The 72,089-nt window shown below is 36.0% G+C and overlaps 2 protein-coding genes across 2 annotated transcripts; one reads left to right on the plus strand and one right to left on the minus strand.

Annotated features, from left to right (window-relative positions):
- Positions 1–13,340: 13,340 nt before the first annotated feature.
- On the plus strand, positions 13,341–14,234 carry LOC133779107 (uncharacterized). Its single transcript, XM_062219106.1, has 2 exons — positions 13,341–13,641; positions 13,834–14,234. The coding sequence occupies exons 1-2, from the start codon at positions 13,341–13,343 to the stop codon at positions 14,232–14,234; spliced, it is 702 nt and encodes a 233-aa protein (XP_062075090.1).
- A 15,792-nt stretch (positions 14,235–30,026) lies between these two features.
- Positions 30,027–30,383, minus strand: LOC133779113 (protein RALF-like 34). Its single transcript, XM_062219112.1, has one exon. It carries the CDS (start codon positions 30,381–30,383, stop codon positions 30,027–30,029), a length of 357 nt encoding a protein of 118 aa, XP_062075096.1.
- Between the last annotated feature and the right edge of the window lie 41,706 nt (positions 30,384–72,089).

Genomic DNA, 72,089 nt, shown 5'->3' on the forward strand with positions numbered 1-72,089 from the left:
AGCGACGACATGTCGTCGCTGTAGATGAAGAGGTCGACAGACCTACAGCGACCACATGTCATTGCTGTAGAAGTTTTTTTAAATTCAAATTTTCAAATCTTGCATCACAAACAGTGGCGACATGTCGTCGCAATATCCCAGTCCAACTGAAAAAAAGGATTTCCTACTGCGACGACTTTTGTCGTTGCTGTAGAGCCTTTTTCTGGTAGTGTATTCACCAACACCATAGAAAGGAGATAAGAGAAAAACTAATAGAACGAGGAATGAGATCGAGAACGGAGAGGATGATCAAGATTGGGAAAGGAAAATAGAGAGGGAGAAGGAGATCTAGAGGAAGATCAGGAAAAGGAGGTCAAGAAATGTAATGAGCCAACTATTTCTATGACCTTGGACGATTAGATCTACTATACATAGCTACTATTTTGGGAAAGATACATAAGAAATAATTTAACTTTATTAAATCTCAAAATATTGTATCAAATACATAATAATAGAAAATATGGCATGGGTACCCATTGTTTAAAAGAAAACATAAACTTTAATTCAATTGTTTAAAAAAACTAAATGCGGAAAAACATGATCTAAAAGACTAAATATAAATAACTTCATCCTCGATCGACACGTAGTCCACTCAGTCCGTTCATCCTTAACACACATGCCCAGCTTCCAAGAATCCTTCCGCCTCCGTATCTAGTTTCATGCATCACACTAAAAAATAAAGGAATGAGCCTAATGCCCAGCAAGGAAAACCTAACACATAACTCAATAACATAAAATTCATAACGTAGCATATAATAAAACATATCATAAACATATGTCACACATACTATAATGGCCATTATTACTTGGGGTCCCATAACTAAACAAGTCATATGCCCATTAGATTTGTGGGGCTTGCTAGCTAAGCAAGTCATATGCCCATAAATTTATTGGGGCTTGTTAGTGTACAGGTCATATGCCCAAGTCTACAAACATACACAATATAACATTTCATAACACAACATAACATAAGATAACATATCACATATCATATAGCATATAAAATCCTATCCTATTTTCCTTACCAATATACCGGGATGATGAGAACAAAGTCGGGATTTTGGAACACTCTTAAAAACCATAATATAGAGGTGAGTATACTAAAGAAAAGAGATGGAAAGAATAAACTACACCATCGAAACGATACTTACCAATGAAAACCTTAAGTTCGAAGAACTTAGATGCCTAACCAAGAATAGAAAAGACTGAGTTAGGATTTGAGTAGAGAAGAACTATAAGAATCAATACAGAAAGGAACTAGAATTAGGAATACCTTGAATGCTTCTATGACCGAACTATACCTCGAAATCGAAATACACTATAACCTTACTTCCCAAGTGTTTATTAAGCTTATAACCCCAATCCAAGTGTTTATCACTCTATAGTCTCACTAGCACATGGAAGACTCTGATCAATGCTTGAAGAATTAATGAAAATGTTTAGTGCTAGGTCCTATTTATAGAGTTCTAGGAATAAAAATCTTCTTTTTGGCTTTGAATAAAAATAATAAATTTAATTGAAAATATTTGAATATCCTTCAGCCAAAGGCTTAGGAATTGGTTAAATTTTTCAGAGAGATTTAAGGATTCAAAACTTGAATTTTAAAATAATAAAAACAAATAGAATCCTAACTTCTAACTCCATAGATCTCGTAACTCTAAACTCCCCTGCAGTAAAATCAACATATCTGGAGCTGTACAACTCCGATTTGGACTCTCTTTATATCGTTAGAAAGCTAATTAAATTATCTACAACTTTCTAGAAATACTATTTTTCGAAATTCATAACATAACTAGGTCAAAAACAGGTCGAAAGTTATAGTACCCTAAAGTTACGAAAAATCTATTTACATCCTAATCCACAAATAAATAAAATTGTGACAAATATCATACTCCTATCAGATTTTGGTGAAGACTAAGTCTTATATTTATCTTATTTTATTATTAAAATAATAATTCCTTAATAATCATAACCTTAGGAATAACCATGCTCATGACAAGTGTCATATTTTTATTAGCTCTATCTAAACCTTAGGTTATAATAATTATCATATTAATAACCAGCAATATTAATCAAACCTTATGTTATAATTAATATTCTTAAACTATAGGTTAAACTTATAAAATCCATAACTATTGCTAGGAGTTTCCAACTAAGTCCCAGCTTGAACCAAAATACATAGTAATGAACATACTATAACTAATACTAGCTATTACTACTACTACTACTACTACTACTACTATCTAACTAGCTAAGTAAATTATAGGACTCTATAAGAAAGGAAGAATGGAGAGAGAGAGCGGGAAAGGGAGAACGTGAGAGGGATTGGGAGTAGAGATTTTTGTTTTAGTTTATTAGTTTGTGTTTTAATTTATTTTTATTTTGTTTTAATTTTAAAAAGTATTAATATATATTTTTACGGGTATTTGGGTATAAATACACAATGTTTTACACTTGTATAAGTTAAATACTTAATATTTTAATTTTATAGCAAAAACACCCAATATTCAATATATGTTAAAGATAAATACTTAATATTTTTTTGTGGTAAAAATACATAAAGTTACTAAAACATTGCTTCTGTAAGTACCTCCTCTGCTAGAGCTATTAAGCATGTTGACTAAGCAAATATTTGTCATTCTGTAATCGATCTATTTCATATTTTTGTAAAAAATATATATTTAAAATTAGAAAAATGAATTAAAAAGACATTTTAAATTAATACATATTTTGAGAACAAGAATACCTAAATTACGGAGTGATACATATCTAGTGAGTCAACACTTAACAAATTTTGGGTATTTTTTTCGTGAAAAAAAAAGTTAGGTATTTATCTTTAACATATATTGAACATTGTATATTTTTGCTGTAACATTAAAAAAAAAAGTATATAACTATAGTAAATGTGAAACATTAAGTATGTATGCTGCAAATATCTCATAAAATATAACATCATTTAACAAAACAGATTATATAATCTGAAAATTTTGTACATATGACAATTCTTCTATAGGGGCTTCACTTTAAGCCCCTGCTGGTGGAGCTCTTAGTGTTCTCAACCCGTTAATAATTTTCAGTGCGATTTTTTTATGACCGTGTATATTGTAGCTATTTAGAGCATACTGCAAATTTTCATAAAATTCCGAATAGTTTACAGTACCAAAAACTAGGTTCAAACATGTTGCTTTCCACACGCATAAAAAAAATTAGTCACGCGTGCATTAACATGTTTGAACTTAGTTTTCGGTACTGTAAACTATTCGGAATTTTCTGAAAATTTGCAGAATGCTCTAAATAGCTACAATATACACAGTCATAAAAAAAATCGCACTGAAAATTATTAATGAGTTGAGAACACTAAGAGCTCCACCAGCAGGGGCTTAAAATAAATCCTCTATATAAAAATTCTAACATATATATATATATATATGGGAATTCTCCTATAGGAGCTTCACTTTAAGCCCTACCGGTAGGGTTCTCAGTGTTTACAACCCGTGAACAGTTTTTGGTGCGATTTTTTTATGACCGTGTATATTGTAACTATTTAGAGCTTCCTACAAATTTTCAGAAAATTCTGAATAGTTTACAGTACCGAAAACTAGGTTCAAACATGTTGTTGCACGCGTGATTAATTTTTTTTATGCGCGTGGAAAACAATATGTTTGAACCTAGTTTTCGGTACTATTCGGAATTTTCTGAAAATTTGCAGGATGCTCTAAATAGCTACAATATACACGGTCATAAAAAAAAGTCGCGCCGAAAACTATTCACGGGTTGAGAAACACTAAGAATCTACTGGTAAAGCTTAAAATAAAATTACTATAAAAACAAAAATTGTCATATATATATATATATATATATATACATAATATACCACAATTCTATTTTCTCACAGTACATATGCTAATCTTAGTACTTAAGATATACGCATACTATTTCGTAATACATTAATACACGTGGGGATAAGAGAGTAGCTTTATGTACTTGCTGAATCCTTTTTTTTTTTTACATTCATATATGTTTTGGTTTATAGATATTTTATAGCTATTTTTGTAGCTCGCAATTTTGTATGAATAAAAATCAATCCTATTTCTCCTAAATATTTTTTATCGCAACGCCAAATTATTCGGACAGAAGCTAAAAAAATATTTATATATATATTTATTTATATGAAGCCAAGTAAAATGGTTGAAGTACATGAGAAAATATCTATATGGTTTTGGGGAGAGTTGTACAAGTAGTAGTGTTAAGCTTTGTCGGTTCTATAAAGGTCGTGATGGTAGATACACCGAACCCTTGGTCTGCGTCCGCTGTGGGTCAATTCACGAAAGGTGTGAACCCAACCCACGGTTCAAATTTTACATAAACTTATTTATTTTATTATTTTTTCCAAATTAGTAAATCATTTTCGAACCAAAATAATATCAAATAAATAAAATAAAGATGGCCACCGTACAAGTCTATTCATTTAGTGCACCAAACCAAACCAAACATGGTCAGGGGTCGTGCAGAGGTCAGTGTCTCTAACTCACAACTCGTACTCGTTTCTGTGTACGCAAAATATGCAGTGGGCCCATTGATTTTCATATGGGCTTCATAGATCCTATGTGGTGGCCCATGCCAGCCCTAAGAGATTAGCTACCCCTTTCGGTAGGTTGATTTTTTATCTTTTTTTTTTTTAATTTTTATTTATTTGATCTTGTGATTGTGAGATTAGATTTTTGAGATAGGACAAATCTTGTGCGCTTGATTTTTTGGCGGCCATTGTTGATTGGTGGCGAATCACTAAATGGGGCCCATATATGATTAGGTATATATCTCGTGGGCTCACACAACCCGATCCACCAATTATGGGCTTTTCTTATATCATGATTCTTTTCATTCTTTATTTTTTAAGTCATTTATGGTTCGATGTATATTGATTGACTAAATAGTGATTATGATGAAAGTAATGATGTAATTATTAAATTGTTTAAATAAACCCTTGTTCCACTTTGGAGAGTTCAACTTGAGTTTAGGCACTAAAATGGTCAATTTTGTACGTGAATGAAAACTATTCACACTAGTCCAAGTTCAAAGACCCATAGTTCACATGAAATTTCCAGTTTTCAAAAAGTCAGCACCTTAGGATCAGTTTATTTGGTTCAATGTTCTATTAGGCATTTTTTTTCCTCCATAACTGACGGTTTCGTGATTGTATTGTGAAGCAAAATAGTTTAATGAATGATCAGATTTGATTGTCAAAAGGGTATAATGAATGATGATAGGATTGTACAATATAATAAGATTGGGATGGGACTGAGAAAAGAAAAGTTACAAAGCTCAAATCAAACTATGAGTTGTTGATAATTGATTAAATCAAAAATCATGTCAAATGCAAGTTGTATAGATATAATTTGATCTTGTGATCTAAGTGATGATCCAAACAACCAAATTAGGCAATCAGAGAAAAGACCAAATACCATATAAGTTTCCTACTCAATTAAATTTGATAAAAGACTTGACCCAAATATTAAAAATTAATCATATCTCTAGTCTTATATAAAATTAATAAAGACTCTTTGAGTTTCTAATAAATAAAGAAGTAACACAATTGTTAGGCTTTTTTTTTAACTACAGATTGCTGTCCCAATCACTAACTTTATATTAAACCAAGGATATTGACTAGGAAGGCGGCATTCTCGTGGTCATGGACTCATGGAGGCATATATATATATATATACTTATTTATATTTATATGTATTATACATTTGACTAAGCCACGTTTCAATATAATAAGATAAATAGAAACTTCGAAACAACTTAAGACTAGATGGGAAATATATACTGTTTTGAACGCGGTAATTAAGTGCACTTAGATTCATGCATGGGTAATGATCAGCATTAGGGGGTTAAATAATCTGTGTATTGGACTATGAACAAAATTTATATAGTAATAATCTGTGTAACTTGTAAGTGGGGTATCTCTGGTTTGTGGTGCCTTTTTTTGTCAATTTATTGGACCGCACTGCATATGCACAGTTTGAATAATTTTCCAAACCGTACCGCATAAATCGCACTACAAAAATACGATATGGTGCGGTTCGGTATAGACGGTTTATACCTATTGCTAAATAATTTAACAATTAAATATTATAATTAATAAATATTCATAATAAAGCTTATAACTAAATAGTTTATAACAAAATAATAAATATACAACAAACTAATAAACTTTTAGCAAAACAATAAAAATACAACAAACTAATAATAAAGAAAAAATTGTGATATAGAAGTAAAATTTTTATATTAAGGTAGAATATGTGTTAACATTTTATGAAACATAATAATTTTTCTAGATATTATGTATGTTATACTATATAAATATATATCTATTTAAGTTTAGATGTAGTAAAATTATATATATAAAATATTAATAAATATAACGATGTAATGTAGTGGGGTACAGTTTGAAACACATTTATAAAATTCAAAATCGCAAATTGCACCGCGAGGTTTGGCAAAAATACAAACCGCAATCGCACCACGAAAAGTTCCAAAACTGCAAATTGTGGTATGGTGTGGGCAGATTGTGTGTTGTTGGCGGTTTGATGAACACCCATGTTTGTAACCAGTTATAAATAGGAATAAAATCTATATTATAATAAGTTATAATATTTCGTATCTTTAAAAAATATGTCTTTATATATATAGTAATAATTGTCTTAATATTATATACATTTATATATATATATGTTTTTATTATATTTTTGTTATTTTTAAAGTTATAATTTTTTTTCTTGAAAAAAAGGATATTTGATTTAATTTTAAGATAAACATATGAATATGATTTTTTTTTTTATTAAACTATGTTCTTTGTTTTTTAATAAAGGTCATTCAAGAAAGGGATAAGTCTCACAAATTTTGTTTATTCTGGTTCAATTCAATTATGATGGAATCAGCTGTCCAGCCCATGAGATTGTAGCCCACAAATCCACAGTCCACTACCTAAGTTGGACTCGCAGCCCAGCCCAGCCCACCTGTTACATTCAGATTCAGGTCGTATCGTTTTCCCGTTTCCGAATGTTTGACTTTTCCAAATGGTCATTTGATTTTGATAATATTTTATAGTGTCGTTTTTGTTTTGTTGAGCTTGTTTAGTTTTTCATGTTTGGTTAGGGTTATTTATTTAATTAATATAATCACATGTTATTTAATATAATTCTGTATGCCGTTTGTGTTGTTGGTTGATGGTAATGTACTCTATGGTTTGGTCATATATTTCTTTCCCCCATTATTTTCCAACTTCAGATAGTTTTGATTTTCATTTGTTTTTATGCCATTCTTACGTTGTGATTGTTTTGTGTATAAATATTAGTTTGTTCCTACGGCACTTTCCACCCATTTTTCCCAATTAAAAAGCTGAAATTTTGTGAACAAAAGAGTTCGGTAAGAGCACTCACAATAGTGTAGAAAAAGTATTAAAACCACAACACATGAGATGCTGTATTTTACACAATGCTATAGTGCACCTCTAATATTCCTCCTTCAAAAATAGTTTAATAATATTTTATTCATATTTTGTTAATGTGTATTATGTATATTAACAAAATGTATATTATTTAAATGAAGTACATAAAAAAAAAATTGAGAAGTTGATGGTGTAATACAACATAATGATGTAAAATAAAGAAATTTAAATTTACTCAAGTATTTTGAAGAATAAATAAGATTTGATGAAGTAAGTGCTCTAATACATCTCAAATTTTAGGAGTAAAATAAAATACATGCCACTTAAGTCAATAGCACATCATGATATATGAAGATTCATCATACACACCCACAAACCTAATGCACAAAAGGATTGTGAAAATATAATTTGATTAACTAATTATATATACGAGTATTTTGGTCTTATTTAAAATAAGTTTGACCAAAACCAAACTTAGGAGACCATTTTTTTACCGTTTTACTAGTTTTCAAAATCTTGAGGTGCATTATGGTATTTTGTTAAAGCAGAAAGAAGTTTACATAAATATGAGAAAAAATACGTGAGTTTCTATATTTATGGATAAAAAAGAATGCCACAAAATATAGTAAGTTTTACAACAACAAAAAAAAAAAAAGTTTAAAACATGAGAATTCCATCAAATATAAAAAAAATGGATTACCATATTTTTATCCAAAATTATCTTAGACTCTCACATTCTCTCTTCTCTCCCTCACGACATCTATCTTCATTTTATCATTTCTCCCTCTCTCCTCCCTTACTCGGTTCCTTCTTCTCGCCCCCCACCCCCCCTATGATGATGCAACTCCACCCCCCTCTATTTCTTCTTCTTCTGATTTTAATGTTATTCTTTTTATTGCTATTATTCTTCTTATTTTTCACATCTGCTAAATATAATTGGTTATCATCACAATTTATTCAGATTTTTTTGTTTAAATTTGATTTTTTTCAGACCTGTTTAAGTAACTAGGTACCATGTGGACTGATTCTTTTTATTCGTATTTGATTTTTTTTCAACCTAGCTGTATCCAATTACGATAATGATCAATTTATATATATATTTTTGTATAGATCTGATTTTCAAGTTGTAACCAATTACTATTATGATCAATTTAAATTTTTTGTTTGAATCTAATTTTTTTTCCTAAGTAACATGTTACTATTGCAACTGGTTCTTTTTTTTCCAAATCTAATTTTTTTTTCTTCAAACATACCTGTAACAAGTTACCATCACAATCATTTAGTTTATTATCTTTATATCAATTTTTTTTTCAAATCTGACTAAGTAACCAATGATAATTGAGTTGGTAGTTTAATAGTGGTACATTACAAATTATTTTTTTATAGTTGTAACCAATTACCACTACATCGCTTAAAAAATAAAAATGATTTTTATAGGAGTAACTTGTTATCAGACATCAGTAAAAAAATTGACAGTGGCAGATGATTACTACCACATAAAAAAATCAATTTTTTTTATAATGGTAACCGATTACTATAGAGAAAATGTTGAAGAAGATAATAAAATAGAATAAAAGAAATAGAAGAAGAAAGGAGAATAAAAATCATGGTGAAGAAGGTCTTAGATTTTTTTTTTGTTTTGTTTAAATAATGTAAAAAAAAATGGTTTTATAAAACATGATGATAAAAAATATTACAAATAGATTAAAATTATAAAAATAGCCTCAAAACACATTAAAACTAGTGAGCTAAAATTGTATAACAATAAAATATGATATATAAATAAAATATTACAAATACATGGGAAAAAACTCCTATACAAATGTAAACAAAAAAATGTCATAAGAAACTTAAGAGAAAAAAACTGCCATATTTTTCAATCTTTTAAAAAAATTTCTATATTGGGTGTAATTTTGGGAACAATTTTTTAATAAACCCATAATAAAATATATTTATAATTTTTTTGTCAAAAAAATATTTACCAAAACTAGTGTACATTTTAAATTAGTATTAAGTAAACAACAAGATACTAAGTTGGTTCCAAGATAGGCGACAAAGTACTAAAATGGTATAATTTCTTATTAATTTCAACATTTAATTGTTAAACGTAATCAACAAAAAATAAAAGCAAATCCAAAAAGGAAAAAATATATTCATCTTCTAGTCCAAATTGTTGGGAAAAACCTATGACAATAATCAATAACAAATTGTTGGGAAAAGCCTATGACAATATTCAATAGCTTTTACCTTTTTTGTATGTCACAAATGTGATTCTCATCAAATACCACAACCTAGCACTATTATAATAGCAAATCTTATCACCACAAGAGTAAGAGTAGTAAACCCAATGAGAAAAACCATGGGAAGCATATTCCATGCCACTTAAATAATACACTATCACCAACAATAATAATGAGGTTATAATGTTCTTATCCAGTATAAGTAGAATCTTCCATCTGCATCAAGAATACAATCTTAGATAAACAATACAATATTCATATAAAATATTTATGTTTCACTAAATGAGTATAGTAAGAGAATACCTTAGAGATGAAAAATCACAAATTGAAATGGATAGATTTATTATATATCACATTAAAAGGACTCACTACACAAAAAAATTGACCTAAAATGGAGAAAGTTTAGCCCACCTCTCTCTAGCTTGAAAAACCATCACAAACATTTGTCTTCTTGTTTATTTGGGCTTTGGAGCCCTTATTGGTCGAAGCCCACATAAAGGGGGGCAACCCAAACACAGTTTAAAACTTCGCCTGCTCGCTCCCTCACTGAACAACCTCAAGATTTGTACAAAATGAACTACTCCATTCTCCTTCTCCTCATCACTTAAATCATTTGTCACTTGTTCATTCTCCATCTCACCCAATTCTGGGATATGAAGGTGACGAGTTTCTCAAGTGTGGGTTCTGTTGCAGCGAGAGATGGGCTTCAGAACACCATATGAGTAGGGTCAGTTCTAACTAAATGGCTGTCTAAGTTAAATATAAATTTAGGGTTTTATTTTTATTTTTTATAATTACCTACTTTTTATGATTTTTTTTTACATTTTTACCGTCCTTCATTTTTTTTTTATATTTTTACTAACTTAAGTTTTTAAAAATACAATTTTAGTGTTTCAAAATTACAAAAATATAATTTATACTAAGCATCAACCTACAAAGCATAAAGTTAAAAAAACAACAAGAAAGCAACACGACAACAATCTCACAACAACATAGTACAACCCATTGCAGTTACCAAAAAACAAAAAAACAACACAAAAACAACATCAAAAAATTCATTATTACATTTTAAAAAAGCAACACACTGCAATACAATATCAAAAAAACAACTTAAATGCAACACGACAACAACCTCACAATAATATAGTATTGAAATATCAATTAGATATCAATTCATTGCATTAACTCAAAATAAACTAAAAAACAACAAAACAACAACCCCAAAACAATTTTCCTTGCATTTTTAAATGTGTTAAAAATAAACTCAAAATATTTCTTAAAACAACTAAACATATATACAAAATAAACTAAAAAAAAAACAATTGGAAAGCAACAAAACATTAACGCACTGCATACTAACATATTAAAAAACAACTAAAAAAATAACAATTGGACAACAATTAGAAGTCAATCCATTGCATACTAATATATTTTTTTTTATAAAAAAAATCAAAATATATCTAAAAACAATTAAACAATAATTAGACATCAACACAGCAACAGAACAACTATATATAAATTTAAACAACATGAAAACAACTATAGATAAATCTGCTACTTAGAACTACAATTGTTTAGATCATAAATTTTTATAATTGTATTCTTTAACATGCAATAATATACTATTCCACCTTGAGTTTACTTTGTGTGCTTTCTTGTGTTGTGTGAACTAGTGTCTATTAATATTACATAGATAACAAAAATAAACTAAATATATATATATATATAAAAAGATATGAACATACATCTAAAATAATCTAAAAAAAATAACAAAAAAACAACATTGCTTATCATTGTATTGTAAAAGGTGTCAAGAAAAACTAAACATCAACTCAAAATATTAGTACATAATAAAACTTAAATAAGCATGCAATCTACAAAATTGCTATTTAAAGGCAACACTTGACACTACTCTCTTTCTCCAATCATACTTGTTCCCAGTCGGTGTAGTTAAAACGTAGGTTGCTTTCATTTATATATAAATATATATATATATATATATTCATTATACCCCTCTTGCTTTTATTGCTTTCGTTTATGGAAAATAATCACCATCTGGCCATGAAACTAAGTTAAAATCATATAAACAAAACATATACATATTAATATTTATATTTATATATAGAGAGAATAAGAAGAAGACTAAGAAAAAGGGTGACTGTAGAGAGCTGAAGCTCACCGATATGGCTCATCCTAGGAACCAACCATGTTTGCACCAGCTCTCTCTTTCCCTTTGTATGCCAACTTCATTCCTAGTCTTTGTCTTTCAAGCTCAAAGCATTTTTCTTTGATCATCCTCTTGCCAGCAAAATAATAGTCAAAAGCTCATTGCGCTCCTGTTCGTCATCAGCAGTGGAACGGCTACCTCGGCGACAAGTTTGTAACTTTTGGTCTTTCTGCAATATGTTCGTTGATCTTGGTGAAATGTTTGGAGACTTTCAGATTGACCTTGGAGCTCCGCTTTGAGACAATTGGTCGTTGTTCACGAAATATTAGTCATCACCATGTTCGCCGTTGCTGAGAATTCAAGTGGGTTATGACTCTTTGCTGGTGAAAATAGCATCGTGGATAGTAGACTGAAGACATTGTAAAAAAGTAAAAATACAATCAAAATCGTATAAAGAAAAATAAATTCCGTTAGTCCGTATAAATAAAGTTTTTTCAAGTAATATAGTGTATCTTGTAAATTTCTCAATAAATTATAGGGCCTCTCTATTATATAAATATCTAATTTTATATAAAACAGTGGTAGATATTTTTTCGGTGATAGCTTGATAATTTTCCATATTTATTATTTATTATTCATAAATAGTTAAAAAAATTATTTAGTTAATTTTTTACCCATTTCATAGTTAGATTTCACAACTTACCTTACTTTAACATCACTTTCTTCAAAGAGGCGTAGTTAGAGCATCTCCAATGGGGAGAGCTATAGTAGTAGCCATTGACCAAAATCTGACACAAAGTGTAGCTTATGCATTGAAGTTCTTAAAAATTTTGACCATTGCCTAACCACAGAGACAACGGTCCTTTTTTATTTTTTCTCTTTTTTTTTATATATAAATATATATATACATATAATTTTATATATATATACATATTTATTTTCTTACCGTTTTTATATAAATATATATATACATATTTTTTTTGTTACTGTTAGAATTTTTTTTTTCTATAAATACTCACTTACTTAATTTCATTTTCACACTATATTTTTCTTCCAAATTATCAATATCACAAAAAAAAAAAAAAAATCCTATCAATGGATTTCCAAAATTCTTCAAGTACCAATTCCCAAAATCCAAATTTTTAATATTCTCAAGTTTTTCAAAATTCATCATATTCTCCACATACCAACCCTCAAAATCCAAATTTTCAATATTCCCATTTCAATAAAATTTTTTCGAAATACTCAATCTACTAATCCCCTAAATCCAAATTTCCAATATTCTCAATTTAACCAAAGTTTTCTAAATTCTCAAAATTATCCAATGTCCTCTTACCCTTACCAAAATTTTGGCTCTTTTGAGACGCCCCAACAAGCTCCATTCTTCACACCAACAAATTCACTACCATATGCCTTTCATATGCCTTCCCTACACCAACCTGAAATGGTTTCAAGAAATTATAGGCCTAGTATAGAAAAGTATAGTATTGATTTGAATCGCGAAACATCGTCAACATCTATCTCTGAAACCCAACCTGAACATTGTGCTGAAGGGTTGGAAAATATTATTCTACACAATGAAGATGAATCAAGGCATAAAGGTAAAGTCAAATGGAGCAAGGAAGCAACTATACTTCTTATAAGTGGATGGCTTAATACATCTAAGGATGCCATTGTGGGGAATGACCAGACTTCTACACATTTCTGGGCTCGAATCGCAGATTACTTCAACACCAACCAAAAAGGTGAGCAAGCAAGGACTGGAAGGCAATGCAAAGACCATTGGAACAAGATGAATCAAAAGGTGGCGCGATTCAATGGATGTTATAAATGAGTTCAATTAGCACATCACAGTGGTTGGTCTAATGAGCAAATTCTTGAGAATGCACATCAATTATACAAATCTGAAAATAACAACTCAAATTTTTTATTTGTAGACTGTTGGAGATTGCTAAAGGTTGAGCCGAAATGGAATACAATGTACCAACCAACATGTGGTAAGAGAACAAAGGTGTCAGAATCAGGGGCATTTACTTCATCTTCTAATGCAGACATCAGCGACGATGAAGTACGTGAAGTACGCCCTACTGGCCAAAAGGCAACAAAGAGAAAAGGAAAGGAAAAAAAAAACACACATGCTAGATTTATAGAGATTAGTGAACGAAAAACAGTTGCATTAGAGAAATTGGTGGCGATAAAGGAGAAAGAGGCAGAAGATAATAAGATTAAAGGATATATGGATTATCTCATCATGGACACATCGCATATGACTCCTGAGCAAAAGAAAAATCATGAAGCCATGTGTACTTATATTAAGACTAATATCCTAAAGTTGTAATTGCTTTGTATTTTCATCAATGGCATTATTATGTATTTTGATTTATTTAAATAAACTATCCTTTATTATTTAGTAACGACTACATTTTAACAGCAATATTTTAACGGCTACATTTTAACGGCTATATATGTCACCATGTCAATAAATACAAAATTTCAATCATCTTTTTACTCAACTGATCATTCCGTCCTTCATTTTACTCTTCATTTATCTTTCATTCTCAAATATCATATACTCTAAGTTCGACAATGGATTCGCCAAATTCTGCGAATTCATACGATAATATGAGTCTAGAGGATATCATAATTACAGAGTGTACTGACGATCATGATGATCAATATTTCAAAGCTTTCATGGATGGTGGTAGCTCAACAAGGCAAGGAAGAAAGAGAGCCCATATTGATAGGGGTCATGTAGAAGGACATCAACGTTTGTTCGATGACTACTTTTCTGATGAACCGGTGTATACAGACTATCAATTTAGAAGAAGATTTAGAATGCATAGACACGTATTTCTACGTGTACGCCCTGATTTTCCCACGGGCTGATTAGCAAGCTGAGCTGTGGCCTAACCATGGTTATCTCGTGGACATCCCCCGGCGACCGGAGCTGCGTCGTAAGGTCACACCTCCTTAGCTCGAGGTAATCTAAGGGTTCGCCCCTGGTAACTTAAAGACAGAGTCCGGGCTCTGAAGACCGAAGGTCGGGTCAAGCATCCAGCCCGCAGTACGAGCTGGATTTGAAGGCTATGACCCTTTATAAAGCCAGCCACGCAAGGTAAACGTGCATATATCAGACATCACGTGTCTGATATATCCCTGACTTCTCGGACACGCAGCAGGAACGTGCGTATTCAGACACCCTCAACTAGGTTGGGTCGTGCAGCCCATTATCCCCTTACCTATTGATTTGACCACACTTATGTGTCAGGTTTAGGAATTAATCGTGTATGTCACATAGTTGACATGATAGGAAAGAAGGTCACAGGATGGCCTCCTTACCAACTCCCAGGTGCCTTCTCCTATAAATATGGAGACATTGGGAGTTAATAAGGGTTGGATTCCCTCTTGTAAGAAATACTCTATAATTATATACCCTGAATATAGCAATAATATCGACTAGTGGAGTAGGAGGATTTTAACCTTCGAACCACTTAAAAAACGTGTCTCGAGTAGCCATTTCATTTTCCTAAGATCATATATTTGTTTCGGTTCAACTCTAGCACTAGTCCCTTTCTCTTCTTTTCTTAATTTCCTGTTGGCGAAGAACCGCGTCAACAGTTTGGTGCTTTCATTGAGAGCAAGTCCGATTAGTGCTGTTGCAAACATCCAACTATGGTGACTACTTGGTCCAGGCATGGTAACGAGACAGAATAACATGATGGGCAGGAGGCTCATCATACTACCATCCCTGGTGAACAAGTTCCTGAAACCCAACAGCGGCCAGGAAAGCAGCCGGCGGGCCAAGATGATGCTGGTAGTTCGGCGCCCCGGCCGCCTAATCCGAACCCATGTTATTATACTGCGGTGGAAATGGAGAACGCTCAGCTAAGGAGCCAGTTAGCAACAGCTAGTAAGCAAATCCAGGATATGCTGGCCCGACTACCCTCTCTCACAACCGGCGTTAACGTCGGAGAGAGGCAAGGCGAGGCTCCTAAGTCTCGCCGGGGTAACCGGTCCAGGCATAGCCGTTCGGATAGACTTCCAGCAGCCAACTCCACCCCTTCATCACACCGTCGGGAGGCAGACTTCAGAGGAAGGCCTAGAGCCGAACAATAGCCGTTCGGTCAGAACGTCGACTCCTAGCTCCCAACCATCCTCGAGCGCACCTAGGAGAGCTCGAGGAAACTCCCGAAGGAGATCCGGGGAAGGCTCACAGCATCAGCCCGTCCCCAACAACCGTCCAGATCGCCAGGCGCAGGACCAGCGGGTTGGCAGGGTCGAAAGGCCCCCACCAAATTTAATCCGACCTGACGGAACCAGGATAGCCTCTCCAATCAGACATCCTCCATCTTCGATCAGATATCCGTCTCCTCCTCGACCCGTCCGAGATATCCCAGCCTATGGGAGTAATAGGAGAGACCCGCCATCAGCTGAACCTTCCCGGCGTAGCAGGGCGCCAAGGGAAAGACCGGATCATCACCACCGAGGGCGGACTCCAAGCCTGTCTAGCAGGAGACACGGGACCGACAGTCACCGAAGTGATCTTTCAGGAGGAGACCTGCGTCAGCGTTTGAGTTCGGCACAAAGTCACCAAACCACCCAGGGAGGCGACCTTCGAGATCGCCTTAACTCTCATAGGGGAGAACCGGCACGAGGAGAGAGCCACGCTCGCTCAAGGGGGGCCCTGTCCGAAGTAAGTAACGGTGGGAATGTCCCAAATAACCTATCTCAAGATAGGAGGGGCAATAACCCACCAAATATGTACAATGGAACCGGAGCTGTTGACCAGCCCCGGAATAACCACGGACATCAGGACCAAACCCTCGAGTGCCTGACTCAGATGGAGGAGTTGATGAGGAAACTCCTGTCAGAAAAAGAGAAAGATGAATATGATTCAGGGGACGAAATGGAACTCTTTGCCCCCAGCATAGTAGCAACGACGTACCCATCTGGTTTCCGTATGCCACACTTGCCAAAATTCAACGGGGACGGAGACCCCTCGGACCACCTGGGGATGTTCAACACCTTAATGATGGCCCACAACATTGGCCTCGAGCTGAGATGTCTAATCTTCCCTTCCACCCTGACTGGGCCTGCCAGGCAGTGGTTCAAGCAAAGTAAAAGACAGTCAATCAGCTCCTGGAAGACATTCTCAGCAGATTTCAAAAGGGCATTCCGAGCGTCTCAGGCCGCCCATGTTCAGGCCGACTCCCTGGCTAACGTAAGGCAGCAGCCCGGCGAGACTCTAAAGGCCTACTTGAGCAGATTTGTGAACGTCGCGGCTCGTGCCAGAGACGCGGATGATAGCTCTAAGCTCATGGCCATGAGAACTGGAATCCTCGTCGGAGGAGATCTCTGGAAGGATATACAAAGGAAGGGAGTCAGCTCGGTTAACGAATTCCTTAACAGGGCCCAAGAGTGGATAAACTTGGAGGAAGCCGAAGCCTCAACTGTGGGGACCAGCCAGGTCCCCGAACAGCCCGCTGGAGTGGGGACGGAGGTCGTGGCAGCGACCCAAAACGTCACACAGAACAACCAGCTCGGTGGAGGCAAAAGAAAGGGTAATGGTGAGGGCAGCCAGCACGACCAAAAGAAGAATAAGTCTGTGGACAAAGTCAAGCCCGTCTTCGCGACTTATACGGAGCTCACCCAGTCTAGGGAGAATATCTTCCTAGCGAACTCTACTCGCCTCCCCTGGAAGAGGCCCGAGCCGTTGAAGCACCAAAAGGGGAAGAGAGACACCTCCAAGTTTTGCCACTTTCACAACGATGTTGGCCATAACACCGACGATTGTAGGCATTTAAAGGATGAGATCGAGACTCTCATCCTAGCCGGTCCTTTGGCTCAGTATGCGCGAAACAGGGTTCCAGCCGCTCGACTTGCTCCAGAAGTACCGGTTAGTCAGCCCGGGTCTCAGATCGATCAGGACGTCCCCCCTCCCTTAGTTGGAGGAGAGATATCCACCATATCTGGAGGGCCGCATGTGGCTAGTATGAGCAGGGGTGCCCAGAAGAGGTACGTGAATGAACTTAAGGCACATAATGGAGAAGAGTTCGTTCCGGAGCAGCGCCTGCCAAAGCAGCAGCGATTGGAGAAGCAGCCGATCATTTTTACAGAAGATGATGCGGACCGTGTCCAGTTCTCGCACAATGACCCCCTGGTCGTGGCAGTTCAGCTTGCCAATCGGAGGGTTAGGAGGGTCTTGATCGACAATGGAAGTTCGGTGAACCTCCTATTCCGGTCCACTTTAGAAAAAATGGGTTTGACCGTCGCTGAGCTGAAGGCGACCTCCATGATGCTGTATGGTTTTTCGGGAAAAGGATCCGCGGCAATAGGGACGATTGAGCTGGTGATCACCCTGGGGGAAGGATCTCAGACAGTCTCCAAGCTCCTCGAGTTCGTGGTCATTGATTGCTCTGCTGCGTACAACGCAATTTTAGGGCGAACTACACTCATAGCTTTCGAGGCCGTCACGTCCATTCGCCACCTCGCGATGAAGTTCCCTACTTCGACGGGAATCTGCACTATCCATGGCGATCAGTTCGCTACAAGGGAATGCTACAGCATTTCCATGAAGGGAAAACCTAAACCCGGGCAGCTGGCAATGGCCATTCGAGGTGAAGAGGAATCTCAGGGACCCTCAGTGGATCCTGAGATTGAAAAACCTCAAAGCGCCAAGGGCGAAAATGACGTCTTAAGTGAGGATATTGACCCTCGAATAGGCGAGGACAGATCCGAGCTCCAAGAAATTGAGGAGCTCGAGGAGGTGAACATTGATCCGCAAAATCCGTCACGTACGGTCAGGCTCGGGAAAAACCTCTGTAGCAAGAGGAAGGCGGAGCTGACCAAGTTTCTGCGGGACAGCCTGGACGTGTTTGCTCGGTCCCATGAAGACATGGTGGGGATCAGCCCCAGTGTCATCATACATACGCTTCATCTAGATAAAAGCGTTCCCGCCAAGTCCCAGAAGCAAAGGCGTTTAGGAACAGCTCGAGCTGAAGCCCTGGAGGAAGAGGTGGCCCGGCTCAAAAAATGCGGCTTTATCCGTGAAGCCAAGTTTCCAATATGGGTTGCCAACCCCGTGCTGGTCCCGAAGCCTAACGGGAAATGGCGGACCTGCATCGACTTCTCCGACCTGAATAAAGCTTGCCCTAAGGATTGCTTTCCATTGCCCAGGATTGATCAGTTGGTAGATGCCACGGCAGGGCACGAGCTCATGTCCTTTATGGACGCGTACTCAGGCTATAATCAGATCGCGATGAATCCGGCGGACCAGGAACACACTAGCTTCATGACCCCGAAAAACGTCTACTGTTACAAGGTCATGCCTTTTGTTCTGAAGAACGCCGGAGCTACCTACCAAAGGTTAGTAAATAGAATGTTCGCAGATCAGATCGGAAAAAACATGGAAGTGTACGTTGATGACATGCTAGTCAAGTCAAAGACTGCAGATAACCATGTTTCCGACCTGAAAGAATGTTTTAAGATATTACGAGAATATGGTATGAGGCTCAATCCACAGAAATGCACTTTTGGGGTCGCGTCGGGGAAATTCCTGGGGTTCATAGTCAATACCCGAGGAATCGAGGTAAACCCCGACAAGATCAGATCACTGCTCGAACTTCCTTCGCCCAGGTCGCGAAAAGATGTCCAAGGTCTGACCGGAAGGGTAGCAGCCCTTAACCAGTTTATTTCCAAGTCCACCGATAAGTGTTTGCCCTTCTACAACCTGCTCCGAGGAAACAAGAAGTTTGAATGGACAGTAGAATACGAAAGCGTGTTCCTCGACCTGAAGGCACATCTTGCCGAGCGGCCCGTACTGTCCAAGCCCAAAGCAGGAGAGCCTCTTTTTCTCTACATGGCAGTCACCGAGGACGCAGCAAGTGCTGTTCTGGTACGAGAAGAGGACCAAGTTCAGAAGCCAGTCTACTACATTAGCAAAAGACTTCTCGGAGCTGAGTCCCGATACTCGTTGATGGAGAAATTGGCATTCTGTCTCATCACGGCCTCTCGAAAGCTCAGACCGTACTTCCAGTCCCACTCGATACACGTCATGACCGATCAGCCTTTAAGGCAGGTTTTGCAAAAACCTGAAGCATCGGGACGTTTGCTAAAGTGGGCCATCGAACTCAGCCAGTTCGAGATTATGTATACCCCGCAAACTGCCATAAAAAATCAGTCCCTGACCGATTTTGTGGCCGAATGCACGGGATTCCAGGAGGATCCCGCAGAAGACTCACCCCAGGTCACGTCGTCCCAGACGTCGTGGAGGATCTTTGTGGATGGTTCATCCAACGAGAACGGCTTCAGAGCTAGAATCATCTTGATATCCCCCGAGGGAAATAGATTCCACTCGGTACTGAGATTCGGGTTCAAGGCCTCTAACAATGAGGCCGAATACGAAGCTTTACTGGCTGGGCTGAGGATAGCCCGGGAATTGAAGGCGGGCTCCGTCCAGTGCTTCAGTGACTCCCAGCTCGTGGTAAACCAGGTTCTGGGCGAATATCAAGCACGGGGACCCAAGATGGCCGCTTACCTGGCAAAGGTAAAGGCTGAGCTGTCTGCGTTTGAGCAAGGCTCGATCGAACAGATACCTCGGGAGCAGAATGCTAACGCAGATGCTTTGGCCAAGCTCGCCACCTCTGGAGAGACGGAGACCTTGGGGTTGGTACCAATAGAATTCTTGGAGAAACCAAGTATAGAAGGAGACAGGATAGAGGTCGAGATGATCGATGCCAGGCCGACCTGGATGACGCCCATCCTTGAGTATCTCGTCGAGGGAAAACTGCCTGAAGGGCGTAAGGATGCACGTCGAATACTCTATCAAGCTCCGAGATATACGATAGTCGATGGTGTGTTGTACCGACGCGGGCACTCCCTACCTCTCCTCCGGTGTGTTCTTCCAGATGAGACAAAGGCCATCCTGCAGGAGGTGCACGAGGGTTTTTGCGGAGACCACGCTGGGGGCAAAGCTTGGCCTTAAAGGTCCTTAGGCAGGGATATTATTGGCCAACTCTGTCCAAGGACTCGATCTCATACGTGAAGAAATGCGATAAGTGCCAGCGGTTCTCTGCAGTTGCCCGAGCTCCTCCGGTCGAGCTGAAGATGATCTCGTCCCCATGGTCGTTCGCTGTTTGGGGAATCGATTTGGTGGGTGCCCTCCCTACTGGAAAAGGTGGGGTCCGTTACGCTGTGGTAGCCATCGACTATTTCAGGAAGTGGGCCGAGGCAGAACCTTTGGCAACGATAACGTCCAAAAAGGTGCTTGACTTCGTGGTTAAAAGCATTATCTGTCGATTTGGTCTGCCCAAGAAGATTGTCTTCGATAATGGTACTCAGTTCGACAGCGACCTGTTCACCGAGTTCTGTGAAAGATACGGAATCGTCAAAAGTTTCTCCTCCGTGGCGTATCCTCAGGCGAATGGCCAGGTCGAAGCTGTCAACAAGACTCTAAAGGCAAGCCTCAAGAAGAGATTAGATGAGGCAAAGGGAGTCTGGCCAGAACAGCTCCCCCAGGTCCTATGGGCATACCGGACCTCGCATCGGACTCCTACGGGTCATACTCCTTTTTCCCTAACCTTTGGGAGTGAGGCAGTCCTCCCCGTGGAGGTTAAAGTGCTTTCACATAGGGTCCAGTCTTACGACCAGGACCGCAACCACGAGCTCCTGTGCAATTCCCTTGACCTGGTTGATGAAAGGCGAGAAGATTCGCAACTCCAGCTCGCCCATTATCAGCAGAAAATCACTCGCTACTTCAACACCAAAGTCAAAAAGCGCGCCTTTAGCCTTGGCGACTTGGTCCTAAGGAGAGTTTTGCTGGCCGGGAAAGATCCCAAAGATGGAGTCTTGGGACCAAACTGGGAAGGACCGTACCAGGTCATCGAAATCATCAAGGAAGGAACTTATAAGTTAGCTCGGCTTGATGGAGGGGTAGTCCCGCGGACTTGGAACGCCGTCCATTTAAAGAAATATTATCAATGATTCACTTGTAAGGCCTGGAAGGCCATGTTTTGTGTATGAATGAGAATCAGCTTTTTGTACGTGTTTGCAGATGTAATCTAAAGTAACCACGAAAGACCCTTTCCCAGTTACTTGGGGAGGCATATGGTACCTGGATATAACCAGGTCTACTTAATGACTTAGAAGTCGGTTCATATCAATTGACCGCTGTTTTTCTTAAAAAACGCGAGATATTGACAAGGATTAACGATAACTAAGTCCTATCCTGGTCATAACCAGGTCATAAAACTTAGAAGTTAATTTAAATCTATTGATCGTTGTTCTTCCTAAAGAGCTCGAGATATGGATAAAAGTTAACACGAACTAAGTTTTCAAATTAAGTTCCTGGATATAACCAGGTCATAAAACTTAGAAGTTAATCTAAATCTATTGATCGTTGTTCTTCCTAAAGAGCTCGAGATATGGATAAAAGTTAACACGAACTAAGTTTTCAAATTAAGTTCCTGGATATAACCAGGTCATAAAACTTAGAAGTTAATTTAAATCTATTGATCGTTGTTCTTCCTAAAGAGCTCGAGATATGGATAAAAGTTAACACGAACTAAGTTTTCAAATCAAGTTCCTGGTCATAACTGGGTCATAAAACTTAGAAGTTGATTTAAATCTATTTGATCGTTGTTCTTCCTAAAGAGCTCGAGATATGGATGACAGTTAACGCGAACTAAGTTTCTCAAAAAAAAAATTGTAACCAAAGTGCGCAAAGACAAGAACATCAATTAAAAACATAAAACCAAATTGTCTCGAGGTGGAAGCACCTCATGCAAAGGTTACACAAAAAATCATAAAAAATAGTGAAGGGCACAAGAGAGGAAAAGCCCTAAGCTCCGCCAGGTGGCCCCTTGGAGGTCGCCGTCTTGCCTTGCTCAGCTGCACCAGAGCCTTCCCCGGCCTCGGAGGGCGCTTCTTTGTCGAGGTGAGCCTGGAACTTCACCAGCAGGCGCTCCCAAAGACTCGCTGACAAAAAGGAGTAGTCAGCATCCGGGTTGTAGGCCCAACAATGATAGAACAGGTCTTCCAAGGCCTTCTCCGAAGTTGCCTGCTCGGCCTCCAGGGCGGCCTTGGCCTCAACCTTCGCGGTATCTAGGTCTGTCCACGAGGTAGCGAGGGAGGTCTCGAGCTCTTGGACCTTCGAGCGGGTCTTCTCCAACTCGACCTTCGAGGTCGCCAAGGCATCCTTGGCCGCCTGAAGAGAGGTCTGGTGCTCAGTCCTCATATCCTCGAGCTGAGTTTTGGCCCTGACGATGCTCCGGTGAAGAGCAACGACGCCCTGCGAGAAATGAAAGATAAATTGCCTTAGAGGAAAAATAGGGAAAAGTGTAATAGTAAAAGCCTTAAAAGAATTGGGCAGCTTACCGTTAGGGTCATGCTCATTGAAGACTCCATTACACCAACCGGGCTCATTGTCTCAATGGCCCGGAGCTCCTTCTCGGTGAACTTGTATATGTGGCTGATGGCGTAGTTCGCCGACTCATACACCGTTCCCCGGAAGGCCTCTGGGATTTTCTCCAGGTCCTGGGGATTGACTGGGATGCGTACCTCGGGGGGGACAATCACCGAAGCCCCGACCTCCGTTTCTGAGTCCCGGATGGTGATAGGAGCTCGCGGAGGAGGTGGGGGCATGTTGCTCCCACCAGCAGCAGGAGGATTAGTTCCCACGACCTGAGCGGTGGGGAGCTGCTCCTTCTCCTTTGCAGGAGATTTAGTGGGAGTTCCAGCAGGTTTCTTCAAGGTCCGGAGCTTCTTCATCTTTGGCCCAGAGGCCCTGGCGAACGCACCTCGGGCTGAGACATCTCTTCTGCCAAAGCAAAAACATGGTTAGTATGAGATTTAGCAATCATATAGAAACCAAAAACAAAGGGGGAAAAAGAATAATTAAAGTACGCGCATGCTAGAGTAAGCCCTACCCCCCGAGCTAGAAGAAGAACCTATGGTTACGACCATCGGTTCCGGAGTTTCTGCGGGAGAGTCTATGTCAATTATTTCCCGAGCTGGGGTAAGTTCTGGGTCCGACTCTGGTTCCGGGCTGGATTCTTCTACATATTGCCTAAGTCCCGGAGCCATGGCATCCCTCTTGAGGGATGGCCAGGACCTAAGGTTGGTCCCGTACTCCTCGAATAGGATCGACCTAAAGGATAAGGTGTTATCTACGACTACGGTACCCCTAGGTCGACTATCTTGGTAGTCCAGCACGAGCTGATCGACGCAGTGGAGAAGGGTTGTGTCCAAGTCCAGATCACTTCGGTGACGATGGACGAGCTGTCTGGGGTTGAATCTAGCTAGCCGGGGGTCGGAAATGGCCCTATCTAAGTTCCTAAACATATAAAGGTTACCTTGGCCCGAGGGACCCACGGCTGCTCCGGACTGGATCCTCTCTTCATCTGTTATCTGGGCGACCTCCAGCGCCCGCTTCCTGTTCCTCACAAGTGGAGTCTCGTCCTCCTCGTCCTCGTCCATCGCGACCTCCTCCATGATGATGGGCATAGAGGTGCGAGCTGGGGGAGGCCCCCGAGGCCTCCTTAGATTCAAAGTCTGATTTGGGAAAATCAGCTTACAAGCCACCATCGTCTCATCCGTCATGAGCACCCGGTAGTCCTTCTCACTGGGGGGCAAGCCCGCCAGTGTCTCGTATTGACCCCCGAGGGTCGCAGATTTCTCTGTCCTCGCGATGGTAACTGCAGGATTAATCCAAGTCAGAAAGGGACACAGGAATTGTACGGAACTTAACTTACGAGCTAAAGATAAAAAGCACTTACGAGGACAATTGAAGTAATGGAGCTCGCAGTTCCTGAACCCCGTCGACATAAAGAATTGGTCTTTAAAGTCATTGGGGTGGCTGGGCAGCTCGATGACCGCAGCCGTATTGGGGAATCGGGTTAGATAGTAAAACCCATCGCCTCGCCCTCGCTGATCCGGGCTGGCCTTGAGGCAGAAGAAATACAAAATATCCGCAGGAGTGGGGACCTCCCACTCATGCTTCAAAAATAAGTATCTCAACCCCGCCAACAACTGATAAGAGTTGGGGGGAGCTGGAAGGGGGCCAACTTCACATAATTCAGGAAGTCAGTGAAGTACTGGTCCAGTGGCAGGAAGGCCCCCGCCTTAAAATGCTCGTCGCTCCAGGCCACAAACGATTCATCCAGCAGCGCGCAGCTCCGCTCGCCCTCTGCGGGAGGTCGTGCCACCACAGATGCCTTCCCCAACGCGATGTTGTGGGAGAGGAAGATTTTATTGATCTTCACCTGGTCGGTGATCTTTGAGACGATCCTCTCTGCCTCAAAGAACGCGTCAGGAGCCACCTCGGGCTCTTGCTCCACTGCCGGCCCAAAGCTGGGGATCGGAGAGTCCGGCATCACCGCCTTTCCTTTGTCCTGCTGAGATGCCGAGCTGCCAACTATCTTCTTTGGAGCGTTCCTCTTCGGTGCCATCAGGTCGTCTAATGAACAAAAGAAAATGTTTCAGAAAAGGCGACCTAAGCATATGGAAGAACAAATTATTATTTACACGAGCTGAGGTAAGCCCAGCCCGTGGAGAGTGAGACCACGCGGTTCAATGAACACGCGCCTGTTCCCCCAACAGATCCCCGATTACTCGGAATTCGTGTGTCAGGGGGGTCAGATTAAAATTTTGCCTCGGAGGGAAAGTTCCAATAGGCATGAAAGGCAAAACCACCTGTGAAGCGTATCCCCTAAGCTACTCTTGCCCCCAAAATATGTCAAAATTCCTACCCAGAAATTGTCCCCAGAAAAGGCATCCTGCAAACCATACTCTTAAGTGATTTCCTACGGCAAAAATACCCTAACCTAAAAGGCTTTCACCATTCATTCCCACAAAAACCAGTAAACCCATGCATGTGACTATAGTAAATATTTACCTAAGCTACAGTGAAAAATATTTTCAAAACACGCATGGTCAGGGAACTTACAGGATATTTGATTGGAAGGTGGATGAAGGTGTCGCCTAGGTGGGGGCTTCGCCAGAATATTTGTCCAAAGCTTTGGAGGAGTCCTCACGCCTGAGCTTCTTGGATGCTGAAAATGGCGGTCACAAAGAAAAGGGTTTTTTCTTCTGAGATGAAGAGAGAAGAAGGAAAGAGTTTCTGAAAAATTTCGAGTAAAAGGGTGGCCCATGCATAGGGTGGCCACCCCTTTTATATATACGCGAATGGTCACGTTAGAAGGACCGTTGGATGACCCTGATGTGGGATCCAAGGCCCTCCACTCGAAATATGAAACGACGGCTGGGCATAGGCTAGGCCATTAAATGCGGTTCTCGGAAGACGTACCGTCGCCAACCACGATGTTCCACGTATCAAATGCTTGCGTAAAGAGTGGAAGGTGAAGAGTTCGTGGGGAAGCCTAAAAGCCCCTACTGTGGCCTTATCCGACGTCGTGTGCCACGAGCAGGTGCTTGGGGGGCAGATGTATGCTATGATTTTCCCACGGGCTGATTAGCAAGCTGAGCTGCGGCCTAACCATGGTTATCTCATGGACATCCCCCGGCGACCGGAGCTGCGTCGTAAGGTCACACCTCCTTAGCTCGAGGTAATCTACACCAATTCAACAATTCAACACTTTGTTGACTATGTCATGCGTGAGTTTAACTACACCAATTCAACAATACCAAAACTTTATCCATTATTCAAAAGAATATTACTAAGTGGCTCTCCAACACGATAAAATGTCTCACACATTTTAATTTAATAAATATTATTAGGTATCGTTAATCAATCACAGGGTGCTACCTCATGCCTTATCCAATTTGTTGACTATGTTGATAATTCACTTCTACACTTTTTTTCAGTGCTTTTTTTCATGCTATAAACTGAATTGGCTTATGCTAACAATTGTGAACTTTCTCAGGCTAGAGTTGGTTGAAAAAGTTGTAACATTGGATAAATATTTTTTGGTGATCCCTGTTATAGGAGTAATCAAAAGTTTAGCAGTAGAAGCTTCATGTTCAGAAACATGTGTAGGTATTGTTAAGCTACCTCAAGCATCTATAAGAGTGAATAAACTCCTTATTACTTGAATCAAAGGCTATGAAACATAGTGTGTTGATAAAAATAATATAATAATAGGCGACCAGGGGTTTTTGGTGAGGAAGAATGGACTAGTGGATTTTCTACAAGGTTGTTGAGTGGAGGAGCACACGAAGAATTTCCGAGTTATTTTGGACTGGTAGATAAATTCATATATATATATATATATATATATACATATACTAATACTAGATACACACTACGTGTATTTTGTTTAGTTTATCTATAAAATTTATTAATTATTTTTATTAAATTTATATTAATGTCATATAAATTTTGAAATAAATATTTTATTTTAACTAAATAATTTATTTATTTATTTGTTTAAGTTTGTGTTTTTTTGTAGTTTTTGAATTTTGCATTAACAATAAGAGATTATATATTATATATTATATGTTTAATGTAATATTAAATATTATACGTGGATTTTGAATTTAAGTTTCTTCCTAGATTTAAAAAAAAACAATTTGTTGCTAATTCACACTAAATTATATTATATCCTTAATATGATATTATTCTAATATGTGAGTTTAATTAAATTTTATTTAAGTTATAAAATGTATGATTTTATTATTTTTAAATAATTATTATTAAAATATCTCAAAAATATCATATATTTAATTTGTTTAATTATTTATTATTTTAAAATAATTATTATTGTAAAATATCTGAAAAATATCATATTTTAATTTGTTTAATTATTTATTATTTTTAAATAATTATCATTGTAAAATATCTCAAAAATATCATATTTTAATATTTTTAATTATTTATTTTATTTTATTTAAGTTTAAGTCTTTACAAACTACCGTTAAATATATGAATATTCTGTTAAATATAGGAATATTCTGTTAAAATTAACAATAAAAAAAACCGCTAAAACCAAGAATTTCCGTTATCTACACACGTATTATATAGAAGAGATATATATTTATTGAATTTGTTTCTTTTTGTTTTGAAATTTATGTTTCAATAATTAAAATTTGAAAATTAATAATAATTATTTTTAGGGATTTATTAGGACATTTAAAATAAGGGTATTCCTGTTTTTTAAAAAATAATTTGACCTATGACTAATATACATAAAGTATGGTTAATTTTAGTTTTTGAAAATTAACATTTCAAAGAATTTTGTTGTTTGGAAATGTAGCTGTCTTTCAATGTTAATTGTTGTTTACAAATAAAAATGTAGTTTTAAACATTGCTGTCATTTTTATCGATAAATGTCGTTTTACGTATCTTTGTCACAATACCAATTTGATTTGTAGGTTTGATTTTCTCTTACTAGTCGACGACAAGCCAATCTGTTTTCAAATACCTTTTACAACTAGGGGTATTCATTGGTCAGTTTGAGCGGGTTAGATAGATTTTTAACAAACCCAAATTTATAATCGGGTTGGTACTTTTCAACCCGAAACCCACCAAATTAAAAAAAATTAAAGTTCAACCCGACCATCGGTTTGGACTGGTTAACCCGCTCAAACCGTCAAAACTTTTTTTTTAATTTTTTTTTTTCTAAAAAGAATCATTTTTCACTAATTTTTTTTTAATTTTCTCTATTTTTTAGTTTGTATTTGTAACTAAAATAATTGTTACTTTAAAATATATGATTTTTTTATAAAAAATAATAATTTGAATTTAGTTTTATATATGTATAATTAATAATTAAATAAATATAAAATTAAAAAATGTAGACAAATTCTTAATTGAGCGGGTTGTCAAAAATTTCAACCTGCCCTGCCCAATATAGTGATTGGGTGGTTTGAAATGAAGGACGAGTTTTTCAGATTGCATTTTTTGTCGGTTTTTTCGGGTTAGTTTGGGCGGGTTGCAAATTTTTTTCACAGCTCTACAACACAGTTATCCAAATACATTCATCAATATGATTTTTTTCTTTCTTTCAAAACTCACTTAGAGATCTCAGTGTCCTACTCCTAACCAACATTTTCTGTAGAAGCGTCCCCACCATCCTTGGTCTCCATTCTCAAACTTTGATCATGTCTCTGTCACTACTCTCAGCTCTCTGAACCTCATCAATGAACGGTGTCGTTTTCGAGTCCATTAGGCCTTACCTGAACTTCTATGTATATGCCCATAACAAGTGTACACAGTTATTATCATGTTCTTAAACCCTAAATAATCACCTCACTCATTTTTTTACCTTTTTTAAATGGACCATTTCATTTCAATTCAAGTAAAAATCATGTCAATACTCAGAGCTGGGACAGAGCCATTTAATAATATTCAATCCAAAACATGTATTAATTACATTTATTTATACAGATTCTATTAAGCTCAAAATCATCATCACGATTCTAGGTCACGTACTACTACTTCTACTAAAAAAGCAATTGAAAAAGCATCAAATAACCGCAACTAATAATAAATATATAGCTTGATAATTTGATACACAAATTATTTATCATCGTCGGTGGGTAAAACTGAAGCTAATTTAGTAGTTGGGGCAGTTTAGATCAGTTTGGGTCTTGCTATTGAATAATAAATGCATCAATATATATATATACATATTTATTGTAGTAAAATTCATATAAATGTCTGTATATAGTGTAAACTGTAGCTGAAATTACTACACTGTTTAAACTGTTCGTTTTAATTTACCAATTTCTTCTACAATGATCTATTATATCTGTGGACTATATATAATCAATCTACGAGAGTGAGCATAATAATGACAAAATAAATAATTCAAATGATATCATTATTATAATTAGCATTGAAAAGAAGACAACTTAAGGGACAATAAACAACTCGTGATATATGTTAATATGTATTCTAGCAAATGTAATATAAATATATATATATAACCAGATTAAAAAACCCCCTAAAAAACTAAGAGATGTAAGAACATGAACTATGTTCCCATAAACATAAAAAGTTCTATAAACAACACATAAATGTGTAGACATAAGTAAAAATTAAATCCAAATATACTACAGAAGTCCACTTCAATCACCAATAAAATGATGCCACGTAACAAACAAAAAAAAACTCAAGCAACCTCAAGATTAATGCAGTTTCAAACAAACCCGACTAAATGACCCGAAACCATCATCAGCGGCGGCAACGGCTGATTGTGGAACAGCCTCTGCTGTAAGGGTGAACTGGGCCTCTAGCTTTGAAGCAGTTATGGGTGTAGTAAGACCTACCGGAGCGTGGCGGGCACGGGATTCTGTTCGCGGATAGGGCTCCGTACGAAATATAGTAGTGGGTTTTCCTCCAGAACAGAGATCTGCGGTCGACGAAGCCGCCGTCGTCCTCGGCTAACTCGTCGTAGAGAGACATTGTCGTCGGCCATTCGAAAGCGTCTGTCATTAGCTTCAAGCTCGTGTCGTCGAGCTGGGCCTCCACGGGGCATAAAACGACGGCGGCTATAGCGAAACAGAGTACCGAAAACTTGAGAGAAGCCATTGGAAACGTAAAGAAGAAGAGACAGAGGCAAATGGGTAGAGAGCTTTTTGAGCTTTCGCCCTTAATCTATGGCAGATTTTGGAAGAGAGAGAGTGAGGCAGTGATCACATGGAGGAAGGAGATAAAGGTTGGTCTCTACAGCTGTGACTCATTGATGGCCGAATTGACGCGTGACTCGATTATCGTGTCTACGGTATCTATGTTCAGAGATGGTTTGATCTGCTGGGGTATGATGTATATGGTTTCCGTGTAACCTTCTTTTGATATTTTTTTGTTTCGCGACCGACCTGTTATGATTTAAATCTAACGGTTGTGATTAAATGTAGTTGGGTTGAGGTCCGTGACCCTTATGCATTTGATTATTGTTATTAATACTGACAGTAACTGATATTTGATTTAATCAAAAATAATAAAATAATAAAAAAAACACAGAATTTAGTTCGGTTGTTTGATTAGTACTTTTGTTTTTAGCTAAGTTTTTAAATCTTTTGATTGTAATATTCTTTGAAGTATATTAATCATTTTTAAAGTTTTAATTTCAGCAATTAAATTTCTAAATTTTTTAATTTTTTTACAAGTAAATATTTTTACAAAAAAAATTAGAAATTTATTCTGATCAAGAATTCATTTATTTTTTTAAAACATATTTAATGTTACTGACACAAAAAAATAGTTGTTATTTCTTTAAATTATTTATTTTTTTAATAAAGAATTTAATGTTCTAAAGTGGAAAAGTTAAAATTTTGTTGACTAAATATATATTACAAGAGTGTTGATATTTGATATTTTAAGGTATCCAATATATAAGATGATATTTTATTATTGTTTAGCAATACCTTATCATACTTATTAAAGATTATTTATAATTTTTATCCCCGAACTATGACCAATATATTATCGTGCCCCCTGATTTTTAGGTTGTTAAAAATTTCTTCTGAACTATTCATAGTATTGTAAATTGGGACTTCCGTCCAATTTTGTGCAGTGTGGCTATCGACATATTAACATGACTTTTTACTTACTAATGTGTCTTGACCATATCAGCACCACATGAGTATTTTAAAAATATTAAAAAAACTCTTTTTTATTAAAAATTAATAAATTTAAAATAAAATATTACACTAAAAATAATTTAAATTAAATCAAATCAAATACAAATTAATTTTTTTATATAAATTATGAGTTATTTTAAATTTATTAATGTTAATTAAAAAAATAGATTTTTTAATTTTTTTAAAATACTCATGTGGTGCTGATATGGTCAAAACACATTAATAAACAAAGAATCACGTCAGCATATTATTAGCCCCATTGAATAAAATTGAACTGAAGTCACACTTTATAATATTGTGAATAGTTTAAGAAAAATATTTATCGGTCCAAAAAATTCAAAAAGCAAAATAATTTATATATTATAGTTCGAAATAAAAATTCTAAATAACTTTTATTAAATTCAAATGAATGGAAATGGATTTAAATTCACCCCATAATAATATACAAACTCTTATGGTATCAATGGTGCCTGTTAGTTGAGTCAATAACGCCAAATACCAATCATTTATAAGATTTACTGATTTAGACCCAATGGATTTGTAAATTTAAATTTAGTGATAATGAAAAGTGCAACCACTTTTTTTTTTTTTTTTTTATCTCTTTCTATATTTTGAATTGACAGCTCTTTATTAGTTGGATTTTTTTTTTTTGATAACCTTTATTATTAGGATTTTTTGAGTATTTTATTAATTGGATATTTAGCACTTTCTTTCTTTCCTTGGATACTTTACAAGCATTGTCTTGTAGTTGACATGCATAAAAAGAAATACTTATATAAAAAAAACTCTGTCTGAACCAAACAATAGAATATGCCATTATATAGCCAAACATGAAAAACTCTGTCGGTTGATTTTGGATTGAAGATAGTATATTTTCCGAGTGGTTAAAAGAGATGTCATGTCAAAATTGAATAAAAAACCTTTTTAATTTAATTTAACTTTTTGAGTAATAAAATAAAGAAAATTTCATATTATATATACATAATAACTTAATAATTTTTTTTAATATGACACTATAATTTATTATCCTAAATATACGACAATTTCATAATTTAGACAAAAATACCCTTAACATCCAAATTGCATCGAAATAACATCGATGTATCATTGATTTTGCATCGAAATACTATCGATTTTGAATGAAACATCATCAATGTACCATCGATTTTGCATCAAAATACCATCGATGTACCATCAAAACATCATCCGATGTACCATCGATTTTGCATCAAAACACCATCGGCATCGATGTACTATCGATTTTGCATCGAAATACCATCGATGTATCATCGATTTTGCATCGAAACACCATCGATTTTGCATCAAAACATCATCGATGTACCATCGATTTTGTATCGAAACATCATAGATTTTGCATCGAAAAAACATCGTTTTGGATAAAAATCAAGTTTTCATGATTGCATCGAAACATCATCAATGTACCATCGATTTTTCGATGCAAAATTGATGGTGTTTTGATGTTCTTTCGATGCAATCATAAAAAGTTGTTTTTTTGTTGTCAAAACGAGGTTTTTTCGATGCAAAATCGATAGTATTTCAATGTAAAATCGATGGTACATCGAAGGTGTTTCGATGCAAAATCGATGGTATATCGATGCCGCTGGTGTTTCGATGCCAAATCGATGCTATTTCGATGCAATCATGAAAACTTGATTATTATCCCAAACGATGCTTTTTCGATGCAATTTAGATGCAAAATCAATGGTACATCGATGTCGATGGTGTTTCGATGCCAAATCGATGGTACATCGATGTTATTTCGATGCAATCATGAAAACTTGATTATTATCACAAACGATGCAATTTCGATGCAATTTCGATGTTAGGGGTATTTTTGTCTAAAAAATTGAAAATGTCATATATTTGGGATAGTAAGTTATGGTGGCATATTAAAAAATTTCACTAAGTTATTATGCATATAACATGAAATTTCCCTAAAATAATTCATTGATAAAAGAAAGTCTGACATTCACACCATTTCAACAGGAGAAACAAAATATATCAATCCAAAAAAACTTAGGCCAAAACATGTAGACCTATCAAGTATTAGGGAGTGTGTGTTTGTTATGGGTTAGGTTTTTGTAGGAACAAAATGTCAAAATTAATTAATGTTTGATAGTTTTTTTTTTTATGGTTTAGGAAGTTGTGTTTTTAAATAGGTTGATTTAATGGTAATTTTGATCACTTTAAAAATTAATCCCACCATACCCAACTCTCATAGCAGACACTCAATTTGACAAGACAAATTTTGAAAGAAGATGACTACACATGACTAAATTTCTTTCGTAATAGTGCAATATTTTACAACATCAAATCCCACCGAGGAGGAAAGAACAAGCTTGTTTGTTGATTGTTTCACACATCCTAAAACAGCCACTCTAGTAAGATGATAGAATTATTACCCTATCTAATCACACCATCAAACCACATATGAACCATTCTTGAGGCTTAAGTAATAAGGGACGAAGTCCAAGCCACATGTTCCATGTGAGATATCTTCCTTTCAATGTGACACACATGATGAAAGGGCCCTAGGTAGTCGTCCAATGCCCTATCAATGACAATGACGTTTTCCTATGCGTGGTGTTATCATGGACAAGCATCTCGAGCTCTTCCTTAGACCATCTTCAATTATATTACCAAATTTGGTTTTGACCAAAACCAAATATGTCGTTATATTTTTTTTCCATTCCAACCATGTATGTAATAACCAAAGTTATTATTTTCTTATAAGCTCCTTAAATATGACCATATGTTAGTTTTTATTATAGTTTATAATTTAATTTGAGTAGTGGAAATTAAAAAGATTGCTTTAAGTTTAAATTATTTATTTTAAGGTATGATCTTATAACTTAGAAATAATTATAATTTAGATAATTATAATTATTATAGCTAGTAATTTATGAGATTTTAGTATATGGTTAAATTAGAGTATAGTTTTAAGCTTTTATTAAGAATAGTGTACACATGTTTAATGGTAGCATAAGAAGTATACATGTGGCATTAATTTAAGTCTCAATTATTTAAAATTAGCTAGTGTAGCTGAATTTCCCTATGTTATTATTAGGTGGAATTTTTGTGAATTTATTTATTAAGTATAAGAGTTATTTTAAAGAACCAAGTAAAGTATTGCTTAGTCATAGGCGTGTAACACTAAATTAGAAAGGGTTTGTATTTTAAAAAAAAATTAAAGGCTAGGTGTCACAAAAAGCTTGATAAGTTGGAGATAGATAAAAGCTTGTTGAAATATTTGAATTTTAAATAGCTTAGTCTTGGGCGTGTGGCATAGTAGTAGGATGGGTTTTGACTCATTTTTTTATTCAAATAACGAGGTGTCACACTAGGCTTGAATCAAGTGAGTATGTTGAAGATGGTTGAAACTATTTGAACTAAGGATTTGAATTTGAAATGGTCTTCATAGGCGTGTAGGCTATGTAGAGGAACAAGAATGGACTTTGACTCATTTTGAATCAATTGAAGACTATGTGGCATGAAGGGAGATGATGTAGCAACAAAGAATGAGCAATATAGGGCTGGGCGAAACTACCTAAGGGAAGATTAAGTTTGATTTTTGAAAAATGGTTGAATAGGTGTGGAGAGAAATAAGGAAAGGAGTTGGGTTTGAAGCCTATAAATAGAACCTTCACCACTTCATTTTTCACACTCAAAACAAAGCTTTCAAGCCTCTCATTTTCAAAATTACTCTCTCCCAAAAGCTCTCATCTTTTTGTCCCATAAACACACCATATAGTTGAACCACTATAACCTTTATAGTGCTCGGGAATTCTTTTTCTTCTATTTTCTCTATAAAGCCTCAAAACACTATAGCCATGACAAACTGAAGAGCCCAAGAACTTTACTTAGCTAGTTAGATAGTAGTAGTAATAGTAATAGCTAGTAGTAGTTGTAGTATGTTTAAAATTGTGGATTTTGGTTCAAGCTGGGACTTAGTTGGACACTCGTAGTAACACTTGTAGATTTTATAAGTTTAACCTATAGTTTAAGAATATTAATTATAACCTAAGGATTGATTAATATGACTGATTATGGAAATGATATTTATTATACTATAAGGTTTAGATAGACCCAATAAGATAATAACACTTGTCATATGTATGTTTAATGAGAAATTAAGTATTTTTTAGGAATAGTTTATTAAGAGTAATATTTGAAATTAACACTTGCCAGCAGCTTTGAAATCGTTAAAGGACTTAGTCAAGGCTATTTACTTAATTCAAATTAGGCTGAAAAAGTGTAATTACGTGTATAATATTTCAGCGTATGCCGATATATCGCAGCTCTAGGGAGCGATATATCACCACACGGGGATACGAAAAACACGTAACTTTGCACGACCACCTCGACGAGCCTCAGGAATATGAGCCCAGGCGATATGTCGCCTATGGTAGGCGATATATCGACTCTAGGGCTGCATTTTCAAATGATTTTGAAACCGAGCTCATTTTAATCCTTAACCTCTTGATTAGTCCAGAATCTTTTTGACCGAGTCTTCAGCCTCTGCTGAACGATTATTCAAATGTTTTTCAATTTAAAAAGCCATTATTTTATTCAAGCTAAATGAAGATCTTTTCATTCTTGAATTCTATATATAGGACCTAGTACCTAGCCATTTCTTCATTCTTCAAGCTGAGTTCAAAGCCTACAAGCTGGTAGGATTACTTTAGAGTGTTAAACACTTGGGTTGGGGTTATAAGCTTTATCATTATAAGCTTATTAAACACTTGGGAAGTAAGGTTCATAGTGTATTTCAGTTTCGAGGTGTAGTTCGGGTATAACAATTTCAAACGTATCCATATTCTTAGTTCCTTCATGTATTGTTTCATTAGTTCTTATAGTTTTTCTCTACTCAATTCCTAACTCAGTATTCTTTATTCTTGGTTAGGTATCTAAGTTCTTTGAACTTGAGGTTCTTGTTGGTAAGTATCTTCTCAATGGTTTAGTTCATTCTTTTGATCTCTTTTCTTTTAGAATACTCACCTCTCTATTAATGGTTTTTAGGAGTGTTCCAAAATCCTGACCTTGTTCTCATCATTTGGTAAGGAAAATAGGATAGTTCTTAAGTGATATGTGCTATGTTTATATAAAAGTGTTATATTATGATTTTATGTGTTATGATATATGCATGTTTTGGGGCTTATAGTTGTTATATAACAAACCCTAACATTTTTATGTTTTGGGCTTATAGTTGTTATATAGCCAACCCCAACATTTTATACGTTTTTGGGGCTTATAGTTGCTTAACTAGCAAATCTCATTGTAGTTTGAGGCTTATAGTTGCTTAGTTAGCAAACCCCAATAGTTACCATGTACATGGGTTAGAATTATGATATATGTGTTATAGTATATGATATATGTTCATAGTTTATGTGTATGATTATGGTTCATGCTTGTAGTAGATTTTCCTTGCTGGGCATTAGGCTCATTCATTTATGTTTTATATGTGCAGGAAAATAGTATGGCGGCGGGAAGGTTCTTGGCAGCTTGTGAATGTGTATTGAGGGAGAATGGAATCGGTTGACTGCGTGAACGGTTCGAGGATGAAGTTGTTTCTAGTCATTTGAAATTATGCTTTACATGTATTTTCCGCACTTTGTTTTGTAACGAATTTTAAGATTTAAGTTATGTTCTAATTTATTTTCAAACAATGGGATCCCATACCCTAACCGTATTTTTATGTTTAACCTTTGCTTTACAATTTTAAATAAAGTTATGGTTATTTCATATGTATGTTTTCTTAAGATTAGTGCCTGTGTATAGTAGTTATTAATGGTCCAATGTCTAGAATAGTTGGGTCGTTACACAAACCCTACAGCCGAAACACTAAACCCTATCAAACCAATATATAGTCGAAATCTACTCAAGTATTAAAGCTCTCGGTGTCGTTGTTGAAGATAGGCATTAGAGTGAAGGCTCATGATTTCATCTTTTGGTTCTAGGGTGAATGTATGAATTTATGAGGTTTAGAATTTTTGGATGTATAATTTTATTATAAGTCTCTAATGTTAAATTTTTATGTCATATATAAAGGTTTTGAGCGATTCTCTATAGCAAAAGCATTCTCTTTTCTTTTCTTCTTCCACACTCGAGGTAGGAAAATTAGGTAGTTTAGTTTATGACCTATTGAGTGATTTGTATGACCTTAACATTTCACGTACAAAAAAAGAGATAAGTGTGGCAAGACCTAAGGTGTTCAGAAATGTATGACGGACCTAAGTTGATGTCCGGTAGGCATGGTTGCCAAACTTGTATGACGAACCTAAGTTGATGTCTGGGGCTTAATTGCCATCTCTATATAAGCACTTATCTTTTGTTATGACTTATGATTATGACCTATGTTTATGACTTAAGGATATGTTTATGACCTAGGATTTTTGTTATGATTAGCATAAATAAGTTTTGTTATGAACTCTTGTATGAATTTTATGATATGTTTGTTATGACTATCTGTTTATATGACTTTTGTTTGTATTTTTCTTACTGGGCTTAGAAGCTCACTCCTTATGATGCTATTGTGCAGATAATTGAGGTTAGAATGGCTGGTGACAAGTAGGACCTAAGAGCTTAGTGATTTATTCATGGGAACCATATAGTCGATGAATGATCAACGAGCCTATGATTTTAGTTTCAAAGAATTTTTTTTAGTATCTTTATTTTTTTAATATTCGAATGTTGCTCTTTAATTTTGTTACAAACTTTATTTTATTTTTGTAAAGATATAGGATCTCTTTGCTTATTATGATTTTATTAAATAAAATAGCAATGTATGTTTATGATCCAACATTGTATTCTCGATAATATTATGAGAAGTTAGGGTGTTACAAGTGGTACCAGAGCCACAACTATATTGGTCCTGAACGTACTCATGAAATACACACGACATCTATAAAGGACCAACTCGCTACCAAGTAAGTATACTCACTCATTTTTTAAATATGTTTGTAATACTTCTCTTGTATTATTTATTTTTAGATTTTAGCACAATGGACCCAAGTGTTGTTAGAAAAGTTAAGGTGATAAGAAGAATAATCGACCCTAATGGTGAGAATGAGTTTGAAAAGGTGTTTCTTAGAATTAACCGAATTCACAAGGAGATAGAAAGATTAATGGTAGTCATACATCCCTGTTAAAATCACATGAGAATTCCATAGTTCTCATGCACTCAGCCAAACTACCGCTAGCAAAACTGACTTTAAAGATAGCATGGAACAAAGTTTTATTTGATCATGATGTACCTGTTGAAGATAAATATGACATATTTATGGATATGTTTGCTCGAAATTTGAGAATATTTGAAGATGTCATATTACCAAATGGAGAAATAGGAGAAAAAGTTCATCAGTTAGCAGAAAACCTTGGGGAATGATTTCTTAGTAATGTTCCCTTCACTTCAAGATTTATCTACACCCAAGATGATTATGAGAATTTCACTCAGGACATGCTAGAAGATGGATATGATGTGGAAGATTAGATGAATATAAAGAACACATCGTTAAGTTTTATTTTATGTTATTTTTAGAAATTTTTCGCTAGTTTGTAAATAATTTCTTATTTTAATCAACTATGTTATTTTCTTTTATTTTCATTATTTAGTAAATGTTAAGAAATTTGGATTCAATTGAAAAAGTAAAATTTAAATTCCCCTCTTATGGGTTAGCCCATTTGTGAGGGCCCATTTGCTTTGCATTATTAGATTGGACCTAATTAAAATGAATAACAATGAATAAAGCAATGGTTCAAATTCCTGTCTTTTGGGTTTAAGTGGAAGTTATGGAGCCTTAGTAGTGGGTACGATATACTGAACTCAACCCTCCCCCATGGAAGATTCAATTGTTAAGGCTTATTTACCCGAGTTGGACTTAAGTGTAATAAGGAAGATTTTAGTAGATAGATGGACCTAGTAGACAGTAGTAAAATAGGCTAAGTTATTACTTCTGCTTGTTTTGTTTGTCTTAGGTTTTACAATTTTCTCTTTTGGGGAAACAGAAAAGAAATATGGAGTGGGAACCAAGAAGATCCGAAAGACTAAGTGGCCAAGAAAGAGGAAAGGGAAGAGGCCGAGGAAGGGGAAGAGAGCGAGGAATAATAGTAGCTGCCACCCCCATATATAAAGAATTTCCAAACATGCTAGCAGCTCCAGGAGTGCCAGAAGCACTTAATGTAGCGGAAGAACCGGCAGCTGCTGCCGCTCGAGAAAACTTGGAAAGAGAGAATGCCCGTCTTAGGGCAAAGCTAAGGAGGAGAGAAGAAGAATTCCAAATAAACCAAGGAAAACAACAACAAGTGGCGCAAAAAGTCATTATTTTAGCACAATTATTACAGTTGGCAGAGTCTCGCTACGAGGCAGTATATGAACGCTTCAGGAAGCAGCAACCACCGAACTTTGATGGCGAATCAGACCCAATAGAAGCAGAAGAATGGCTTTGCTTGGTAGAATCTATCTTAGAACATATGCGATTGGGGAACAAGGACCAAGTCTCGTGCGCCTCGAGTTTACTCAAGAAAGACGCTCGCATCTGGTGGGATATAGTGAAGCAAACCCAAGATGTAAACCTTATAACATGGGATGAGTTTATCCAGTTGTTCAACAAGAAGTACTACAATCCTGCGATTCTAGCCACAAGGGTGGACAAAATCATCGCACTTACTCAAGGGAATTCGACTGTGACAGAATATGCAAGAAAATTTTATCGACTGGCTAAGTTCTCAGCGGACACGGTACCGATCGAGACGCTAAGAATTCAAAGATTCGTAAAAAGACTGAAGCCAATGATAGCCCGAGACGTGAAGCTAGTTTGGGGAGTAACCACGTACACAGAAATATTGGAAATATCCTTGGAAACCGAATAGTCAGAAGACAGAATCTGGAAAGAAGGTGCGGTCAGGAGGGATGCTGAAAAGAACAACAACGAACAAAACGACCATAAGAGGAAATACGATGGTGGTCAATACTAGAAGGCTAACAAGAAAGGAAAAACGACATCGAAAGGCAACAGAAACAAGAGGCCTTACATAGAATATCCATAGCGCCAAATCTACAAGAGAAATCATTCAAGAGAATGTCGATATAAGACCAAGGTTTGCTTCAATTATGGAGAAGAGGGTCATTGTAGCGTCCCAAATTTACTAATAAGGCTTAGGGCCTTGATTAGTGTGCCGTAAGGGCAATAATTGATTTAATTACGTTAATTTATGAATTGATGATTATGTGATTAGATATGCATGTTTAGGTGAATTAAATATGAATGGGGGCCCCATTTGGCTATTAGGGGCATATTTGTAATTTTAGCCCGTTGAGGGCATAAATGCAATATTTGTGTATATTGTAATTGATACCACGAGTGAGTGGTGATATATTTGTGATGCACGAACCGAGACGGTCCTAGGGAGCAGTTTAGCTAGAAAGTCACAATGGGGTCGAATACCTGGCTCGGGAAGAGCCTAGGGGTTTTTTGGGAATGTAATGTGTGTTCGAGATTTATCGAGTAACGGGTGTAATTTAGTAATTATTTGGACATGTCGGGATTAAACAAGGATTTATAGGAAAAGTCGAGGAATTAGCGGTACATGGAAAATGACGAAATTTCCCTTGGTGACACTTGAGGGTTAAGATAAGCTTAAGGGCATTTTAGAATTTTGGTAAAGGGACATATATGGTTTAGGAAGCTGAGACTCTAGAAGGATTTGGAAAAAAAAACAGAAGTCTCTCTCATCTTCTCTCTCTATCTCTCATGGCTCTTTCTCTCCCCCTCATTGTGCTTGGTGGCTGATGAATTTTGGGGACTTTAGGCTAAGGAAAGTTGAAGAAGTGGACTTGTAGTGCTTGGGGAGTAGCTCAAGGATTGAACTCATTCCAGAGGTAAGAAATCTAGCACTGAATTGTTTACGTTTCTGCTGAATTCTGTTAGAGTTATAAGTTTGCATGTGGAATGGATTTTAAGTATAATTATGGGTGTTGGCTGAGTTTATGTGTAATGCCCTAATTTCTCATAGATTAGGGAGAACACTGTGATGGGTCGTGATCGTAAATATTGCTCTTTTATTGAATAAAAACTTGAAAATAAATACATGGATCCATGGTTTTATAGAAATAAAATAATTTGTCTTTAACATAAAAAAAATGAGCAACATTTAAATAAAAATTTAAAATAACATGCTTTAATAAAAATAGGTCCACTTGATCTTCCTCGACTATATGGTCCCCACGAGTACATCACGAAGCTCCTAGGTCCCACTCGCCACCGGCCTTTCTTTCATCAATTGTCTGAACAACAACATAATAAGGGGTGAGCTTCTAAGCCCAATAAGGAAAATACAAACAAGGGTTAGTCATATAATCAAACATAACATAAATTCACAAAAGTCATACAAACACAAACATCTAGATCATATCATATCTTAAGTCACAATTCTAAATCATAAATCTAAGTCATAGATCACAGGTCACACTCTAAGTCATAAGTCATAGGTCATAGGTCATAGATCATAAATCATAGGTCATAAATCATAACTATAGGTCATATATCATAATCATAACTAAAAAAAATAACAAGTCAGATATAATAAAAAGATAAGTGCTTATATAGGGGTGGCAATTAAGCCCCGGACAAAAGTCCGTCATACACCGGACATAGGTCCGTCATAAAGTTTTGGCAACCGAGCCTTAATCATTGGACACCTTAGGTCCAGACACACTTACCCCTTTATTGTACCTGAAATGTTAGATCATACAGACACAAATCATATAACTAGATCCTAATACTAAACTACCTAATTTTCCTTACCTCATAATTAAAGAACGAGCGTGAGAGATTGCAAAGTGTGGAACCCAAAGAATATGATTGAAACAACAAAAACCACTTTCTTAATCAGATAACCATTTGAACCCTAAAATCATCCATTAATGACTTAGAATATTATTTAAATCATAAAAAAGATAATGAAAGTGACACAAACTTACATTAACCAAACAATACCCGAACCTCCAAAAACTGAAGAGATCTACAACTTTCGACCACAAAGCCTTTCTCTTATCTTCTTCTTAATTTATCAACTCAAAGCTTCTCCTCAATGCTCTTATTTATAGACTTATATGATCTAACAATAATTATTTAAAATTTGAAATACTAAACAAATATCTCTAGAATTTTTTCAACTTAAAAACTAAACTTAGGCCAACTTCCAATTATTAATTTAACTTAGAAAATTTAAATTCCTTATTTCCAAAACGTACGCTTATTCTAAGGAATATTTCCATAAGCTCTAATGATTTATTATGTAGATATTTCTATTCATAAATTAAAATAAAAAAAAATCTTTAATATCTGCCATAACCAAAATATGAGATAAAATTATATACACACATATATATATATATATATATATATACTCCACATCGTCTAACTATATAACAACTATGTAAGTAATATCTATAATATATATATTCCAACTATTTTAAATAGATTTAACATTCCTATCAGTGGCTTTTAGTTATGGGAATACTAATTATCTTATTTACTAAACAAAATATATAATCCCAAGATTCTTTTTTTTAAGAGATAAACAACAATATTCAAAACTTATCTTGTTATTTTTACATAACCGAATGACATAGTTCTAGGGAATATGTATATTTATTATTTATCTATTGACAAAATTCCTATTTTTTAAACTAAACCTCTTAAAAATCTAACAATATCCTATCGTGATCCTCATATTCAAGGGACTCATATAATTAAACATAGTATTTTCTAAACTTAAAGATAAAGACCAATTTATCTAATAAGATAGTTCTATGGTAATCTATGCAATCATCTCACTTTTCTAAAATTAATTAAAATAATACCACAACTAAAATTATTATTTTAAATTAACACTATTAATGAACATGTCATAAATAAATAGCAAACAATTAAATAACTGAACTATTTGGATATTACATTATGGGATTGTTGATGAACCCAAAACGAGTATGTTTTAAATATTTATATCGCAAGCTCACGAATCGTTCATATAGAACAGTGATCGTGTAAGCAAGGATGTCAAACCCAAAGGAGTTGTCTAAAATAAAAAAGAAAACTATTTTAAATCAAAATTAATAAATTCTAACCTAGCTCCATAAATTGATGAGATTTTTTTATAATGAAAATAAAATAAAAGATAATAATAGAGAAATTTAAGAAAATAAATAAAAATAAATTTCTAGTAGAAATCAAGATGGTAAAAGAAGACTATTAAGGTATTAGAATCCACAAAATATAAGTTCAAGAATATTTATAAGTACATTGATTCCCAAGTTTCAGTGATAGTTAAAACAAATCAAACTATCATTTTACAAATAGATTTATAATTTTAAGCACAAATTACTTCTAAAAAGATAGGATTTTTCTTCACTTTTCAAAAAGTATAATTTCAAAATATTTAATGTGAATCAACCTAATGAAACAACAAAAAATCAAATAACATTATTTACAAGGAAAAACATAATATTTTTGTTCTAAGCATTGGATGTGTACAATTTAATGACACATCTTACACAAAGAATATTATGTTTTTGCACTAATGAAGAACAAAGTTTAAATATGTTCTAATAATAAAAAATACAAGATATTTAAGATGAAAGAAAATATTTGAAAAAGAAAATCCATAAACTTTATTGTACAAAATGGGAAATCAACATACAACATAAATACTATCTAGTTACATATTATTTCATCATCACCTTAATAATCTTAAAAAGATTAGAAACTCATAACTAGAATATAAATTACAAACCAAAAAATTACAAACATAAATAGGAAAATTTGGAGGAGAAACCCCCAAAATTTTCCTTTAAAAACTCATAGAAAAAATGACCAAAAAGAAGAAAAAGATGAAGAGAATGGAGTGGTCTTCCAAGTGTAGGAGTTTTGTGGTATGACCTCTCCCAAAATAAGCATACCCTAATGGTCTTGAAAATTCCCTATTTATAGTCAAAATGAGAGTATTAAAATAATCAATTTAAATGAATTAAATTGCTTAAATTAATAATAATATGGCAAATAGGGAGTAAATTTTAGGGTGTAATGATGATTTTGGGGTAAAAAGTGTAGAAAAGTTTTGGTAAAATATGACATTTTTAGACAAAGGGGACATTGGGCAATTTATGGGCTCAAGACAATTGTGGCTTGGTGGCTGGTGTGTTGGGCTGGAGGCAGGCCAGGCATGGTGTACGGCTGGGCAGGGGTGGATTGGAGCAGTTGCTGGGCGGAAGGCTGAATGAAGGTGTAACGACCCAGCTATCTATGAGACTTAGGTCATTAAACCTACTAGACATAACTACAACTTTGAAAAGAACATACATAATAAAATTCATAACTTTATTGAAACTTTGGAAAATAATATTTGTAATACATAAATGAGCTCATTGTTTTAAAATAAAACATAGCTTTTAATAAAATTGTTTACAAAGCTAAATGCGGAAAAATACATAAACACATAATTTAAAGAGACTAAAAAAAAAACGTTGTCCTCAAATCGACACGCAGCCCATCCACTTCATTCACCTCCATACACACACCAAGCTTCCAAGAATCCTTCCGCCATTGCATCTATTTTCCTGCATCACACTAAAAAGAAAAGGAGTGAGCGTAATGCCCAGCAAGGAAAAACTAACAACATAAATCATATACATAAAATTATATCATAACATATGCTAAAAACATATCATAAACATATACTATAAGCATATCATAAACATATGTCATATACTACTACAATGGTCATTATACTACTTGGGCCTTGTAAACTAAAAAAGTCATATGCCTAATAGATTGGTGGTTCTTGCTAGTCAAGCAAGTCATATGCCCATAAATTATTAGGGTTTGCTAGCTAGACAAGTCATATGCCCAAGGTCTAATATCATACTATACATAATGTTAACATATCATAACACAACATAAGATAACATAACATATAACATAAGCATAACATATCATATAAGCATACAAAAGTCTATCCTATTTTCCTTACCAAAACTGGGATATGAGAACAAATGCGGGACGTAGAACATTCCTAAAACCAGCAATAGATAGTGAGTATTTTTAAAGGAAATAGATGAAAAGAATAGAACTAAACCACCTAGAGAAAACTTACCGAAAAGACACCTTAAGTTCAAAGAACTTAAAAACCTAGCCACAAAACCATAACAAAAGTTAGAACCTGAATGGAAACTAAAGAAACTAAGGAATCAAAAGAATTAAACTTAAGAATAACGGTACCTTTGTTGATCTTAAGGATTGGCCTAACTCCAATACCGAAATACTCTAATCCTTATTTCCCAAGTGTTTGATAAAGCTTTTTCTTTCCCAACCCAAGTGTATCACTCTTATGTTCTCACTAGCACCTTGGAGTATGATCACAGCTGAAGAGTAAGTGAAAGGGCTGGGTACTAGGTCCTATTTATAGAGTTTGGGAAGTGAAATTATCCTATTAAAAAAATACTTAAATCCTTAAATAACATGATTATGACAAGTGTCATACTCTTAGTGGTTCTGGAAGGTTCTAGAGTTTCTAGATCTTTCTTCTATTTTAAAAAAAAAATACTTAATTTCATTCTAACTATAATCCAAATTTAAATTTAAATAAAATAGAATCCTAACTTCTAACTTTCTAAATCTCGTAACTCTAAACTCACCTGTAGTAAAATCAACATAACTGGAGCTATAGAACTCCGATTTAGACCATATTTATACTGTTAGAAAACTAATTCAATTATCTACAACTATCTAGAAATACTATTTTTCAAAATTCATAAGATAACTAGGTCAAAAATAGGTCGAAAGTTATGGAACCTTAAAGTTACGGAAAATCTATTTAATTATCTAAATAACAATCTAATCCACAAATAAACAAGATTGTGACAAATGTCATGCTCCTAATGGTCTTGGAAGATTCTAGAGCTTTCTTGAACTTTCTTTTATTTAAAATATAATTAAATCCTTAAATAAACATGCACACGACAAGTGTCATGATCTTATTAATTCTATCTAAACCTTAGGAATAACCATGCTCATGACAAGTGTCATATTCTTATTGGCTCTATCTAAACCTTAGGTTATAATAATTATCATATTAATAACTAGCAATATTAATCAAACCTTATGTTATAATTAATATTCTTAAACTATAGGTTAAACTTATAAAATTCATAACTATTGCTAGGAGTTTCCAACTAAGTCCCGGTTTGAACAAAAATCCACGAAATCTAACATACTACAAACTAATACTAGATATTGCTACTACTACTACTATCTAACTAGCTAAGTAAAATTCTGGGACTCAACAGAAGGGGCTGGGACCGTGAAGCTACTTCGGGTTGGCTGGCAGAGAGGGGAGGCATTGGGCCTGGCTGAGGTGAAGGGGTAGGCAGCCCAGAGCTTGAAGGAGACGGGCCCAAGTGGACTAATGCTGGCTGGAGAAGCTGCTGGGAGGTGGCGTGGGCCAGGCGGGCCTCTAGTGGCTAGGCCGAGTGGGCTCTAGCGTGGGCCGAAGGGGGCGCGGGCCTTGGAGGAAGTTGTTGGGCTCGTGGGCCTGGTTGATGCAATAGGCGCTGGCTTGAAGAAGCCTGACTGGGCAGAAGGCAGCTGGTGGGCTGGGGCCTGGTTGATTGGGCCAGGCAGATGGTGAGCGTTTGCTTGTCTTATGGCATTTTAAAAATGTCATATTTTCTTTATTTCTTTTCCTTACTTTTCAAAGCCCAAAAATGCCATAGATTCCCTACAAAATAAATATAAAATAAATCATAATAAAATATTTCCAAATATAAAACAAATCAAGTTAATTATTTGAAAATATTAATTATAACTTAATTTATATTTAACATTTAAGCTCAATAATACAACATTTTTTTTTACCTCAAATTAAATAACAATAATTCAAATAATTAACTACAACATTATACAACAAAATAACTATAAAAACACTCAAAAATATATAAAATCAAAATAAACCCAATAAATTCAAAATTACTTTAAAACTTAATAAAATAATTAAAAACTCAAGAACTAAGCAACAATTAGCACATAAAAAATGGTAAAATAACTCTATTTTGTAGAGTTATCAATTGTCTATGGATTTGTTATGGAGCCTAGGTTGTGTGGAAGGGAAGTCTAGGCTTAGTTATGGGTTTAACTGGTATTCGGGGTGAGAATTCATGGGTTAGGTTCGGAGAAATATGCTGAATAAATGGTGATATTTTAGGTTTAGAGGCTTGAGTCGCAGCCCTGTTCTTCAGGCATCGCGGCCCGTGTGCTAGAAGAGGCTGGAAGGCCTCTGATTCGTTAGGCGCGCCGTGACTCAGGGTTTGGAGCGCCATGGCCCGTGTCTGTAACGACCCAATTCGGTAATAAGGCTTAGGGCCTTGATTAGCGTGCTTGGAGGGCAATAAGTGATTTATTGTGTTAATATGTGATTAGAAATGAATGTTTAGGTGAAATAAATAAGCATGTGGGCCTCGTTTGGTTTGTAGGGGCATGTTTGTAATTTGAACCCGTTGAGGGCATAAGTGTAATAATTGTGAATAATGTGATATATGCTTGTGATATATCTGTGTTGCACAATCCGAGACAGTCCTAGGGAGCGGTTAGCTAGAAAGTCACAATGAGGTTGAATACCCGACTCGGGGCAAGTCGAGGGGTATTTCGGGCATTGGACGTTTTAAGGGGTTATCGGGGTACGGAAATAAATATTTGGAGATATATTTGAAGTTAGAATGTTTAGGAGGGAATATTGGGGAAATTTACCATTTTGCCATCGGGGACGTTTTTGGCACCCCGAGCCTTTGAGGTAACCTTAGAAACTAAAGTTAAAAAAACAAAACCAAGGAAGCTTTCAGAACTTTGTGAATCGACCCAAGGCACCCTCTTTTCTCTCTCATTTTTCTCTAAGTCATACCAAGGGGAATTTTGAAGATCAAACTAGGGATTAGAGCTCTAAAACTTGGAGAATTGTTCAAGTATTAATTTGTGGATTCAAGCAGAGCTAAGGGTTTCAGCGAGGCTCGAATTAGGGGACTGTGCTCAGGACATTGGTGCTTGGAAAGCTCGGGACATAGGTTAGAAAACTGCTGTACCCGAAGAGCTTGTGTTGCAGGGCACGACCCTATATGATTGTGTTGCCGGGAGTAGCCCCATTGATTGAGTTTATACATGTTTAAGTATTTGCTTAATTATGCTATGTATGGATATATGTGAATGAACGGCAAGAGCCAGGAACGGCGAGGGTCGGGAATGGCGAAGGCCAAGAACGGAAAGGCCGAGTACGGCAAGGGGCCGGGAGCAGCGTTTAGCACGTGAAGTGCGAGACCTTAGTTCCTCTTTCAAACCTCGGCCATATATTGGTTGAGTAGCTGCATATGTACACGTCATCACCTAAGCTCTTCAACTCAAGGATGGTCCAGCTTTCTTTTGCCTTTACCTGCACCACAAAGCACCCGTGAGCCGAAGCTGTTAGGTTCATTTTAGGTTTGTGTTTAGAGATTGTTTTATGTTATGTTTTTAGTTATTTAGGATTGTTTAGCGCAGATTTATGCTTGTTTTCTTCTTGTTTCAGGCTTTAATGGTCAAGTACATAATATGGAGTGAAATGAGAAGAAACATGTTAAATATGATAAATAAGATGGATTTCGTGATGATTGTGGAGTTTCAAGACATTATGTGTGGAAAATACTACATTGAAGATGCTCAACACACGTCGTTTATGCTCTATAACGCAAGTCTGAGACTTCAAGCCGCATTTTGACCATGATTTATTCACTTTCTGGAAACACTTCTAGAAATAGAAGTTGTAGATATTTCTCTTAGCGTTCCACATATTTTTGAATCATTCAATTCGAAGTTATATCGAAGGAGTTATAATCAAAATATGATGAGTTGACGCTGCAGGCTGTTTGAAACGAGTTTCGTTTTGTTCTGACTTTAGCGCTACAGCGCCATAATAAGAGCGCTACAGCGCTAGTGCACCAGATTTTGAGGCATTTTGCCACTGTTAATAGCGCTACAGCGCTCCAGAAGTAGCGCTACAGCGCTCCAGAAGTAGCGCTACAGCGCTAGTGACGGGATTTTCACATTTTTGACCACTTTTTGAATGGCAATTTCGTCTTTTCACTTGGAACTTTGGAGGGTTACTTAAGAAACATAATGTTGCGACTTTAGCAGTTTTTTAGAGGGGGAGATTGACAAAAACCCTAGATTAAGCAAGGAGGCTAGAGGAGAAACAACAAGAAAACTCAGAGTCCTTTTTCTTTTTCTTTATCTTTTGATTCTATGTTTATGTTTGATTTAGTCATGTTTATGAACTAAATTTCTATTTAGGTTTTCTAATTGACTCTCTTGAAACTCTATTATGATTTAATGCATTTATCTATTTCCTCTTCCTTCTGAAATCTATTCAATTTGTGTTTATTGTGTATGTATTTGACTGCGCATCTTTTACATATGATTTACGAATTTGAATCAAAATCTGAAAAGTGAGATTTGAATATGCTAAAATTGAATAGACATAGACTTCAATTTAGAACAAGAGTATCAAATTGGTTTATGTGATTGAGGGTTGTATTCACTGCTTCCTATTGTTTGAATTTACCATAGAAATATGGGAATTCACACTAGGTCGAGTTTTCTATTTCTTAACTCGAATAGTTAACACTTTTGCAAACCTATCATTTCAGTGAAGAAGAGTTTCAGTAGTAATTACATTAAAGATTAATAGAGTGGATAGTAGAGAAAATTAGGATTCCTATTTGTTTTACAGTGAATGCAATCCAAGGTTTTGCTATTATTTGTTATTTGTTTAATTTTTAATTATTGCTTCTGAATATTATAGTTTCTTTTGCGGTGTCTAAAAGAATCAAGAATTCTAATTGATCAAATAGAAAGAGAAATTAATTGACTGGTAATTGAGAATTCAGTCCTTGAGGACGATACTTGTGTAGAGTCCAAGAACTTTACTTAACTAATTGTTTAGTAGTGTTATAGTATGTTTAGTGTTATCTTTGTTACTATGGATTTTTGGTTCAGACCGGGAATTATTTGGACACTCATAGTAGTACTTATAGATTTTCTAAGTTTAATCTATAGTTTAAGAATATTAAGTATAACCTAAGGTTTGATTAATGTGACTGATATTAAGGATTATATTTATTATATTATAAGGTTTAGACATCAACCAATAGGATTAAGGATTAAAGATTTTTGAGGATTTAATTTAATAAGGAGTAAAGTTTGAATGTTATAGGGTCAGTCAACAGCTTTGAGTACGTTGAGGGCTTAGTCAAGGCTGTTTACTCCATTCAAACTTAGCTAAAAATGTGTAATTTCGTGTTTAAATATTCAGCGTGTGCCGATATATCGTAGCTATAGGGGGCGATATATCGCAGCACGTAGATACGGAAAACACGAATCGATGCACGGTCGCCTCGGGAACAATGGTCCAGGCGATATATCGCCTATAGGGGGCGATATATCGCCTCCTCTAGCCTAAATTCAAATACTTTTGAATTCTTTTCCTTTCAGCCATTCAAACTCCTCCATAAGTCCAGCATCTTTTGAACGAGTCTTCAGCCTCTGCTGAACGATTATTCAAATGATTTTCACCTAAAAAGCCATTATTTTTATTCAAGTAAAATCAAGATACTTTCATTCCCAAACTCTATAAATTGGGCCTAGTACCCAGCCATTATTCACCATTTGCTCTAAGTTCAGAAGTTGCTAGTGTTAAGTGAGTGTGAGAGTGTAAACACTTGGTTTGGGAAAAACTATAAGCTTAAACATCATAAGCTTATCAAACACTTTGGGAAGTGAGTTCTATAGTATTTCGGTGGAGGTTAGATTGATCTTGCAAATCTTTGAGGTAAACCTGAAACTCTATTTCATGTTATTTCCTTTCTCAAAACCTTCTACTCAGTCCCCTAACCTCATTCTTATTTTGGTTAGGGAATCCAAGTTCTTAAGCATATAAGTCGGTAAGTATGTTCTTTTATGGTTTAGTCTTTCCATCTCTTTCATTTCATCTCCTTTCTTTAGACTCACTCTTTCTTATGGTTTTAGGAGTGTTCCAAAAAGTCCCAACTCAGTCCATTATATCCCGGTCACTTTGGTAAGGAAAATAGGCTAGAATCAATATGTTATGTGCTTATGTTATCTATATGTTTAATGTTATTAAATGTGTTATGATATGTATATATGTTTGTAGGCTTGGGCATATGACCCATATGACTAACAAGACCCCAAATGGGTTATGGGCATATGACCTACTTAGCTAGTAGGACCCCACTAATCCCATGGGCATATGCTTGTTTAGTCTATGGAACCCCAAGTAATAATGGCCATTATAATAAGTGTATGTTATATGTATTATGTTAAGTCTTTATGTTTTCTTATGAAATTATGTATATGACTATGTGTTAGATTTTCCTTGCTGGGCATTAGGCTCATTCCTTTTTGTTTTATGTGCAGGAAAATAAGCTTTAGAGGCGGAAAGGTTCGTGACGCTTAGAGATTGTGTATCGATGATGAATGGAGTCAAGGGGCCGAGCGTTATTCGATTCGAGGATGTAGTTTCGGTTTTATGTCTTTTTACATGTATTTTCCGCACTAATTATGTAATGTCTTATTATTTTAAATTATGTTTTTGTTTTAAAGACAATGGGATCCCATATCCGTTTTGGTATTTACTTTGTAAGTAATTCTTATTTCTATAAGTTACTTAATAAAATTATGGTATTTCCGCAAATGTAAGTTCTTTTAAGGATTTTATGTATAGTTTCGTTAATGGTCCAAATAGTCTAGAGTAGTGGGTCATTACAACTTGGTTTTTACCATATTATTACAAATTGCGACTGTGTGCACTTGCATAGCTTAAAAATATCGCAACAGAAGCCCAGCAAGAAAACATGAATATGCTCATGAAAATATTATCAGATGATGTCATTACATCACACAGAGCTTATAGCTCTAAAAAGATGAGTGACTGATGATTAAGTCACCAGCCATCAAGTGAAGAGGTGACTAATGAGTCACAGTCTGGATAGGTGACTGATGAGTCACGCTCTGGTTCGGTGACTAATGAGCCACGCTCTGGTTAGGTGACTAATGAGCCACACTCTGGGTAAGTGACTAATGAACCACGCTCTGAATAGGTGACTAATGAGCCACGCTCTGGATAGGTGACTAATGAGCCACGCTTTGAATAGGTGACTAATGAGCCACGCTCTGGATAGGTGACTAATGAACCACGCTCCAGATAGGTGACTAATGAGCCACGCTCTGGAGGTCCCATACCCTCCTAGCCATGTGACCTGTGGGTCACCTTAGCCTTTTTCGGCTTTGGCTCTAGATTTCTAGCCTTGAACTTGAGGTCGGTCCGACATTAATGCTCATTTGAGTCATTCAATGCAGATGTCGATTAGATCTAATCTTTATTGGCTTGCGTTGAACACGCTAAGGCCGTTCTGACTTATGAGTCAGCACCGTGTGACCAGTGCCCAGTACCACTATCGAACCTGACTAATGAGTCACAGCTTCACAGTTGATACTAATACCTTTGCCGATTCTGACTAATGAGTCAGTACCATGCACAAGTAAGCATTGCTACCAAACATATGTCATATGTTGAATATTCAAACGTAAGCCATTCAACATGCTTACTTAACAATTGCTAGCATAATTATGATCATGCACAAACACAGAGACTCAAGCTCTGATCAATCTCATATTCATCACTCATGGCATGCCCTAATCACATGTTTCTCGTGCATCACATGCATCACACTTAATCATCCAACATGCCTCAATAATAACCATATGCAAATGAGCAAGATTGCCAAACATTCAATATGCTATCAATGTTTACATTTAAACATCCAACTTGCATAAAAAATAACCATGCATGTCACACATGGGGTGCAGTTTTCTTACCTTCGGTCCAAGCATAGGTTACCGACAAACGAGCCACAAGAACGATCCCAACTCCAAGCCTCTAGTGATAACCTAGTCACAACCACAAATGGTGATCCAATGAGTTCAAGTTCTTAAACCAATCCCGGAACCAAAACTTAGCCTCCAAGATATCAATCCTCTCTAATCCGGGTAGTAGGAATGATCCCGAGGCCTAAAACCATGTTTCTGGGGTCAAAACACGCAAACGGGCTCAAAAGCTTGCATGAGCCACGACCCTAGAACCTTGAGCCGCAACCCCCAGCCAACTCTGAAGCAAGGGCCGTGACTCCCAATGCATAGGGCCGCGGCGTCTAGCAGGAACTACTCCTACCACCAGCTTCATCGAACCAGGGTTGCGACACCCAAGAATAGGGCCGCGGCCCAACTTCAGGGCAACCATTTTTCTTCGTTTTTAACCTTTTAAAACCTCCCAAAAACATGTCTAAACATTCCCAAATCATCAAATCAAAGTTCCCAAACTTCCCACTGGTCCAAAACCATCAAAACCTGAGGCTCAAACGAACTAAAAACTCAATGATTTACAAAATCCAATTCATTATTTAAAACTTTTAAAAACTGAAAACTTGAATTACCTTCGATTGAGTTTTTTTCAACTAAATCCTTCGGCTAATAAGCTTCTATTCTTCCCTAGGATTACTATGCCTTGATCCTCGCTTGAATCCGAGTCCTAGAACTCAAGATACCTTCGAAAACTCGATCGGGAGATGAAAAGGAAACTTTTAGGGAGAGAGAACGTACAGAACGTTCTTTTTATTTCTTAAAAGGTTACTTCAAGCTTAAGTAGCTTCCAATAAAACCTAGTGCTCGGGGTCCCGAAAACACCCCCGGGGACATTATAGTCAAAACTTCTAGAATTTCCCCTGATCTTACTAAGTCCCAATTTATCACAAAATATTAATTCCCATTACCCAATAACCCGGTAATGCTCTAAATACCCCTTGACTTACTCCAAGTCAAGCTTAAATCCTGTTGTGACTTTCCCACTAGCTTACCTCCTAGGATCGTCTTGTGTTGGGTAACCCTGGTATAACCAAATAATAACAAAGCACCACGCTCATTTCACATATATGCCAAAAATGCCCGAAATGGCCAAAATATGGAAATCACCCAATTAATCACAAATGGGTTCACATGCATATTTAATACACCTAAACATGCATATTATCATTAAATAACACAGTAAAGCAATTATGGCCCTCCCGGCCTCCTAATCGAGGTCCTAAACCTTATTAGGAAATTTGGGGCATTACAGTTATATGTTGAATATTAAATATGCATATGTTGTCTGTTTGTGAAAGTTTTATTGCTGGGCTTTGGCTCACGGGTGCTCTGTGGTGCAGGTAAGGGCAAGGGGAAAGTCGACCAACCATGAGTATGGAGAACGTGAGGCGGCGCGTACATGTTTGGCCTGCCTGGCTACCACGGCTAGGGGTATTTTTGGGAGATGGTTGTATTAAACCTAGTTTTGTCGTTTCGTCGACTTTAATCATATTTTGAAATTGTAAATATTTTAAACAGTATTTTGGGATCCTGAATGTTAAACGCTTATACTTTTCAATGAATGGAATTATTTTCAATGTATGTGACTTCTTTTATGGTTTAGCTACACTTTTCTCTTAAAACCTCTATTAGCGAGTTAATTGCACGTTTTAAACTCACTTGGTAATGACTTTAAGGAAGTAGGGCGTTATAGTGTTCCTCAGCAGAGAGGCATTTTGCCTCTGACTTGAGCGTGCCGCGGCCCTTAAGGGGCTGGGTCACGGCTCAAATGTGAAATGTAAGCTGTTTGAAGGTTTTTAGCGTGGGAACTCAAATGTTAAGGGTTGGGAATGATTTTTCTACCCGGTTTGGAAGAATCCAAGGTCCCGGAGGCTAGAATTATAGCTTGAAGTGATCTATTGGTTTAGAACTTGATGGTTGATTATTATCAATGTGTTGTGACTAAGTTCTCAATGAGGCCCAGGTTAAAGGATTGTGCTCGGGATTGCGGTGCTCAGATAGCTCGGGACATAGGTAAGAAAACTGTTGTACCCGTAGAGCAGGGCATGGCCATATTGATTGAATTGCGGGGCGTAGCCCTATTATTTATGTTTAGTATATGTTTAAATATATGTTGGTATTATGCTATGTGATGCATATTTGTGAGTGCATGGCGAAGGCTGGAAACGGAAAAGGCCGGGAACAGCGAAGGCGGAGAACCGCAGGATGCCAAGTACGGCAAGGGGCCGGGATTAGTGTTGAGCATGCGAAGTGCGGCCGTTAGGGCAAGATTTTCATAGGATGCTGGAGTCATCCTCTCGGTGAAGACCGCGAACCCAAGGCCTGGTAAAGCACCTGGGACGGCGTTGGCCGCAATGTGTTTAGCATGTTGGTTGTTTTGTTATATACTGTGGATTACTATGCATATGTTATATGTTTTGTGTTGAGTTTTCTTGCTGGACTTTGACTCACGGGTGCTCTATGGTGTAGGTAAGGGCAGAGGAAAGGTCGACCAACCATGAGTACGGAGAGCGTGGAGTGACAGGTACATGTTCGGCCTACCTGGCTGCCACAACTAGGGTTATTTGGGAAGATGTAATGTATTGGTTGATTTGTCACTTGGGTCGATCTTAACTATATTTTTGTGTTGTAAAGTATTTCTAAACAGTATTTTGGGATCCCAAATGTTTAACTCTTTACGATTTCAATGAATGGCCACATTTTTATATTTAATGTCTTTAAATGACTTTTATTCTAGTTTAGTCACACTTTTAACCTAAAACCTCGATTAGCGAGCTAATGACACATTTTTAACTCACATAGTAATGACTCTAAGGGAGTAGGGCATTACAGTCATCTCAAGAAGGACTACCAAAAATTGAGAAACCAAAATAACGATGAGAAACTAGTACCAGCCAGAGTTTTCGCTCTTACAAGAAGTGAGGCAGAAACTAGCAATATAGTAGTATCAAGTCAGAGCAATATCTTTAGCAAACCATGTAATGTTTTATTCGATTCAGGAGCTACGCATTCTTTTGTCTCTATGAATATGATTGATAGCTTAGATAAACCATGTGAACTCTTTAGAGATAACTTTGTCACGGAATTACCCTCGGGGGAAAGAAAGTTATCCAGTAGAGGGGTGCGTAGCGTTGTAGTTAGAGTTGAAGGAAAAGAGTTACCAGTAGATTTGATCTAGTTAGACCTTAAAAATTATGAAGTAATATTAGGCATGGACTGGTTAGCAAAACACAGGGCAACGATAGACTGTAAGGGTAAGACAGACAACTTTCAAACATAAGGTGAAGAACAATTCACCTACAAAGGAGAAGTTTCTCTAACGCGCATACCGATAGTCTCAGCTCTCAAAGCTCAATGGTTAATCAGTAGCAGTTGCCAAGCATTTCTAGCTAACGTGGTGGATAAGTCATGAGAGACGCAGCTCGAACCAAAAGACGTACATAATGCATGCAAATTTTCTGATGTGTTTCCAGAAGATCTACTGGGATTACCTTTGAGTAGGGAAATCAAGTTCGAAATAGAGTTGGCACCAGAGATGACACCAATCTCGAAAGCTCCCTATTAGACTGTAGAGTCCAAGAACTTTACTTAGCTAAGATAGATAGTAGTATGATAGTATTTATAGCATTATCTTTGTTACTATGGATTTTTGGTTCAGACCGGGAATTATTTGGACACTCATAGTAGTACTTATAGATTTTCTAAGTTTAATCTATAGTTTAAGAATATTAAGTTAACCTAAGGTTTGATTAATGTGACTGATATTAAGGATTATATATTTTATACTATAAGGTTTAGATATCAACCAATAGGATTTTAAGCACATGTTATGAATGGTGATTAAGGATTAAAGATTTTTGAGGATTAAATATAATAAGGAGTAAAGTTTGAATGTTATAGGGTCAGTCAGCAGCTTTGAGTACGTTGAGGGCTTAGTCAAGGCTGTTTACTCCATTCAAACTTAGCTAAAAATGTGTAATTTCGTGTTTAAATATTCAGCATGTACCGATATATCGCAGCTATAGGGGGCGATATATCGCAGCACGTAGATACGGAAAACACGAGACGATGCACGGTCGCCTCGGGCATACTGGCCCAGGCGATATATCGCCTACAGGGGGCGATATATCGCCTCCTTCAGCATGGATTCAAACTCTTTTGAATTCATTTCCTTTCAGCCATTCAAACTCCTTCAACAGTCCAGCATCTTTTGAACGAGTCTTCAGCCTCTGCTGAACGATTATTCAAATGATTTTCACCTAAAAAGCCATTATTTTTATTCAAGTAAAATCAAGATATTTTCATTCCCAAACTCTATAAATAGGACCTAGTACCCAGCCATTATTCACCATTTGCTCTAAGTTCAGAAGCTGCTAGTGTTAAGTGAGTGTGAGAGTGTAAACACCTGGTTTGGGGAAAAACTATAAGCTTAAACATCATAAGCTTATCAAACACTTTGGGAAGTGAGTTCTATAGTATTTCGGTGGAGGTTAGATTGATCTTGCAAATCTTTGAGGTAACCAAAACTCTAGTTTCTTTCTGTATTATGTTTCCTTTCTCTTAGTCTTCTACTCAATTTCCTAACCTCATTCTTATTTTGGTTAGGGAATCCAAGCTCTTAAGCATATAAGTCGGTAAGTATGTTTTCTATGGTTTAGTCTTTCCATCTCTTCCATTTCATCTCCTTTCTTTAGACTCACTCTTTCTTATGGTTTTAGGAGTGTTCCAAAGGTCCCAACTCAGTCCATAATCCCGGTAACTTTGGTAAGTAAAATAGGCTAGACTCAATATGTTATGTGCTTATGTTATCTATATGTTTTATGTTATTAAAAGTGTTATGATATGTATATGTGTATGTTTGTAGGCTTGGGCATATGACCCATATGACTAACAAGACCCCAAATGGGTTATGGGCATATGACCTACTTAGCTAGTAGGACCCCACTAATCCCATGGGCATATGCTTGTTTAGTCTATGGGACCCCAAGTAATAATGGCCATTATAATAAGTGTATTATGTGTTATGATATGTCTTTACGTTTATTATGAAATTTATGTGTATGACTATGTGTTAGATTTTCCTTGCTGGGCATTAGGCTCATTCCTTTCTGTTTATGTGCAGGAAATAAGCTTTAGAGGTGGAAAGATTCGTGACGCTTAGAGGATGTGTATCGATGGTGAATGGAGTCAAGGGGCCGAGCGTTATTCGATTCGAGGATGTAGTCTTCTTTATGTTTTTATGGTTTTAAATGTATTTTCCGCATTTTCTATGTAACTCTTTTTAGTTTTTAAGTTATTTTTGTTTTAAAGACAATGGGTACCCATATCCTACTTATTTTATGAAAGTAACCTTTGTTTCCACAAGTTTCAATAAAATTATGGTATTTCCGCAAAAATGTAAGTTTTATGTATAGATTCGTTAATGGTCCAATTAGTCTAGAGTAGTGGGTCGTTACAGTTGGTATCAGAGCAACGGTTCTTTTGCATGAAGTTCTCCTCGATACACACGCTCAAAGCTCCGAATCGGACCGCCAAGTAAGTGTTTAAGTTACTAGTTGTGTTACTTATGTGTATAGCTAACACCTTTAGTGTTTATATTTTTAGTTAAGAATGAACGGAGCTTTAAGAAATGAGGATATCCGAGCCATTAAGGCTTTAAAAAGAATAAGGGAGCCAAGGAACACCGTAGGAGCACTAGAAAAGATCACTCGAAGATTGATCTTGTTCCACAAAGAGATAGGTCACCTTCAAGAGTCTAAGCAAATCATGATGAGAGCTGCAGAACAATATGTCCTAGTAATTAGGCTTTTAAAAGATTTTCCTTCAGCAATTTTAACTTTAGAAGAAATTGGGAGAATATAAATAATGACGATGACTTACAAGCAGCCCTAAGATATTATTCTCTCATACTTAAGTTCACCTATGATTTAGAGTTTCAATTCACTAATGAGCAACAACATAGGATCTTCTTAATCTTCCCCGAGGAAATTTTGAGGCTCAAGACAATAATGATTATAAGGAGATAGGTAATGATATGCTAGATGAAGGATCGGATGTAGAAGATCCCGATTTTTAGAATAGCTAGTTTTTCATTGTTTGTTTTGTTTATTTCTTTATTTTATGATTGTAATAAGTGAAAATTATTTTTCCAAATTAATTTCATGTTATTTTATCATGTATGAGTTTGATTCTATTTTCGCAATCATAATAAGTAATAAATAAAATAAATAATGACTAAGTTCAGTGAGGGTGGATACAAATCAATGAACCAAGTTTCTTTATTGAGAGTTAGGGGGCCTTAGTAGTGGGAACGATTTTACTGATCCCAGCCCTCCCTCAATATGGTTAACTTAGGAACAAAGATAAGTTTCGAGCCTGAGAATTAAGTCATATAGGAAGATTAGAAACACACTTAGAAAATAAAGATGACTTATTTTTCTAAGTATAGAAACCCACTCTAATAATAAATAAAGACCTATATAATTTTTCATAAGAAGTCATAATAAATAGGTCCGAGATATGTTTGTTATCGAATAAGTTTTTTCCTTAGAGCCTATTAGGGTAAGTTCTAACAAGTTCTCGACTGTTAGAACTTTTGGTGAAGATGTCGCTCCGAAGATCTGCACGCACCAACGGAAACGCCTCCAACATTGTTCCAACGACCAATGATGCCCTCCAGTTCGCAGAAGAGGAGTGCGTGCTACTACTAGCCGCAACGCGCCGACACCGTCAGCTGACAACACTGCGGAAATCGCTAGACGGCGACAACAAGTCGAGGAGCTCTTGCAGCAACAACGTCAACAGGCGCAGACTCAGCCTCAGCCTCCGCCGCAACTGCAGCCGCAGCTACAACAAATGGCCCTAGCACCCCAACAAGTTGGTCCATATGGGGGATGGCTAGTGACGAACTACGCGCCACATCTAGTACCGAATATGGAGTCAGTGTATGAAAGGTTCCGCAAGCAGCACGCTCCAAACTTCGAAGGGACTATAGACCCCTTTGAGGTAGAAGAGTGGCTAAGGAATGTGGAGCCAATTCTTATGCACATGAATCTCAGTAATGCAGACCGCATATCCTGCGTCTCGTCATTACTCAAGAAGGATGCCAGAATATGGTGGGACTTAGTTCAGCAGACTAACGATGTCACCACCATGATGTGGACAAAATTTAAGGAGCTATTCCACAAGAAGTATTGCACCTCGGCAGTCATCGCTAATGATAGAAGAATATGCTCGTCAGTTCATCAGATTAGTCAAGTTTGCACCAAAGTTGGTCCCAACCGACTTTACGAGGTTGACCAAGTTCGTCAGAGGACTTAGACCAAAGATGGAATTAGGGGTTAAGTTAGCAAACCTGGGAACCACTACCTATGCCAATATTCTAGAGACGGCAATCGAAGTAGAAAGGATTCTGATGAATGTTAGTAAGGAGAAGAAGGATTAAACGATGGTCCCAGACCAAAGTCTCTGCATTGACCCAAGGAGGAACCCATGCTAGTAACAAGGATTTACAGGTCAGATCCTATCCTCGATAGTATATGTTCTAGTATTGCTTGATTGGTAGCTGTATACTCGTAGATCTCGTTAGGAATGATAGAAAAACTAGACAAACCTAGTGAAAGATTTAGAACTAGGTTTGTAACCGAGTTGCCTTCGGGCAAAGTAGTTCTATCATCACGAATAGTACGAGGCGTACCGATCAAGATTGAGGACATAGAACTAGAAGGAGACCTGATAGAGCTAGTGATCAAGGACTTCGACGTAATACTAAGCATGGATTGGCTAGCACGGCATGGCGCAACGATCGACTGCAAACGCAAGAAGGTGATGTTCGAGACCCCTGACGGCCAGAGACGATGCTTCATGGGACAAGCTTCAGGATTACGCACCCCGTTAGTGTCATCTCTCAAAGCTCAACAAAGGATAGAGAAAGGATGGCAAGCGTTCTTAGCCAGCAGCACGAACGTGGAAAGGGAGACGCCACTTAAGGATGGAGATGTTCGAGTTATACAAGAAGTTCCAGAAGAATTTTTTTGATGACTTGCCAGGATTGCCGCCAACTCGAGAGATAAACCTCACGATAGAATTAGTACCGGGCACCGAGCTTATCTCTAAGGCACCATACTGGATGGCACCTACGAAACTCAAGGAGTTAAAGCTACAAGAATTCCTAGACTTAGGCCAAGAGCTCCGGTACTATTCGTGAAGAAGAAGGACGGAAGTATGGGCATGTGCATAGACTACCGTGAGCTGAATAAAGTAACAATTAAGAACAAATACCCGCTACCTCGGATTGATGATTTGTTTGATCAACTCCGAGGCGCGACTATATTCTCTAAGCGATTTACGGTCCGGGTATCATCAGCTCAAGGTAAAAGGAGAAGATATTCCTAAGACAGCCTTTAGGACTCGTTATGGACATTATGAGTTGGTTATGTCTTTTGGTCTTGCTAACACACCAGCCGCGTTATGGACTTAATGAATAAGGTCTTCAAGGATTACTTAGATAAATTCGTCGTTGTATTCATCGACGATATCTTAGTATACTCCAAGGATGAAGTAGAGCACGAGGAACATTTGAGGATGATTTTGACGCGATTGAAGGAGCACCAACTCTACGCGAAGTTCAAGAAATGCGAGTTTTGACTCTCACAAGTGGCGTTCCTCGGGCACGTCATATCGAAAGACGGAGTTGCAGTAGATCCATCGAAGGTAGAGGCCATGAAGGATTGGCCTAGACCAAAGAACGCGTCAGAAGTAAGAAGCTTCTTAGGGCTAGCAGGTTACTATAGAAAGTTGTAGAGGGCTTTTTCTAAGATAGCCACTCCACACACCAACCTGACCCGGAAGCAACAAAAGTTTAACTAGAACGATAAGTGTGAAGAAAGCTTCCAGTTGCTTAAAGATAAGCCTTGCTCAACACCAGTACTTAGTGTACCGACACCCGACGATAAGTTCGTTGTCTAATGCGATGCATCAAAGCTAGGATTGGGAAGCGTGTTGATGCAAAAATGACAAAGTGATAGCCTTCGCCTCACGTCAGTTGAAGGAGTATGAACAACGCTACCCAACTCACGATATGGAGTTGGCAGCGGTGGTCGATGCAAATCTGGCACCATTATCTTTACGGAGAACGGTGCGAGATTTATACGGACCACAAGAGTTTAAAATACTTCTTTACACAGAAGGAGCTCAACATAAGGCAGCGCAGGTGGATAGTAATAGTCAAGGATTACAACTACGAAATCCTATACCACCCAGGGAAGGCAAACGTAGTTGCCGATGCACTTAGCCGAAAAAGTTCTGGGAACTTAGCAGCCTTATCTGGAATAGAAAAGCCGCTACAGCAGGAGCTTATCAGTGCCGGAATAGAAGTGGTTGTAGGCAAACTGGCTAACTTGTCTATCCAATCGAATCTGCTAGAGGACATACGGATTGGTCAGAGACATGATAGCACACTAGCAACACACATGGATGCAGTCAGAGAAGGCAAGACTACAGATTTCTCAATATCCAGTAAAGGTTTATTGAGATATAAGGATCGGGTATGCGTGCCAGACGATCAAAGTATTAAGAAGACGATCCTAGAAGAAGCGCACAGCACCCCATACTCGGTTCATCCAGGGTCTACCAAGATGACTCATGACATCAAGGCAGCCTATTGGTGGCCAGGGATGAAGAAGGACATAGCAGAGTATGTACCTAAGTGTCTGGTATGCCAGCAAGTGAAGGAGGAGCATCAGCGGCCTGCAGGATTATTGCAACCGCTTAGCATACCAGAATGGAAGTGGGACGATATAGCCATGGACTTCGTGACGGGTCTGCCAAAGACGAATAAGCAGCATGATTCTGCTTGGATAGTCATAGATAGACTAACCAAGTCGGCTCATTTTCTGCCTGTTAAGACTTCTTATACGGCAGACCAATATGCAGACATCTACATCCAAGAGATTGTATGATTGCATGGAATCAAGACGATAGTATCCGATAGAGGATCAGTGTTTACGTCAAGATTTTGGAGAAGCTTACAGCAAGCCATGGGTACTAAGTTAAGTCTTAGTACAGCTTTCCATCCTCAGACAGATGGGCAGTCCGAGCATACGATTCAGATCTTAGAGGATATGCTACGCGCGTGTATACTTGATTTCGGAGGATCATGGAACAAGTACTTACCACTGATCGAGTTCTCGTACAACAACAGCTACCAGTCAATGATCGGAATAGCACCTTATGAGTTGCTATATGGACGAAGGTACCGATCACCGTTGCACTAGGACGAGGTAGGAGAAAGGCAGCTTCTAAGGCCCGAAGCTGTTAGACAAGCTCAAGAAGCAGTAACGCTTATTAGACAGCGTATGCTTGCTGCTCAAAGCTGTCAGAAAAGATATGTGGATACCAAGCGACGCGATGTAGAATTCCAAGTTGGAGATCTAGATATCTCCTAGGAAAAGTGTCAAGCGGTTCGGAAAGAAAGGCAAGCTTAGCCCCCGATTCATAGGTCCTTTTAGATATTGGACAAAATGGGAACAGTTGCGTATAGACTAGCCCTACCGCCAGCACTAGCCGATAGTCACAACGTCTTCCACATTTCGATGCTACGCAAATATGTGTCAGACCCATCTCACGTCCTCAAGTACGATACCATAGCGCTCCAGAAAGACTTAAGTTACGAGGAACGACCGATTAGCATCCTAGATAGAGGGATGAAGTAGTTACGGTCTAAGAGCCTTCCTATAGTCAAAGTCCTATGGAGCAATAGTTCTGAACGCGAGGCAACGTGGGAGTTAGAGGAGGACATGCAAGGCTGGTATCCGGAGTTATGTGATAAGTAAATTTCGAGGACGAAATTCTTTTTAGTAGGGAAGAATTGTAGAGTCCAAGAACTTTACTTAGCTAAGATAGATAGTAGTATGATAGTATTTATAGCATTATCTTTGTTACTATGGATTTTTGGTTCAGACTGGGAATTATTTGGACACTCATAGTAGTACTTATAGATTTTCTAAGTTTAATCTATAGTTTAAGAATATTAAGTTAACCTAAGGTTTGATTAATGTGACTGATATTAAGGATTATATATTTTATACTATAAGGTTTAGATATCAACCAATAGGATTTTAAGCACATGTTATGAATGGTGATTAAGGATTAAAGATTTTTGAGGATTAAATATAATAAGGAGTAAAGTTTGAATGTTATAGGGTCAGTCAGCAGCTTTGAGTACGTTGAGGGCTTAGTCAAGGCTGTTTACTCCATTCAAACTTAGCTAAAAATGTGTAATTTCGTGTTTAAATATTCAGCATGTACCGATATATCGCAGCTATAGGGGGCGATATATCGCAGCACGTAGATACGGAAAACACGAGACGATGCACGGTCGCCTCGGGCATACTGGCCCAGGCGATATATCGCCTACAGGGGGCGATATATCGCCTCCTTCAGCATGGATTCAAACTCTTTTGAATTCATTTCCTTTCAGCCATTCAAACTCCTTCAACAGTCCAGCATCTTTTGAACGAGTCTTCAGCCTCTGCTGAACGATTATTCAAATGATTTTCACCTAAAAAGCCATTATTTTTATTCAAGTAAAATCAAGATATTTTCATTCCCAAACTCTATAAATAGGACCTAGTACCCAGCCATTATTCACCATTTGCTCTAAGTTCAGAAGCTGCTAGTGTTAAGTGAGTGTGAGAGTGTAAACACCTGGTTTGGGGAAAAACTATAAGCTTAAACATCATAAGCTTATCAAACACTTTGGGAAGTGAGTTCTATAGTATTTCGGTGGAGGTTAGATTGATCTTGCAAATCTTTGAGGTAACCAAAACTCTAGTTTCTTTCTGTATTATGTTTCCTTTCTCTTAGTCTTCTACTCAATTTCCTAACCTCATTCTTATTTTGGTTAGGGAATCCAAGCTCTTAAGCATATAAGTCGGTAAGTATGTTTTCTATGGTTTAGTCTTTCCATCTCTTCCATTTCATCTCCTTTCTTTAGACTCACTCTTTCTTATGGTTTTAGGAGTGTTCCAAAGGTCCCAACTCAGTCCATAATCCCGGTAACTTTGGTAAGGAAAATAGGCTAGACTCAATATGTTATGTGCTTATGTTATCTATATGTTTTATGTTATTAAAAGTGTTATGATATGTATATGTGTATGTTTGTAGGCTTGGGCATATGACCCATATGACTAACAAGACCCCAAATGGGTTATGGGCATATGACCTACTTAGCTAGTAGGACCCCACTAATCCCATGGGCATATGCTTGTTTAGTCTATGGGACCCCAAGTAATAATGACCATTATAATAAGTGTATTATGTGTTATGATATGTCTTTACGTTTATTATGAAATTTATGTGTATGACTATGTGTTAGATTTTCCTTGCTGGGCATTAGGCTCATTCCTTTCTGTTTATGTGCAGGAAATAAGCTTTAGAGGTGGAAAGATTCGTGACGCTTAGAGGATGTGTATCGATGGTGAATGGAGTCAAGGGGCCGAGCGTTATTCGATTCGAGGATGTAGTCTTCTTTATGTTTTTATGGTTTTAAATGTATTTTCCGCATTTTCTATGTAACTCTTTTTAGTTTTTAAGTTATTTTTGTTTTAAAGACAATGGGTACCCATATCCTACTTATTTTATGAAAGTAACCTTTGTTTCCACAAGTTTCAATAAAATTATGGTATTTCCGCAAAAATGTAAGTTTTATGTATAGATTCGTTAATGGTCCAATTAGTCTAGAGTAGTGGGTCGTTACAGTTGGTATCAGAGCAATTTCTAACCTAGTGCCAAAGATTGATGTGTTTTGTTTTAAAATAAATAAAGAAAATACTAAAAAAAAGTTAAATAAATAAACTAAAAAGATTTGTTTTTAATAGTTATTTATAAAATTATTAAGATTTTAGAATCACAAAATATAAATAATAATATTTATTAATATGTTGACTTCTCAATTTTTAGTGATAATTGAAATCAATCTAATTACCTTTTCCAAAACATTATACTTCCTTTAAGCTCTCTTTAATTCAAAAATATAGATTTTGCTTCACTTCAATAGTATAACTTCAACGCATTAGTTGTGAATCAATTTAATGAAACTACAAAAAAATCAAATAATGTTATTTCTAAAGGAAAATATAGTATTTTTGTTCTAAGCATTGGTTGTGAACAATTTAATGACACATCTTAATAAAAGAATACTATGTTTTTGCACAATTAAGAACCAAGTAAAATATGTTCTAACAATCTAAAATACATGATATTATAGATGAAAAAAATATTTAGAAGAAGAAAAATCATAAACTTTATTGCTCATTTTGGGAGGTCAACATAAAATAAACACTATATAGTTATATCTTGGTTCATCCTCCACCTTAATAATTTTAAGTGGATTAGAAACCCATAACTATCAGAAACAAAATAAAAATTACAACATAAATAGGAAAATTTGGAGGAGGAGCCTCCAAATTATTCCTCTAAAAATACATAAAAAAAAATCTAAGAAAAGAAAAAGATGGAGAGAATAGAGAGATGGAAGAAGTGGTGTGAGAAAAGGTGGAGTAGCTGGGATTGAGGATTGAACCGTGGGGATTGAAGGTGGGCTGGATTGGCAGCTGGCGGGCCCAGGAGGTTGGGCTGGATGGCCTGGGGCGTTGGGTGCTTTGGATGGGAGCTTCAGTTGCTAAGCGTTGCTGAAGGGAAGCTGGCAGCAGGGGCACGTGAACAGGCTGGCTGGAGCTTTGGGCCGAATTGAGCTGGGCTTCAGCTGGCACCGTGGAGGAGAAGAGGAGCTGGGATGCTCGGCTGGGCCTGGGCAGAAGTGCTGGCATGGGCCTTTACTTTCAGATTTTGCCATTTTTTTCTCCATTTTTTTCTATCATTTTTCCCAAACACAAAAATACCACAAATTCCCTAACAAAATAAACATAAAATAAATCATAATAAAATATTTTCATTATAAAATAAATCAAGTTAATTCTTTGAAAATATTAATTATAACTTAATTTATATTTAACATTTAAGTTCAATATTACAATATTTTTTTACCTCAAACTAAATAATAATAATAATAATTCAACTAATTAACTACAACTTTTTATAACAAAATAACTATAAAAACATACAAAAATATATAAAATCAAAATAAACCCAATAAAATCAAAATTACTTTAAAACTTAATAAATCAATTAAAAACTCAAGAATTAAGCAACAATTAGCACATAAAAAATGGTAAAATAACTCTATTTTGTAGAGTTATCACACCCCCAAACTTAATATTTGGCTAGTTCTCGAGCAAAAGAAAAATTAAAAACACACACATTTTTTTTAATTGGTGATATCAAATGTTTTCGTCAAAAATTACATAATGGAAATAGTTAAAATAAAATCACAAATAAAAGTAAAACTCATGTTATTAATTAAAAAGTTAAAATTATTTTCAAAATAGATATTTAACATGCAAACACAAAAACTATCATCAAATCATCATGAGAACATTAGACAAGCCTATGCAAACAAAAATAAATTAAATCTAAAAAAATAATTAAGCAAATTCTAGGATTTTTCAAAAAATTTCAGAGATTTAAAGAATTTAATGTTTAAATAAACTTTGTCCAAATATCACAAATTCGAATAGAATAGAAAAGTGACATATTATGAAAAATATAAATTTAAACAAAACTAACTTTAAAAATTAAAAGTAAAGCTTAATAATTATTTATATTTTTCTAATAACTAAGAACAATTTCAATCATAATTCTTATGAAAATCACCAATATTTTTTTTCAAACAAAACAAGGAATATATATATATATACATATATAACAAATGAAAATCACATAAAAACAAAAAGAAAAATAAATAAAGAAAATAATTTTTTTTTTAATTTTTACAACAAATGAAAAAACATGCAAAAACACAAAGACAAACACATAAACACAAATAAAAAAAAATACACATTTCCCCCAAACTTAAATGAAACATTGTCCTCAATGTTTAATAAAATGGAAAAAAATTAAGAACTACTCCCTTGGATGAAAGCTTCCTTGATTTGTCTCCTTTGTTTTCTTCTCTTCTTTTTCTTTTTGGGCAAGAAGTTTCCTTCAAGCTTTTTGTAATTTGAAAAACATGAAACATAACACACAACAAAAGTGAAATATAAAATGAAACATGAAAAGTACGGGTTGCCTCCCACAAAGCGCTTTAGTTTATAGTCTTTAGCTCGACTATAATTTTTTTTCTTTCAACCTACACTCAATCGATGGTGTAGAATTTCATTTGTAGAGTGAGTTATGACTTTGATGGAAATGTCATAAATAATAATTAATAACATCACACCTACAAGAAAATTAGAAATATGCAATTTTAATGGAATATCAATAAAATACGAAAATTGCATATCTATATTAGGCTCCTTTTCATTTTGAGTAAATATACAAATTTTTTCAATTATGGGCTCTTGAGATATAATTATATCTTTTTCATTTTCTTTCATGAGCCTCGAAAATTATTTCATCCAACTCTTTGGTTTCATTAGGGGGTTGGATGCATATTACAAGTTCTTCAACAACTTCATTCTCTTTTTCACTTTTAATTTGACTATTTTGATTGGGAATGGGTTGGTTGGGATAAACTTGTTTTTCTGACTCTATAACAGTTGCAAGTTGTCCTACTATTGTCTCAATTTTTGAGATTGACTGAGACTGGGCTTGTAAGATTTGGTAGGTTGATTGCATGAACTGGTGTAGGGTATCCTCTAAAGATGGGTTTGTTTCTTGTTGAATGTGATATGATAGGTCGGATTGGGCATGACTTGGATTAAGCATGTTGAATTCATGCTCTTTGATTCATTGAAGATTGGGTATGGCTCCATGAAAAAATTGGATTATGGGTGGGGGCAAATGAGATATCAAAGGATTCACCATAATCATACATATCATTAGTTTCTCCATAATTTAAATTTGAGTGCTCATAATAGTTGTACTCAGAATTCCAACTATAATTAAAATGATCCATATGGTAAAAACTAAATGACAAACTAGTTTTTTTTTAAGATGACAATTAAGGAAAAAAGAACAAGAAAATAAAATTAAGATAACAAAAACAATGTTAAGATATTAAACAATTACACGATAATATGATAAAAGACAAATAAAAATAAGGTAAAATTAAGTAAAATTATCAAAAATTAGGCAAGAGTAGGGAGGCATAGCATGCCATCAACCATAACAAAATAAAGGTAAAAATTAAGAGGCACAAGTGTCATCAACTAAAACATAAGATAAAAGTCTAGGAGGCACAAGTGCCGTCAACTAACAAAGTTATAAACGAAATAAAATTACAACAAAATTAGGAGGCACAAGTGCCATCAACTATAAAAATTAGAATGATAGATAGGAGGCACAAGTACCGTCAACTATAAAAATTAAAAAGATAGATAGGAGGCACAAGTGTCGTCAACTACAAAAATTAAAATGATAGATAAGAGGCACAAGTGCCGTCAACAAAAATACAATAAATATAAATATATAAGTAAGTTTTTTTTATGGGTGGTAGAACCTGATGGACCGAAAACGGGTATGTTTAAAAATTTATATATCGCAAGCGCACGAATCGTCAATATAGAATAGTGATCGTAAGCAAGGATGTCGAACCCAAAGGAGTTGTCTAAAATCGAAAATGAAACTATTTTAAATCAAAAGTAATAAATTCTAACCTAGTTCCAAAGATGATAAGTTTTAATATTATGAACATAAAATAAAAGATTGAAAAATAAAGCTATTTAAGATAATGAAAATAAACCAATAATGAGTTGAAAATAAGTGTTAAAATAAAAGATTATTAAGATACTAGAATCCACAAAATGTAAGTTTAATAATATTTATTAGTATATTGATTCCCAAGTGTTAGTGATAGTTAAAATAATTTAAACTATCCTTTTTCAAAAAGATTTATAATTTTAAACACAAATTTCTTATAAAAAGATAGGATTTTTCTTCACTTTTCAAAATTATAATTTCAAAGCATTTAGTGTAAATCAATCTAATGAAATAACAAATAAATCAATGAACATTATTTATAAGGCAAAACATAATATTTTTGTTCTAAGCATGGATGTGTACAATTTAATGACACATCTTACACAAAGAATATTATGTTTATGCACTAATGAAGTACAAAGTGTAAATATGTTCTAACAATCTAAAATACAAGATATTTAAGATGAAAGAAATATATGTAGAAGAAAAATCCATAAACTTTGTTGTATTACAAGGGAAATCAACATACAACATAAATATTACCTAGTTACAAGCTGCTTCATCATGATCTTAATAATCTTAAAAAGATTAGAAACACATAACTAGAATAGCAAATACAAACTAAAAATTACAAACATAAATAGGAAAATTTGGAGGAGAAACCCTCAAAATTTCCTCTAAAAATACATAGAAATATAACCAAAAAGAAGAAGAAGAAGAAGATAATTGAGAGGTTTTGAATGTGTAGAAATTATGGTATAATAACCTCCCCCCCAAAATGCACTCCCTAAATCCCTTATTTATAGCCAAAAATGAGGTATTAAAATAATCAATTTAAATTAATTAAATTGATTAAATTAATTTAATTAATTATAATATGGTAAATATAGGTAAATTATAGGGTGTAATAATTATGTTTTGGGGTAAAATGTGTATAAAGTGGTGTAAAAATGTGGTATTTTTGTCATAGGGGACAAATGGTACAAAAGCATTTTTTGTGGGCTCAAAAAGTGGCATGCATGAGAATTGGCAGCTGTGAAATGGCATGGCAGGAGGCAGGCGGCAAGTGCTGAAGGCTCATGGTCTCTTGGTGCATTGATGAAGGAAATGCATTAGTGCATATGCTGAAGGAGCTTCATTGATTGTAGCTGCACGTGATGGTGAAGATGAAGGAAGTTGGTCATGACTCATGGTGGGAATTGGGTGCTTTGTTGGAAGGTAGGCAGCTGAATGTGATGGTGAGCTTCAGGAGGAAACCGTGGGGTGCTGGTGGGCCTTGAAGGTGGCAGGGCCCATGAGGCTGAAAGTTTTCAAAAATGCCAACTTTCCTATATTTTCTCCCAAAAATACCACTTTTCGCTCATTTTTCATTGCTTTCAAGAGCATAAATTCCCTACAAAATAAATATAAAATAAATCATAATACAATATTTTCAATTATAAAATAAATCAATTTAATTATTTGAAAATATTAATTATAACTTAATTATATTTTACATTTAAGTTCAATAATACAACATTTTTTTACCACTAACTTAACAATAATAATTCAAATAATTAACTACAACATTTTACAACAAAATAATTATAAAAACACACAAAAATCTATAAAATTAAAATAAGCCTAATAAATTCAAAATTACTTAAAAACTTAATAAATCAATTAAAAACTCAAGAATTAAGCAACAATTAGCATATAAAAAGTGGTAAAATAACTCTATTTTGTAGAGTTATCAGAACCGTTCCAAATTTTCTTTTTATCCCTTTTTTTAGTTTCTATATAAATATATATTTTTTTTTGTTTTTTTTGTATATATAGTATTTTTTTATTTTTTTTCAAGTGCAAAAATTAAAATAACTAGT

This window comes from Humulus lupulus, chromosome 1 (assembly GCF_963169125.1).
Source record: "Humulus lupulus chromosome 1, drHumLupu1.1, whole genome shotgun sequence".
Classification (NCBI taxonomy): domain Eukaryota; kingdom Viridiplantae; phylum Streptophyta; class Magnoliopsida; order Rosales; family Cannabaceae; genus Humulus; species Humulus lupulus.

What these genes read in the sequence shown, in the direction of transcription:
- LOC133779107 (XM_062219106.1), top strand. Translation starts at nt 13,341, where the DNA reads ATGGTTTCAAGAAATTATAGGCCTAGTATAGAAAAGTATAGTATTGAT. An exon ending in CTTCAACACCAACCAAAAAG is followed by an intron (nt 13,642 to 13,833) that starts GTGAGCAAGCAA and finishes TTTTATTTGTAG; the next exon opens with ACTGTTGGAGATTGCTAAAG.
- LOC133779113 (XM_062219112.1), bottom strand. Translation starts at nt 30,383, where the DNA reads ATGGCTTCTCTCAAGTTTTCGGTACTCTGTTTCGCTATAGCCGCCGTC.